At 47.5% G+C, this 72,089-nt stretch overlaps 1 long non-coding RNA gene across 1 annotated transcript; it reads left to right on the forward strand.

Moving 5' to 3' along the window:
- Window positions 1-8,113: 8,113 nt before the first annotated feature.
- LOC147108660 (uncharacterized) lies at window positions 8,114-46,923 on the forward strand. Its single transcript, XR_015080729.1, has 2 exons — window positions 8,114-8,205; window positions 46,668-46,923. It is a non-coding gene; the product is annotated as an uncharacterized LOC147108660 (long non-coding RNA).
- The last annotated feature ends 25,166 nt before the right edge of the window (window positions 46,924-72,089 follow it).

The following is a 72,089-nucleotide window of genomic DNA, read 5'->3' on the forward strand; positions in this document are numbered from 1 at the left end:
TCGGAAGAGTTACCCCCTTCCTGGTGTCATTCTTTCTTACTTTGGCTTGGTTTTAATTCGTGAACCTTTCCTTTCGTTTGTGGTTCTTCTACCCCTCTACCGTTGTGGTAAGCCAGGGTCAGTTGTCTGACCACTGTCTCCTCGGTGACTTGGGGGCCCTTTGGGTCAAACCACAGCTCGGCCTTGGCCCTGATCCGTGGCAAGCTGTTTGCCACCAGACTCCGGAGCCAGTGGGCCAGCTCGCCCTGGTTCAAGTTAGTCTGGTCGAGATCCTCATTACAGGCACTCTTATACACAGGCCACAGCCTGTCTGCGAAAGCCTGTGGGGTCTCCCCTGCTAATTGTGTAGTCTTCTCCACCCGGGAGAAAGGACTACCATCGTTCATCCCCCTCGCCTCCAGAACTTGCTCCCGGATGGCAGCGTACCTGCCCTGTCCCTTCTTGCTCTCAGCAGAGAGGGACTGGTACAGCTTGCAATCCAAAGAGAACAGAAGCATTTTGGCCATCTTTGAGTCGTCGCACTCGTTGATGCCTGCTGCTTGTTCCACTTCCATGAAGTGGACTGAGGGGTCTTCCTTTTGGGTGAGTTGGTTCAGGTGGCTTACCATAGCCCTAAGCTGTTGGGACCCATGGGGAATCACAAATTGGCTTTCAAGGGGCCGCTGGCCCCCACCACCGCTGGGCGGGCCAAACTTTTGCTGCCGAGCCGGGCACATTGGCCCCGGCTCCGACATTTCCTGCATTGGCTTGCCCCCTACTGCCTGCTGCCAAACCGAGTCAAAACCTGGCGCCACAGGTGGTGGTGGTGTGCACTCCTCCCTGCCCTCTCTACAGATTGCTTGTCCCTCCTGCTGCCCAACTGGGTCATTCCTCGGCGCCACAGGTGACGTCTGAACAGTTTCTCCTTCTACTTCCAGGTCTACCCGGGCCACACCTGGGCTCACTAGGCATACCATGCCTTTTGCACTGGACAGTGCGGCCTAGAAATTCAGTTGGCGCCGCGCCAGGGCTTTAGCGCCGGAAATTTAGCGCCGGCGCTAAGTCCCCCTGCGCGCGCCAAAAATTCAGTAGCGCCGCGCCCAAACGGCTGCCGGCACTACAGGAGGGTGTCAGCGCCTCGAAATGGGCGCTGACTGCCGCATTGCGGCGCAATTCCGGCGCTGCGGCACCCGATGCGGTGCAGCAGGCTGGGGAAGTGCAGGCCTCCTCCTTCAGTTAAGGAGGAGCTGCCTGCACCCGCCCGCTGGCCGTTGAAATGTTGAAAAAAATGAGCCCGGCACCTCGGAGAAGTGCCGGGCTCGCAGGACAGACGCATCTGTTCCGCGAGGGGGTGTGGAGGGGTCCGGGGAGGGAGGTGCGGGCAGGCGGCCGGCGGGAAAGCGGCCGGCCACCGCGCGACCTTAATGCGCCGGCGCTAACTCGCGTAGGACTCTGCTGAAACATCGTTAGTTGCGGCTGCCACGGGCGAGGCAGCCGCAACTCAATTTCGGCGTTGGGGCCCGTCACCACGGCAACCGGGACGCTGCGCACACCGATGGCGCCATCGGTGCCGGCGCAGCGCAACCGGTCTAACGCCGATGGCAGGGCCCCACTGAATTTACAAACCGGCCATAACTCCGGCGCTAGGCCCTCTAGCGCCTCAAATGGGGCGCTAACCCTACTGAATTTTCAGCCCTGCAAGTTTTAAACTGTCGATCTGCTTTTGACAGGGGCCGTGATCTCCCGCTTCAAAATCCCCAGTGCTTGCTACCTTATAAGCTGCCTGCACGTCTCTTAACCTATCTTCCTGTTCTTTTAACCGTCTGGTTAGGCGAGCGTTCTCCTCTCTTAACACTAACTCATTGCTTTTCACCTCAGTGACTTGACACCGAAAATACTCATGTCTGTTCCTGTGTTTCTCCGCTGTCTGTAACTTCTCCTGACTTTGGGCCTGTAATTCCTCCAGTAATCCCTCCCCTGCTATAGTTCTTGCTTGAGACAGTTTGGCTGCCTCCCGCAGCTCTTCTGTTAACATCTTAATGTGCTGATCTAAAAGCTGGATCTGTCGCAGGGCGCAGACCAACCAGATGGCCTTTTCCACCGACTTTTTATGATACTTGCTCTCAGTCCATTTGGCTGCAGTGTCCATGGGACGCTCAGCGCGCAACAGACTGGTCATCCATTTCTTGGTGATATTCACCTTCTCAAACACATAAGAGGAAATCCTCTCTTCCATCTTCGTTCTTTCGTCAAACACAGGGTCTACTGCATTACATCCTTTTTGCCAAGGTCCTGCCACGGTCGCCATTTTCTGTAAATGGGTGGTGTATGTGTTCAGCTTTGCCTCTGACTCGTGAGCGGTTCGAATCGCTCCCACTCCCTTGGTTCTAGACCTTGGACTTATTTGGGGGTTGTAATGAAATTGCAGCAGACAACTGAGTTGGTGAAAGAACTTGGATTTTATTTGAGACAAGAAAATATACACAACACAACAATCTTATCACTCTAAAAGGGGGAACACTTCAGAATATACGAGGGAGAATAACAATAGACAGAATACTTCACCCCTCCCAATCCCACTACACTAACTAAGTTGGACTTCAGAGGGCCAGGGATAATGCTCACCAAACGACTTCTTTTGACAGTTGTAGAGGTTCGCGATTTCGGGGTTCTCTAGATGTGGCGATTGGGGCCTGCTGTACCCCGGACATGGTAGAAGACTTCACCTGTGTTGCTGTTTCAGTCTCTGATGCAGTCGGGTGTGTATTGGATCTATCAGGTAAGTACCCAATTTCTTTTGGTCAGAAATATGGTTTAGAGTCTTTCCATCAAATCTTACCCAGGGGTAAGTCAGAATAGTTTGTAGAGTGGAAACAAACTTGCGAATCTTCGGTTTCTTCCAGGTTGGTTTCTTGTTGGTCACGGTGGCCCAATATTACCTAGTTGCTGGTAATATTTTCGGTTGTTTGTTTCTTGGGGCCTTTGGTTGCCGCAAGGCGTTCGATGATGTCTTCTCCTGGCTCGGACTCCTAATACTTTTGTGATTTGACGTGGCTTTTGAAGTCTTCTTCTTCTTCTCTTCTACACGAGCCATGCTGTATCGAACTGACCGAAACCGAACTGCTCTCTTCTTCCGGACTGTGCTGAACCGAACTCCTTGACCGAACGAACCGACTCACTAACTAACTGAAAAAGCAGGCCCCAATTATACCGTTTGAGGCCTTGCTTATCTGCCCGCCAAATCTTCTCTGGCCCATTGTAATTTTTGGCGGGCTCGTTAACATTAATAGTTTTTGAATTCTTTAATGGGTTTCGAGCTGGTCCTATCTATCTTAATTGGTTTAAGTTGGTGTGAATTAGTTTCGGGATGGTCTATCGAAACCTAAATTGGCTTTAAGTGACTGTTTAATCTCTGGTTTGATTAGTAAGATTTGTCTTTTCCTGCTGGGGTCAGGGTCCCTTTTGTTGGTCAGTGGCATGTTCTGCATTATGCATACTTTGGATGGCTCTGTAGTGTTTTAGTGGGAATGGCTTTTCCGCTGGTCTTTTATCATTATGTAAAATGACTGAGACAGTCCAGAATGTTCCCAGACAGTTTGGCTTATGCCAATATCCAAACTGCTCATTTTACAGAGGCCCATCCCAATCCCTTTGTCGCAGCCTTTCACAGGCTTGAACATGCCTTTTAAAATAACCAAAATCCTGGGGTTTTGATTTTAAGCCCCTTTTAGGCCCAATATTCTTTTACCATTCTGACATGGTTTTTAAACAGTCCAAAAATCTCTTCTTTTGGGGTAATCTTCTTGGTTTGGGGGATCTGGAGAATTTTGCGAATCTTACAGGGGTGATGACGGCAGATTTGAGGGAGAGGGTGACAGTACCTGAGGAGAGAGAACCGTTAACAATGTCAGCTAACATGGCAGTCAGAAAAGGAAGTTGAGTGGTCAGCAGTTTAGTGGAATTGGGTCGAGTCAGCGGGAAGTGGGTCTCATGGACAAGATGAGCGCAGAAAGGTCATGAGGGGAGATCGGAGAGAACAATGTGATTTCAGGGCTAGGGCAGGGGGCAACCTCAGAGGAAGTTTGGCCCAGTGGGCTAGGGGAAGGAAGGGAAGTGGCAGAGGTAGCAGAACAGATGGTCTGAATCTTAGAGACAAAGAAGTCCATGAGCTCCTCACACTTGTCGGCAGTGAGGGTGGAGGAGATGGGAGAGGGGTTTAAGAAGATGGTTAGCAGTGGAGAATAGAAGCCGGGGTTTATCTTTGCATTCCAGAATGATTCTGGAACAGTGAGCAATTTTGGCAGACGAGAGCAGGACCAATAATGCTTTATGTGCTCCAGCCAGATCTGGAGGTGAATGGCTAAACCAGTTGTCCGCCATATTCATTCAAGTCTGCATACCTTGGACTTAAGGGAGCGAAGATGAGGGCCGTACTAGGGGGAATGGCCAGGGTGAGAGAGAGTAATTGTTTTAATAGAGACTAGGGTATCAAAGGTGGTGGAAGGGTGTGGTTGAGCAGATCGGTAGCTGAAGAAATGTCATACTGAATGGAGGGCCAAAGGCTGGACAATTGGGATTTTGTAAGTGCAGTTGTAAGAGATTTGGGAGAGAGTTTTTTCCACCAGTGGACACAGAAGGAAGTAGGGTTGTGGTGGTGGGAGGTGGGGTGGGGAGGGTGGTAATGAAAGGGGGATGTGGGTGCAGAGCAATATGAGGAAGTGGTCAGAGATGGCCTTATCTGCTATTGACATGAATGGAGTAGCAAGGCCACGAGAGGTGGCAAGGTCAAGTGGGTGGCCGTGAATATGGGTTGGAGTGTTTACATGGAGGGAGAGATTAATTGAGGATAGGAGGCTAGTGAACTCAGAGGAGAGAGAGCATGATGAATTGAGATGGAGGTTGAAATCACAGAGGATGAGTAGTCGCTCGGTGCAGAGGCTGAGGGAGGAAAGCAGTGAAGATATCTTGGTAATAAAATTTTTATGCTACTTGGGTGGGTGGTAGAGAAAGAGAATTTTTAGTGAGAGCTGAGAGGGATGGAATAAGGTGAGATGCTCGAAGGAGGAGAAAGTGCCGGAGGAGTAGGGGGACAGACCAAGGTGTGATTTGGTGATGAGAGCCACACCGCCACCACGGTGGTCTGGGCGGGGCAAGTGGTGGAAGGTATAGCCAGGTGGGCAGTCTTCATTTAAGGGTAAGGTGTCATCACCCCTCAGCCAAGTTTCCGTCCAGACCATGATGTCGATGGAATCATCCATAATAAGCTCATGGATGGCAAGGGCCTTGTTTTCAAGCGAACGGACATTCTGGAGGGAGATGCAGAGAGGGTCGATGATGGCTGACCTACTGCCAGCGTCCACAGGGTCAGTGTTGGGGTGGGGGGGGGGGGATGGGTGAGAGAGTAGTTTGGGACAGTTGGGTTGCTGCTCATAAGGAGGCAGTGGTGAGTGCCTCGATGGGCCCATCGTAGGATGCCAAGAGAGGCACAGAGGGAAGCTGTAGGCTTATCTAAGAGGGAGTCAAGCCTGGGAAAGTGGCAGGAGAGTAGGAAGGTCAAAGAGTAATGAAAGATTGAGGTAGGGGTTTGGGAGAGCAGAGTATCGGAGAGAGGAGAGATGAAAGGAGACATGACAACAGGAGAGAGCAGTCAGGCAGTGCAGTCCAGACCAAAACCACTCGCTGCGTAAAAAAGCTTTTCCTCATGTCGCCTTTGGTTCTTCTTCCAATCACCTTAAATCTGTGTCCTATGGTTCTCGACCCTTCCACCAATGGGAACAGTTTCTCTCTATCTACTCTGTTTAGACCCTTCATGATTTTGGACACCTCTATCAAATCTCCTCTCAACCTTCTCTGCTCTAAGGAGAACAACCCAAGCTTCTCCAGTCTGCCCACATATCTGAAGTCCCTCATCCCTGGAACCATTCTAGTAAATCTTCTCTGCACCCTTCACATCATTCCTAAAGTGCTGTGCCCAGAATTGGACACAATACGCCAGCTGAGGCCAAACCAGTGTTTTATAAAGTTTCAACAATAACAACTTGCATTTATATAGTATCTTTAACATAGTAAAGCATTCCAAGGCGCTTCACAGGAGTATTAAAAGACAAAAAAATTGACACCAAGTCACATAAGGAGAAATTAGGGAAGGTGACCAAAAGCTTGGTTAAAGAGGGAGGTTTTAAGGAGCGTCTTAAAGGAGGAAAGAGAGGTCGAGAGGCGGAGAGATTTAGGCAGAGAATTCCAGAGCTTAGGGCCTAGGCAACGGAAGGCACGGCCACCAATGGTTGAGCGATTATAATCAGGGATGCTCAAGAGGGCAGAATTAGAGGAGCGCAGATATCTTGGGTGGTTGTGGGTTGGAGGAGAGGCGAAGCAATGGAGGGATTTGAAAACAAGGATGAGAATTTTGAAATTGAGGCGTTAATTAACCAGGAGCCAATGTAGGTCAGTGAGCACAGGGGTGATGGGTGAATGGGACTTGGTGCGAGTTAGGACATGGGCAGCCGAGTTTTGGATGACCTCAAGTTTACTTAGGGTAAAATATGGGAGGCCAGCCAGGAGTGCGTTGGAATAGTCAAGTCTAGAGGTAACAAAGGTATGGATGAGAGTTTCAGCAGCAGATGAGCTGAGGCAAGGTCAGAGATGGGCAATGTTACGGAGGTAGAAATAGGCGGTCTTAGTTATGCTGCCTTGGATATGTGGTCGGAAGCTCATTTCAGGGTCAAATATGACACCAAGGTTGCGAACAGTGTGGTTCAGGCTCAGACAGATGTTAGGGAAAGGAATGGAGTCTAGCTCGAAAACAGAGTTTGTGGCGGGTACCGAAAACAACGGCTTCAGTCTTCCCAATATTTAATTGGAGAACATTTTTGCTCCTCCAGAACTGGATATCGGACAAGCAGTCTGACAATTTAGAGACCGTGGAGGGGTTGAGAGAAGTGGTGGGGCAGTAGAGTTGGGTGTCATCAGCGTACATGTGGAAACTGATGCTCTGTTTTGGATGATGACACCAAGAGGCAGCATGGAATAGGAGGGAGCCAAGGATAGATCCTTGGGGGACACCAGAGGTAATGATGCGGGAGCGGGAAGAGAAGCCATTGCAGGTGATTAGCTGGCTATGATTAAATAGATAAGAACGGAACCAGGCGAGTGCAGTCCCACCCAGCTGGACGATGGTGGAGAGGTGTTGGAGAAGGATGGCGTGGCCAACCATGTCAAAGGTTGCAGACAAGTCAAGAAGGATGAGGAGGGATAGTTTACCTTTGTCACAGTTACAAAGGATGTCATTCGCAATTTTGGTGAGAGCCATTTTAGTACTGTGGCAGGGGTGGAAATCTGATTGGAGGGATTCAAACATGGAGTTGCGGGAAAGATGAGCACGGATTTAGGAGACGACAACACATTCAAGGACTTTGGAGCTGAACTGTCCTTTTAAAGGCTGTACTCCAGCAGCTTACACCTGTTTTACACGGAATTTATGCTGATCACTACTCCAATGGGTATGTAAATGAGCTGACCCAGAAAAAGCACAAATATTGGGCCGGATTTTGCAACCCCTACCGGCGTGTACAAGGTGTGGGCGTGCCCGTAGGGGCCGAGTAAGTGCTGTTTTCGGGCATGCGAAGTGCATGCGCTGAAAACCGGCACTTGCGATCTGTCAAGAATTCAGATCATCCGCCTGCCCGGGAAAAGTGCCTCTGCGGGTGGAGAGTTGCGCTTTTTGCACAACTTCCGCCCACTGAATGACTGTCAAATTCTTACGCCTGGTAAAAGCAGGAGTAAGGCCTGCTTTTACCAGCTTAAGAGTTTAAATAACACTGAAAAATGAAATTTGATAACTCATTTATAAATTTAAAATACTCTTCAAAAACGTAAGTTTATATTTAGCCCCGTAAAAACATTAAAAAAATTTTTTCAAAGAATTACATTTTTGTTTAAAATATTTAATTAAATGGCATTTTAATTAATTTTAAATATGTAATTAAAAAACAATTATTTAATGTGTTGGTGTATTTTTTAGGTGATCCCCATTCATACTTTTGACAGTTCTGTACGTACAGAACTGGTAAAAGTTTGAATGGGGATTCTCTTCTTCCATTGGTTGGGCTGGCCCACGTGATCCCAGGAGCGCCGACGAACCTTGTGCCCCTGGGATATGTGGGGCTCTGCCCGCACGGACCTGGAGAGGCCAAGGAGCGCAAGCCGCCATTCTTCCCGGGCCACCAGGTAAATTTGTGGACATTTTGCAGGTCGGAGGTGTCCGCCCGCGGCCCCATGTTTTTAACGGCCTATTAACAGCGCATCTCCCCGGCTGTTTCTGGGCTTGATTCACAGTGACCTGCTTCAATAATTAACAGATTCTACACTGCGCTCGGTAGAATTTACTATGTCACATTCAAAGATTTTAAATAAATTAAATTTCCTGATGTAAAAATAACACTATTTATTTAACAGCTGAAAGGTTTTGCTGCTTTTTTTCCTAGCAAGTTGTGGTTATCTTCTCTCTAACATTATTGTGAAACACCTCATAGAATGGATCTCTGGGTATTAAATAGTTTTCTATGAAAATAATTACACCAATTATGGAGGATGATAGGAATGTCTTAAATTACTACCAACTTTAGTCAAATTCGTTAAATTTAAAAGTGGAAGGTCCTACAAAGTCACGTTCTGACCAATGTTTGTTCAGATTTTAATTTGAATCAAACTTTCCACTTTTTATTCAGATGAAAACAAACGTAGAGAGCATTATAGAAATACTGATTTTCCTCCCCCATTTCACCCAATTTTGGCTGGGTATGGGGCAAGGGCAGAAAAAAACAGGCAGAGAATCGTTTCACTGGGTCCCTGCCACCCAGCACCTGTGTGATTTCCCAGCAGAAGTGACATCCAGCATCTAGTACAAAGATGGGTGGTTGTTTTATGATGGGAATATTTATTGACATTATTTCCATCATTTACACCTTAACAACTCTGGGGCTAGGAACACCATGCATTCCGGGGGTTCAGGGTTGCTAGGCAGCTGCAGGTGCAACTGATTGCAGTGTGATTAAATATTGAAATTGAAATAAAACTGTTTATTTAACATTTTTTTTACATTTCCTCCAATGCCGCTGTCCATACTGTGCAGCCAATTCCTGTGTAGTGTAGTGGAAACACCATGAGGAGCTCACCAAATTTATTCAAATCACCACGCCCTGGAAATCCTGCCCCATTGAAGTTATAGAGCCATTGCAACCAAAAGGAAAATATAGCCTATAGTTATTTTATTAATTCTGTTTTTTTCTCTCCACCACCCCCCACCCAACAACTATCTCCTGTCCTCTCCTGAAGACCATGAACGAGGCTGGGGTGCAGTTCCATGGGTGCTAATAGCCTTCCAGTACCTCACACAAGTGGCCATTCCTCATGTCTGTGCAGACAGTGAGTGCCAGAGAGCTATTTAACTGAGCCCAATCCTCTCTTCAACTAACATCCACATGTGGGCACTTTCTAGCAGGCACAGGAATCTTTTCATAGCTGCCTTAATTAACTCAGCACTGGCTCAATATCGTGTTGCACAGTGCAGCAAGAGGGCCTCTGTAAATACATTTTCAAAGTTTCACTGATAACTGTGATATAAGTTATGAGGAAATATTGTCATCGTCAGTACTGTACTGTTATGACCGAGTATCCAAGTTATGAAACATTCAGGCATGGAATAGTATTATTTTGCATTTAAACTTCTATTTTTAAAGCGGAATATTATTTGTACCTTAAATAAGTACCTTTTCTTTTCCCACACTTTTCTCACTTCTCACATAGTTTCTATCTTAGGCTGGCACAGGTCCCACAAGGCCCCTTGAAACCTCTCAAAGTTCTCACAGAATCACTTTTTCTGATCCTACTGAGTCTCACTTCAAAATTTTTAGAAAGTAACACTCTCTTGCACTCTGAGGAAGCCTTTTTTCCCTCAGTCTTCCCACATGTCTTTCTCCACAGTTTAGCACACCTTTCTAACATGTCTTACTTAGCCCCTCCTCATTGGTGCTTTGTACCCAGTACCCCAGGCTCAGGTCAGTCTGCTGGACTAACAACCACTCTGTATACCTGTATGGCTTCTCTACTTGATCACAACACATACTATCCGCTTCCCAGTTCTATGTACCCTCTCAAGAAACCAACAGTATCTCCTATATGAAGTTCTCTCTCTCCTGACTATCAAGCAACAAACTGTAATTTTTCACATTAGCTCCTAACTGTTTTGATGGCACTTTGCCATCACACAACAATGTCCAACCTGAAAATATATATATTTTTTGCGCACCATTAAAGGGCACTGATACTATATAGAATCATAGAATAATACAGCACAGAAGGAGGCCATTCGGCCCATTGTGCTTGTGTTGACTCTTTGGTAGAGCTATCCAATTAATCCCACTCCCCTGCTCTTTCCCCATAGCCCTGTAATTTTTTCCCTTCAAGTACTTATCCAATTCTCCTGTGAATGTTACTATTGAATCTTCCTCCACCAGTCAGTGCATTTCAGATCACAACAACTCACTGTGTAAACATTTTTTTCCTCATGTCACCCCTGGTTCTTTTGCCAATCACCTTAAATTGTGTCCTCTGGTTACTGACCCTTCTGCCACAGGAAACAGTTTCTCCTTATTTACTCCATCAAAACTGTTCAAGATTTTAAACACCTCGATCAAATCTCCTCTTAAACTTCTCTGCTCTAAGGAGAACAACCCTAGCTTCTCCAGTCTCTCCACATAGCTGAAGTTCCTCATCCCTGGTACCATTCTAGTAAATCTCTTCTGCACTCTCTCCAAGGCCTTGGCATCCTTCCTAAAGTGTGGTGTCCAGAATAGTTTAAAAAAAAATTTTTTTATTCATTGATGGGATGTGGGCGTCGCTGGCTGGCTAGGCCTGCATTTAGTGCCCATCCCTAATTGCCCTTGAGAAGATGGTGGTGAGCCGCCTTCTTGAACCGCTGCAGTCCATATGGTGTAGGTACACCCACAATGCTGTTAGGAAGGGAGTTCCAGGATTTTGGCCCAGCGACAGTGAAGGAACGGCGATACAGGTCCAAGTCAGGATGGTGTGTGGCTTGGAGCGGAACTTGTAGGTGGTGATGTTCCCATGCGTCTGCTGCCCTTGTCCTTCTAAGTGGTAGAGGTCGCGGGTTTGGAAGGTGCTGTTGAAGGAGCTTTGGCGAGTTGCTGCAGTGCATCTTGTAGATGGTACACACTGCAGCCACAGTGCGCCGGTGGTGGAGGGAGTGAATGTTGAAGGTGGTGGATGGAGTGCCAATCAAGCGGGCTGCTTTATCCTGAATGGTGTCGAGCTTCTTGAGTGTTGTTGGAGCTGCACTCATCCAGGCAAGTGGAGAGTATTCCATCACACTCCTGACTTGTGCCTTGTAGATGGTGGAAAAGCTTTGGGGAGTCAGGAGGTGAGACACTCGCTGTAGAATTCCCAGCTTCTGGCCTGCTCTTGTAGCCACAGTATTTATATGGCTGGTCCAGTTCAGTTTCTGATCAATGGTAACCCCCCAGGATGTTGATAGTGGGGGATTCAGCGATGGTAATGCCATTGAATGTCAAGGGGAGATGGTTAGAGTCTCGCTTGTTGGAGATGGTCATTGCCTGGCACTTGTGTGGTGCGAATGTTACTTGCCACTTGTCAGCCCAAGTCTGAATGTTGTCCAGGTCTTGCTGCATATGGACACGGACTGTGTCAGTATCTGACGAGTCTCGAATGCTGCTGAACAGTGTGCAATCATCAGCGAACATCCCCACTTCTGACCTTATGATGGAGGGAAGGTCATTGATGAAACAGCTGAAGATGGTTGGGCCTAGGACACTGCCCTGAGGAACTCCTGCAGTGATGTCATGTGATTGAGATGAATGACCTCCAACAACCACAGCCAACTTCCTTTGTGCTAGGTATGATTCCAACCAATGGAGAGTTTTCCCCTTGATTCCCATTGACTTCAGTTTTGCTGGGGCTCCTTGATGCCACACTCGATCAAATGCTGTCTTGATGTCAAGGGCAGTCACTCTCACCTCACCTCTTGAGTTCAGCTCTTTTGTCCATGTTTGGACCAAGGCTGTAATGAGGTCAGGAGCTGAGTGGCCCTGGTGGAACCCAAACTCGGCGTCAGTTAGCAGGTTATTGCTGAGTAAGTGCCGCTTGATAGCACTGTCGATGACACCTTCCATCACTTTGCTGATGATTGAGAGTAGACTGATGGGACGGTAATTGGCCGGGTCGGATTTGTCCTGCTTTTTGTAGACAGGACATACTTGGGCAATTTTCCACATTGCCGGGTAGATGCCAGTGTTGTAGCTGTACTGGAACAGCTTGGCTAGGGGCGCAGCTAGTTCTGGAGCACAAGTCTTCAGTACTATTGCCGGAATGTTGTCAGGGTCCATAGCCTTTGCAGTATCCAGTGTCTTCAGCCGTTTCTTGACATCACGTGGAGTGAATTGAATGGGCTGAAGACTGGCATCTGTGATGCTGGGGACCTCAGGAGGAGGCCGAGATGGATCATCCACTCGGCACTTCTGGCTGAAGATAGTTGCAAATGCTTCAGCCTTGTCTTTTGCACTCACGTGAACACAATACTCCAGCTGAGACCTAGCCAGTGCTTTATAAAGGTTTGGCATAACTTCCTTCCTTTTGTACTCTATTCCTCTATTAATAAAGCCAAGGATGCTTTTTTAACAGCCTTCTCAACTTGTCCTACCACCTTCAAAGGTTTGTGTACATACACCCCCAGGTCTCTCTGTTCCTGCACCCCCTTAAAATTGTACCATATAGTTCTTATTGCCTCTCCTCATTCTTCCTACCAAAATCTATTAGTTCACACTTCTCTGCATCAAATTTCATCTTCCATGCGTCTGCCCATTTCACCAGTCTGTCTATGTCCTCCTGAAATCTGTTACTATCCTCCTCATTGTTCACCACATTTCCGAGTTTCGTGTCATCTGCAAACTTTGAAATTATGCCCTGTATACCCAAGTCCAGGTCATTAATATATATCAAAAAGAGCAGTGGTCCTAATAGCGAACCCTGGAGAACACCACTGTATACTCCCTCCAGTGTGAAAAACAACTGTTCACCACTACTCTCTGCTTTCTGTGCCTTAGCCAATTTTGTATCCATGCTGCCACCGTCCCTTTAATCCCACGGGCTTTCATTTTGCTAACAAGTCTATTCTGTGGTACTTTGTCAAACACCTTTTGAAAGTCCATATACACAACCTCAACCACACTACCCTCATCAACCCATTCCATTACTCCATCAAATAACTCAATCAAGTTAGTCAAACACGATCTGCCTTTGCTGACTTTCATTTATTAACCTATACTTTTCCAAATCCCAATTAATTTTGTCCTGGATTATTGGCCTCGATTTTCCGGGGCCTATGACCGCGTACGCTGTTGTAAGTGCCCCGCAATTTCTAGGTTTCCACATTCTATGTGCATGCATGGAAACCCAGAACTTGCGATCTGTCAAGAGTCTCCTTGACAGATTGTACGCATCCGCAGGAAATGGACATTTGCTGCCACAGAGCTGGGCTATTTGTTTTTTATTTATTTTTATTTAAGTGCTGTGAAAGTGTGTTTTTTAGGGGATTCATATTATGCTCATGGGGATTCTGTACGTAAATGGAATCCCCATAAGCATAATGGGAATCCCCCTTTGTAATTGGTTCCAGGGACGCTCGCGAACTGCCTGCACTCCTGGGATACGTGGGCCTTTACGCAGGCGTACGCCTGCAGGCCCAGGAGCGCGAGTCTTCAAAGGTAGAGAGGACCAGGTAGGTGCGTGCTTTACTTGCGGTTCAGAGGCAATCACCCGTGGCATGCCTCCGACCGCAATTTCCACCTAATTGTCTCTCAAAGATTCCTCACCACCGACGTTAGGCTAACTGGCCTGTAGTTCCCGGGTTTATCCCTCTCCACTTTTTTAAACAGGTGTGTAACTGTTGAGTCTGTGTTTTCAAATGTAGTTATGCTGAATAACTGGACACAGGCTACAGAAATAATTAAACAGGTCTTTAGTGATTGAGGGTCAGGGCTGAACTGGGATACACTTTGCTCCGTAGGGTTTATATACCGGTGTGGTCACCACCGGTACTACAATGTACAGGAGCCATCAAAAAGTAGTCCATCACCTTAAGGTATCCTCTTAAGGTGGTACAGGTTACATACACTACAATTCCTCCCCTTTTAGCTTAACAGTGTACACCCCAATTTAAACATTACATGGATAACATATATACAACTTTCACACAAAACTGTTCAAAGATTCAGTCTCTGAGGAGGTCTCCTGATCCGGGCCGGATAACGTCTTTCAGGGGTCTCTGGTCCTCGTTACTGGGGTGACTCATCCATTTGATCTCCTATGGATTGAACATCATCATGTACGTTCGAGTCTGAGGTCGATGCTACAGGCTCAATAACTTCTTCAACTGGTGTCTCTGCCGTAGACATGGGGTCGACCCTTGTTCTCGATTCCACAAGTTGGTCAGCATGACGTCGTATTACGTTCTCTCCAACGTCTACCGTGTACATCAAGGGTCCTTGTCGGGCACGAATTGTTCCGGATTGCCATTTATCATTCCTATAGTCCCTGGCCAACACTGGTTGTCCTATTTCGAAACTCCGAGTGGCCTTGTTATTTACGTGCTGGAATTGCTTGTTTTTGACTTCCCTTCGCACATTGGGTTTTAAAAAATCCAACCGGGACCGCAACCTCCTGTTATAGAACATTATGGCAGGGCTTTGATTTGTCACTGCATGCGTGGCGTTTCGATATGCCATCAGGAAATTGTCCACCTTGTGTTGTAGTGGAATATGGTCTTCGCTCATGGCCTTTATCGCCTTTTTGAACGTTTGTACAAATCTCTCGGCCAACCCATTTGTAGCCGGATGATATGGGGCAGATGTATAGTGTTTCACCCCATTCTTTTTCATGAATTTCTGGAATTCTTCTGACATGAACTGTGGTCCGTTGTCTGAACATATTTGTTCCGGCAACCCATTCCTTGCAAATATGGTTCTTAGAACTGCGATCGTCTTCTCCGAGGTAGTGGTCGACATCTTAATCACTTCTGGCCATTTAGAATGTGCGTCTACTGCTATCAAAAACATGGAATCCATGAATGGACCTGCAAAGTCGATATGCACACGTTGCCATGGGGTTGAAGGTCATTCCCATGGATGCAGCGGTGCAATTGGAGGTGCGTTTTGAACTTTTTGGCACCCTGAGCAGCTTTTAGTCAGATCCTCTATTTGTTTGTCAATACCTGGCCACCACACATAAGCCCTGGCAAGGCTTTTCATCTTGACTCCCCCCAGATGACCTTCATGCAATTCCTTCAGAACTCTCTCCCTTAATTTAGGAGGAACAATCACCCTTGTTCCATACATCAATGTTCCTTGACATACGGACAGCTGTTCTTGTCTGGCTGAGAATGCTGGTAACAGTGGGTCGCCATGTGCTGGCCATCCCTTCACTGTCAAGTCATAGACCCGAGACAGTGTCGGGTCGTTTCGGGTCTCTCTCTCAATACCCGCATTGGTGACTGGTAAGCATTCGATGATGGTCGAGTGAAATATCTCGACAGGGTCAACTGCCGGTGCCTCTTCCGCTGTAGGTAGTGGCAGGCACGACAGCCCATCAGCATTACCATGTTGCTTTGTACCTTTGAATTCGATATCATATTGATGTGCCCCTAGGAAAAGGGACCATCTCTGAAGCCTCTGCGCCATCATTAACGGAACACCCTTCTTAGGGTTGAAAATGATCTGTCAGCAGCGTAAACTTTTGGCCTTGCAGGTAATGGTTAAATTTCTTAAACTCCCCACACGAGGCTGAGAGCCTCCCTATCTATGTGAGCATAGTTGCGCTCTGCGGAGGTCAATGATCTGGATGCGAACGCGACTGGCCTTTCCAAGCCATTTGGAAACTTATGTGAGAGCACTGCCCCGATACCATATGGAGAAGCATCACAAGCTAAGCGAATAGGCAGCGTTGGGTTAAAGTGAGCCAACACTTCCTTAGAGGTGATCAGTGCCTTGCTCTTTTGAAAAGCCTGCTTACAATCATCGCTCCACTTCCATGGTATTCCCATTTGCAAAAGAGTGTTCAGTGGGTGTAACACCGTGGATAAATTTGGAAGAAACTTGTGGTAATAGTTAACCAACCCAAGGAACGACCTCAACTGGGATACATTTTCCGGAGCAGGAGCTTTCACAACAGCTTCGATCTTGTCAGGTGACTTATGGAGCCCCTCCTGGTCAATGACGTGGCCGCAGTACGAGATTCGCTTTTGAAACAACTCACACTTCTGGCGATTAACTCTGAGCCCATATTCTTTCAATCTGGTGAGCACCTGCTCTAAATTCGCGAGGTGATCCTTATCATCATCTCCTGTAATCAGGATGTCGCCCAGGTAGCATTGTGTGCCTGGGATTCCCTGCAACACCTGCTCCATGGCCCTTTGCCAAATCGCTGGAGCCGATGCCACTCCAAAAACCAGTCTATTATACCGATATAAGCCCTTATGTGTGTTGATCGTGAGATACTGGCGTGACGCTTCATCAACTTCCATCTGTAGGTACGCCTGCGCCAGGTCTATCTTGGTGAAGTGTTTCCCGCCAGACAGTGAAGCGAAGATATCTTCAATCCGCGGAAGCGGATATTGCACCGTGTGAAGAACTGGATTAACAGTGATCTTGAAATCGCCACAGATGCGAACCTTCCCAGGTTCCCCCGGCTTGTTGCTCAACGAACGCTTCATGACAGGAACAATGGGTGTGGCCCATTTGCTCCAGTCCACCTTGGACAGTACTCCTGAACGTTCTAGCCCTTCCAGCTCTGCTTCCACAGCAGGTCGTATCGCATAAGGCACCGGTCTGGCTTTGAAAAATTTTGGGTTTGCATGTTCTTCAACCTTGATGTTTGCCGTAATTCCTTTCAGTGTTCCCAGTCCCTGTTGGAACACCTCCTTAGCATCGTCCAATGTTTTGGACAGTCGTTTAGGTTTGACGTCGTCCTCTTTACAGGCATCTACAGTCAGTGCTTGTATGGAATGCCAGTCCACATTTATTCTCCGGATCCATTCCCGTCCCAGTAGTGGCGGACCTCCATCAGGTAACACATACAAGTCCATTTCTGACTTTCTTTACCATTGTAGACCACATTTACTTTTATCTTTCCTTTGGGGTATACTATTTGCCCCGTGTATGTTTTCAATACAATCTCCGTATCCCTCAGGGGAATGTGCGAGAATAACCTTTTGTAATCTTGCTTATTCATGACCGTTAATGTCGATCCAGTGTCCAATTCCATCTTCACTTGGACTCCTGCTATCCGAAGCATGACCCAGATAGTTTGGTGGTCTGCTGTGTTACCCACATTATGTATTTTTAGACAACCCAGTTCCTTACTGCTGGAGTCTGAATCCATCTTCTGTTCATCCGAACTGTTCTCTGTCACCTTGTGTACTTTTTTGTACTTCTCCTGCGGCGACTTTTTGCTGCTGGTCTTCTTTCCTGACCGGCATACTCTCGCTATGTGACCAAGTTTGCCACATTGCCTGCATTCTTTATCTTTGAACCAGCACTGGTTCTGGTCATGCGTTGTCCTTCCGCAACGATAGCACTTTACTGCGCCCAATGCCATTTCATTGGTGCTGAATTCCAATGGCCTTTGCTGTATCTCTGCAGCGCCTCGTGCTGCTGCCTCGTGCGATGCTGCAATGCTGAAAGCTTTGTCCAGCGTAAGATCCTTTTCCTCTAGCAGTCGCTTCTGGGTTCCTTCCCTTAGGAGCCCACACATAAACTTATCTCTCAGTGCGTCTGCTAGTCCTGTACCGAACTGACAGTACTTTGATAACTTGCGCAGTTCGGTTAAGAATTCAGCGTTGCTTTCTTCTTTAAGTTGAATTCTTTTGTAGAATTTAAATCGTTCCGCTATCAGCAGCGGCGTGGGGTTTAAATGCTCTTGCAGGATAGTAACAATATCCGCGAAACTCTTTCCTACCAGTTTATCTGGTGTTACAAGGTTCCTTAATAACCTGTACGTCTTCGCACCCATCGAGTTTAATAGGGTTAGTGCTTTCTTATCCTCCGGTACCTCATTTGTTGTACAGTAAACTTCGATGCGTTCCACATAAGTGGCCCAATCTTCCACATCGCTATCAAAAGCAGTGATGTTACCCGTTTTTGGCATCCTTGTTGAGTTTCCTTTCCTTCGGATATGATTATTATTTTATTTTATTTTTTTCAAAATGGCAGCTTCCCGCGCTTGGCGGCTTTTCCCGCGCTTGTCTTCTTCCCCTGCTGACTCAAAATGGTGATTACCGCGCTGTTGCCGTTCTCGCCTCCCAGTGATCCTTTATTTTCCCCTACGCTGCTGCTCTTGTTCCCCGCCGCTCCCGCGGTCCTTGTGGTCATAAACGCTTTTCTGGCTGCTGCGCGTCTCTGCCCCGATTGCAGTCCGGCCCCTGACACTGGCTGCGGTCGTGTTCTCCGCCCTTTTCATCGTTTCCCTCCCCTTCTCTTACTGACAACTCGGCCGACTTCCCCCCCGTGCCGCTCGATCGGGCTTACCCGCCGCTGTCGTCGAAGGGATGTCCACTGATGTTTGACTTCGTGGCCAGAAACCAACCCGGGTTCCCCATGGCCTCCCGTGCTATGCAGTGCCCAGCAGGATGTTGAGGGTGGATGTCCTTGTTCGACACCCGTTTCAGAGGCGAAGCTTCCTTTGATGCAACTGCCGCTAGGTAAGATCAGACTCGTCGCCACTGTTGAGTCTGTGTTTCCAAATGTAGTTATGCGGAATAACTGGACACAGACTACAGAAATAATTAAACAGGTCTTTAGTGATTGAGGGTCAGGGCTGAACTGGGATACACTTTGCTCCGCAGGGTTTATATACCGGTGTGGTCACCACCGGTACTACAATGTACAGGAGCCATCAAAAAGTAGTCCATCACCTTAAGGTATCCTCTTAAGGTGGTACAGGTTACATACACTACAGTAACATTTGCAATCCTCTAGTCCTCTGACACCACCCCCATATCCAAGGAGGATTGGAAGATTGTGGTCAGAGCCTCTGCAATTTACACCCTTACTGCCCTCAGTAACCTAGGACGCATCCCATCCAGCCTGGGTGACTTTGCTACTTTGAAGACTGCCAACCTTTTAAGTACATCCTCTTTATCTATTTTATCCTATCCAATATGGCTACTGCTTCCTCCTTTACTGCTCCATTGGCAGTATCCTCTTTAGTGAAGGCAGGTGCAAAGTACTCATTTAGTATGTCAGCCATGCCCTCTGCCTCCACAAGAAGATCTCCTTTTTGGTCCCTAATTGGCCCCACCCTTCCTTTGACTACCCTTTTACTATTTATGGGTTTATGAAAGACTTTTGGGTTCCCTTTTCTGTTAGCCGCTAATCTATTATCATAGTCTCTCTTTGCCCCTCTTATTCCCTTTTTTAGATCTCCTCTGTACTTTCTATATTCAGCTTGGTTCGTTACTGTATTATTAACCCTACAATTGTGATAAGCTTCCTTTTTCTATCTCATTTTAACCTCGATATCTTTAGTCAACCGGGGAGCTCTAGCTTTGGATGCTCTTCTTTTTCCCCCCTCATGGGAATGTATCGACTCTGTACCCGAACCATCTCCTCTTTGTTCAATTGTTCGATTACTGTTTTGCCTACTAATATCAGGGAGCTTTCTAATACAATTAACCATTGTGCCACCTTATCAATTCCTGGAATAGTCAGGAGCTGTATGCTTCAAAATCACCACTTCACTGATACCATTTTTGCCCTTAGAAGTATGTACTGCAGCAAATGCGTTATCTGCTGCAGAAAACTTTTACAATGTAATTTTTATATATATTATTTTTACTTAAAAGTAATATAACAACATCATGAGGCACAGATGAACTACTGCCTTGTCCCCTATGCATAAACATTGCCTTCCTCATCTGTCTGTAACTTGGGATCTGCCATATCAGGCAGTTTGCATACACACATGTATCAGGCAAATAACAATTGCAGTTTTCAAGGGGCAGCACATTCATTTTTGATGTGGTAAACAGCAGAGAGGCACCTTGACTCGATGCCTCCGCATCTGTTTGCTGTTCCTTGGTTTCCACTGCCTGGTACAATGAAACAGTGTGTGCAAAAGGGCGATGGCGGTGTACAGTGCTTGAAATGGCATCTTACAAAGGGTGATGCAGTTACCAACTGAGATCTGCACCATGCTTAATGAGGCCCACAAGAAATGCATGCAAAAGTGAGGAGGGCACAAACTGTAATGATCAGTAACATGTCATTCTAGAATGGTACACTAGGTGGAGCTGTATGTTTAGTAAGGGGCTACCCACAAGGCAGTAGTCATGATGGATGCCCGTACACTAGTCCACGTGGCTGAATAAATGACTAGCAAAAGTTAGCTGTTCATAATGAAAACGTCTACTTATTTATGAACATAAAACATGGTACCAGGATTGGTAATATCTGCTGAATATTGTGAAACGCAACATGGAGAATTTGAAGCCACCGGAGGGTTTGAAACTCACGGAGAATGTCGACTGCAATTGGCGGACTTTCAAACAACAATTCGAACTCTACATTGCTGCCATCGGGTTCGGTACGAAGCCAGACGCAAGGAAAATAGCGTTACTGCTCATGGTTGCAGGCCCGCAGGCAATAGAGGTATTTAATATGTTTGTATTTGATCAAGAGGAGGACAGAGAAAAAATGGACGATGTGCTAAAGAAGGTTGATAAACATTGTTCTCCCAAAAAGAACGAGACCTATGAGAGGTACGTGTTCCGTTCACGGACACAGCAGCAAAATGAGACTTTTGATAGCTTTGTGACCGATCTGAAACTGAAAGCACAGACATGTAATTTCTCTGAACTGAAATCATCCATGATTCGTGACCAGATTGTGTTTGGTATTCATGATAAAAAGGTCAGGGAACATTTGTTGAGAGAAACTGAGCTAACATTGGAGAAAGCTGTGAAAATATGCCATGCCAGTGAGCTAGCTCAGAAGCACGCGAAGACTTTCAGTGAAATTAATAATAATGCGCCTGTAATGAGTGACTGTGCTGCTGTTGGTGCTGTGTTCTGCAAGGGGAAGAAACATGGGCAGAACAGAAATGCAAAGCAATCGGAGGATGGAACTTTTAATTGTAAACGCTGTGGTTACCAGCACCAGTCAAGACAATGCCCTGCGTTTGGGAAAATGTGCACAAAATGTAATGGAAAGAATCACTTTGCCAAACAATGCTTTTCAAAAGTAAAAACAAAGAAAGGGGGATGTAATGATCAGTAACATGTCATTCTAGAATGGTACACTAGGTGGAGCTGTATGTTTAGTAAGGGGCTACCCACAAGGCAGTAGTCAAGATGGATGCCTGTACACCAGTCCACATGGCTGAATAAATGACTAGCAAAAGCTAGCTGTTCATAATGAAAACGTCTACTTATTTATGAACATAACAAACCTTTTTCCTCTTTGCAGCCAGGTATCAAGGACCTGGGTGACTGCATTAACTTGGTTGGTGACTTCCCTCTATGCAACTTTCACCTGTGCTTTTACTGGGGCTAATTATTACCACTTTCCTTTGATGTACCTCCTGCAGCAGAGCCTCCAAATCTTCGGCATCAAAGGAAGCAGAGTTGCCCACATGTCTCTCTGCTGTGCCATCGTGAACAATTAGTCCACTTTTCCGCCACTGTAACTTCCCCTTTATTGGCATGTTATAGCCCTTTAAGAGATGCAGCCACATCAGATTTTGCAATCCCCAACCATGTACGCCGGCCAAGCTTTCTGAGCAAGTTTTTCCTCTACCAGTAGCCTATTCAAATTAAGAATGGAAATTAGGCCACAAAATTCAGCAGACCCCACCCCTCACACAATGATTTTGCATAGCTCCCAATTTTGCTGGGATCACATAATTAGCACTATGGATGACAACAAAGGATCTGGTTTCATACTGAAAGTCACTCATTTTCCAAAAAAAGATGCTCACTGACCTGTGATGACATATAACTTCAATATGAAAATTAAATATAGAGCAGTCGAATGGTCCTTTAATACAGCTGTTATGCCTCCAAGGAAGGCCACCCAAACTGTTGACTCTGCGCCACTTCCAGTCCAACCGCTGTAATATCGCAGAATCCAGTGCGCATTATCACATCACAATGTTAAAATGTGCTTCAAAACAATCTTATCTACATACAGGTATCAGTTTGACTTCCACTTTGAGTCAGCAGAGGACATAGACAGGCTGGTGAAATGGGACACATGGCAGATGAAATTCAATGCAGAAAAGTGTGAGGTGATACATTTTGGTAGGAAGAATGAAGAGAGACCATACACACTAAATGGTGCAATTTTAAAGGGGGTGCAAGAACAGAGAGATCATGGGGTGTTTGTTCACAAATCTGTGAAGGTGGCAGGACAGGTTAATAAAGCAGTTAATAAAGCATATGGGATCCTGGGCTTTATAAACAGTGGCATGGCCGCGATTTTCCGAGTGGAGGCGGGTTGGAGGCGGCTTTGATGTTCAGCGGGTTCCGGTCCCGCTGCCGGTTTCAGCCACCCTGAAATAATGATTGTTGCTTAAGTGGGCTGATTAAGCCCGTCGTGCGCGCTACCCGGCCCAATCGGTGGGTTTGGGTCTGCTGCTCGCCTCCACTCACGTCTTTCAGCCAGCTGCATTTAAGGGGCCCATGCAGCCTTGTTTTTGATCAATCCTATTCTGCTGCTTCTCGGTGTGGCACATCTGAAAATGACTGCTTCCAGACCAAAGGCATCTCCCAGATTTGGTGATGACTCCCTCCATGCTCTTGTGGAGGGAGTGAGAGGGCGCCAAGAGGTACTGTTCCCATCAAATGGACGGAGGAAGGCTCCTCAGCAAACCAAGGCAGCCTGGCTGCAAATTGCTGAGGAGGTGAGCGTCAGGTCTTTGTGTGGTCGCTCCTGGGTTCAGTGCAGGAAAAGGTTCAATGACCTGATACATACAGCAAAAGTGAGTATAACATCACACTTACCTTCAATCTGCTCCCCATCTCCTCTCATCACCAGCACTTTGCATTGTCAACCTACTCCTGCACACCCCACTTTATCCTTACATCCCTTGCACCCTTAACCATCCCTCTCTATGTACAGAATCACTTCACCATTCTACTATGCACCCCTCACACTCGTTATCACTGTTATGCAATGACAACAACTAACAACGCACAGGGATGGACCTTGGTATTGGCATCTCACTCCATCTTTGTCTCCCTCTAAGCATCTATGCTATGGATTCTCTACACTCACTCCAACATTCTCACTCAAGCTCCACTTGTGCCCCTCATTGCAGGAAATAATTGGGAGAGGGGCAGGACAGGAGGAGGGCCACCTTTGATTGCCCAGTTGGCCACCACTAAGGAGGCTGCTCTCGACATCGTCAGAGGTGCTGAGGATCTGGAAGTGGGGGACAGTCAGACGGGCGCAGTAGAGCAAGCTGGTGACAGAATAGATTTGCAGCCCTCTCATTTAGATTGCATGAGTGACTGATGTTCATACAGATTGAGTTCTGATCATCTGCACAATTCGATGTGCCTGCTATGTTAATATCACATGTCTAACTCATGCCTTTACTCCCCCATAGGACCGGCGAGAGCCCCCCTCCCCACTGTCCAGGAGGAAGAGCTGGAAGACTCCTCAGAGGAAGCTGCAACCTCTGAGGGAGCAGCGTCAGCAGAATTGAGCGCACCCAGCACCAGCGCAGAGACACACACCTCGGTGGGTCATTCGCGAGATAGATTAGTGTTCTCACCTGGTATATCACAACTCACAAGTGAGCATCAGCAGATGGTGGAGACAGGGACAGCAGTGGAGTGTCCTTGTCGGAGGCCGCAGGGCGCTCCTAGCTCTGCTCAGCTGCATGTGGACCCTGTGCCTCTGGGGTCATCCAGAAAGAGCTGGAACTTCAGCAACAGGTGCAGGAGTCTCTGACAGGTTTTGTATCCACGGTAACTGCGAGTGTGCAGAGAATGGAGGAGTCCATCTCAAACATAAGCAATGCCATGGTGGAGGCAATGGCGCATGAACGTGCCACCATAGAGAGGGTGGCAACCTCCTTGGAGGACATAAGTCGCCAGATTCAACAGAGCATGATGACTCTTCTAAATAGATGGTCTGCTATGGAGGATAGATGGGCAGCTATTGAGGAAAGACACCAGAGGTACATGGATCTCCCTGTTATGAGGACTGTCAGTACTGAGACGGGTCCTCATGGCCCCACTGATGTGCAGCAAGGTGCTCTCCAGCTACTTCATACCAGTGAAGTGCGGGCGACCCATGAGAGGGATGTTAGTGGTCGACCACAAGGAAGTGTGCGCTCCTCTCCAAGCGCTCACACTCCCATGCCACTGCGGAGCCCTCGGTCAGAGCCCCAAATTTCTCACCCAACTGAGATGGCCGTCTCAGCCCCTGCACAGCCACAGGAGGAGCAGACTGTTGCCGAGCCCTCCCAGGTTCACAAACCCAGAGGACGCCCACCAAAGGTGTCGAAGCAGAAGCAGCGTGAAAGTGAGCAAGGTGCCTCAACATCTGTCGAAGCCACAGGGGAAGCACCACATAGAAGCACACATAAGAGAAAGTTAACACACAAATAGTCACAAGGGTGTTTTGATGTAATACAAATTTAAGATTATCATCGTTATGTGAATTGTAATAAACAAACGCGATGGTTAAGATTGAAAGAGTTGGCCTATGTATGCCCAGAAATGGAAGTGTCACAGTGAGGTGTCAGGGTGCCTTTCATCTGTAATGATGGTGGTGAGAGTGATAGGAACCCACAGTTTATTGTACAGATGGTGTATGGTGTGTTAAGAAGGTGTCAGCCACATGTGTTTGCTTCATAAACTTAAGCGAATCTGGCATGGATTAATGCATCCCTTGCATCACAGCCAGCAATGTGCTCGCGTGCTGGTGGAACTGGCACATCCACCTCCACAAGGTCTTCCTCCTCCTCCTCCACCTTTGAGGAGGAGGCTGTGTGCTGAGCCACTTGTTGTGCGATGTTGTGCAGTGCACAGCAGACCACGATGATTCTGGAGACCCTGCCTGGTGACTACTGTAGGGCTCCACCTGATCTGTCAAGGCATCTGAATCGCATTTTGAGCAAGCCGATGGTTTGCTCGATGATGGCTCTGGTGGAAATGTGGCTGGCATTGTAGTGCTCCTCAGCTTCGTTCGATGGCCTCAACGACGTCATTAATCACGTCTTCAGGGGATAGCCCTTGTCTTCAAGTAGTCATCCGGAAAGTTGGGTTGGCAGATTGAAGAGCTGAGGCACAGTAGACTGGCGCAAGATGAACGAGTCATGGCAGCTGACAGGGAACTTTGCGCAAACATGCATATTGTTCTTCCTCTGGTTACACACCAGCTGGATGTTAAGGGAGTGGAAGCCCTTGCAGTTGACAAATACAGCTGGTTTGTGATGGGGTGCCCTAATGGCCCTAATGGCCCTGCACCCTTGGTAAACCTGCCATATTTGCAAAGCCAACCACACATGCGGTCACACTTGCTTCATCCATGGAGAAGTAGATGTAATTGTGCGCCTTTGCAAAGAGGGCATCGGTAACCTGCGTGATGCAAGTGTGTGTGACCAACTGGGAGATGCCGCTGATGTCTGCTGATGATCCCTGGAAGGACCCTAAAGCAAAAAAGTTGAGTGCGGTGGTGACTTTGACAGCCACTGGTAAGGAGTGTCCACCCGCTCCTCTGGGCTCCAGGTGTTGGTGCAGCATTGCGCAGATGTCAGCAACTACCTCTCACGAAAGTCTCAGCCTCCTTTGGCATTGCTACTCAGTCATGTTGAGGAAGCTCATCCTCTGCCTGTAAGCCCTGTTTTGGGGGTATCTCCTGCGGCGAGGTGCAGCCCTGCGCTGACGCCCTCTGCCCTGTGCAGCATCAGGTTTGTGAGGAGGAGGTTGGCGCTCCTGTTGTTGCTGCTGCTGTTGTGCCTCATTCTGCTGCTGCCACGGTTGCTCTTCCACCGATTCTGAGGATCAGGATGAGAGGGTATAAATGGTTCCCATTGTGCTGGTATATATCTCAGTTGAGGAATAGATGTTATAAGCACTCAGGCAATGTGGGGAGAGGGTTTTCCAAGGAGGTCGCAGTGCATATGGATCTCAGCTTAACCACTTACAAGCTCAATAGACTTGCAAAAAGTGTTCCAACACCTCCAAAAACAAAGTTCTGTCATCTGAAACTCAGCCATGTTACAGATCCGCTTTTATGCTGCAGGTGCAGCTGTCAAGAATTTGTGTGGTTGCTGAACCCGTCACAATCAGCTGGCGTGTTTAGCGAACGACGTGGAACACGCTGAAAATGTGGTAAAATGGGAAGAGCCTGTTAAATCGGATTAAGTACCTCTCCCGCCGCTTGGTGGCGGGTCTGGTCGGGACTCCCAGACCCAACACTTGACAAAGTTGCGTGGTGGCGGGTTGACGGCAGGTTTGGAACCCGCCATCAAGTAAAACAAATTTAACCTCTGACCTGCCTCCAAACCCGCCCTCTGAACACCGGCAAAATCGCGGCCCTAGAGTACAAAAGCCAGGAAGTTATGCTACACCTATATACTGTAAAACAATAGTTCGGCCCCAGCTGGAGTGTTGTATCCAATTCTGGGCACCACACTTTAGGAAGTGTTATGTTCATTAATAACTAGTCGTTTTTATTAAGAACAGCTAGCTTTTGCTAGACACTTTATTGAGCACATGTGGACTAGGTACAGTATCTGTAGAGGCATCCATCTTGACTGCTGCCTTGTGGGTAGCCTAGTGCATCCTGGGTAGCCTACTCTTATATACATACAGCACCACCTAGTGTACCATTCCAGAATGACAGGTTACTGATCATTACATCCCCCTTTCTTTGAGGTTAAACAAAATCAGTATCAATCAATATCAATCAATAACAACATAAACATCTTCAAGAGTCAATACATTTTCAATGTAGTTTTCTTTGTACTCAAAGATTAAGTCTATCAGGCTTTTTTACTTCACGTGTGGATCTTCTCAGCACAGGTAAGTCTGATGTGTTTTCATGAGAGCCTGTATGTGTATTTGTGTTGGATTGTTCTGGTGGTGAGTGACAAGATTCAGTTGCGGCATTGTCATCGATTTGCTCTTCGATAGTCTCTTGTGTTTTTAGGAGGGAACGGCGGTTCCTCCTGAGAATCTGTCCTTCCTCAGTTCTAACAGTGTATGACCTTGGTCCTACTTCCTCAAGAACTGTAGCTTTCCTGTTCCATGCATCTGGATCCTCAATCCTGACAACATCATCCCTTGTCAATGGTTTCAGAGTTTTGGATGACTTGCCATAGTATGATTTCTGTTTCAGCTTTAACAGTTGAAGTCTCTGTCTCAGTTCCTTACTCTGTTTTTCTTTTGCACAGCAGGGTAGCGTGGTACGCAACTTGCGACCCATTAGGAGTTCAGCAGGTGAAGAACCAGAGTCTAAAGGTGAGGCTCGGTAGCTCAGCAGGGCGAGATAAGGATCAGACTTGCTTTCTGTCACTTTCTTCAGTAGCTGCTTGAGAACTTGAACACCTTTCTCTGCCTTACCATTCGACTGAGCATACAAAGGACTGTATGTGATGTGTTGAAAGTCATAATGTGCTGCAAACTGTTGCCACTCCTTACAGTTGAAGCACGGACCATTGTCACTAACGGCAATCCTGGGAATTCCATGTCTGGCGAAGATGGATTTCACATGCATTATGACACTGCTTGCTGTGGTGCTTGAGAGCAGCGCCATCTCAGGATAGTTAGAATAGTAGTCAATCACTATTAGATAGTCTTTACCATTTAAATGAAAAAGATCCATACCAACCTTTTGCCATGGTGCTGTTGGTATGTCAGCTACTATCATTGGTTCCTTTGCTTGTTTTTTTGGTGTTTTTGACATGTCTCACATTTGCCTATCATGTTCTCAATGTCCTTATTTATGCCAGGCCAATAAACAGTGTCTCTTGCTCTCCTTTTGCATTTTTCAATTCCGAGGTGTCCCTTATGAATCCTTTTGAGCATGTCTTGACGTAGAGCTTGTGGAATGACTATTCTGTTCTGTTTTAGTAATAGTCCACTTGCGACACTCAATTCTGACCTTATGTGAAAATATTTTGGACAGGAACCTTTTGGCCAACCATGATGAATGTTCCCTATTACTGTTTGTAATACTGTATCTTTTACTGTTTCTTCTGCTATTTGCTTTGATTTTGTGTCTGACACGGGCAGCGCAGCAGTGACCATACTCACATGAACATCCACGTCTTCTTCAGTAGAGCTCACATGACTCATTGTGGGTGCTCGGGATAGTGCATCTGCTAACACTATGTATTTGCCTGGTGTGTAGATCAGTTCAAAGTCATATCTTTGCAGCTTCATCATGAGTCATTGAATCCTTGGAGACATCTCATTCAGGTTCTTTTTTATGATGGCAACCAGTGGGCTGTGGTCTGTCTCAACTGTGAAGGTGGGAAGTCCATATATGTAGCCATGAAACTTTTCTAGTCCAACTACCAAGCCTAGACATTCCTTTTCAATCCGGGCGTATCGACACTCAGTATCAGTCATAGACCTGGAGGCACAGGCAACAGGATTCCAATCTTCACCCTCTGCTTGTAGCAAGACCGCACCTAGGCCATCTTTTGATGCATCCGTTGACACTTTGATTCTTTTTGTTGGGTCAAAGAAGGTGAGTACAGGTGTGGTTTGAGGTTTATCCACTCTTGTTCATGTCTTTCTGTCCATGCGAACTCATTTGTTTTACGTAGCAGGTCTCGCAGACAGGCTGTCTTGGCTGACAAGTTAGGAATGAACTTTCCAATGAAGTTTATCATCCCCATAATGCGTAGCGCTCCTTTTTTGTCAGTGGGTCGGGGCATTTTGAGTATGGCGTTTACTTTTTCCATATCTGGCTCTATTCCTTTACCAGATAGATTATCTCCTAGGAAAGTGACTTCCTGGATGCCAAACTGACACTTGGCTTTGTTGAGCTTCAGTCCATTCCGGCATATGCTCTGTAGCACTTTAGTCAGTCTCTCATTGTGTTCTTTCAGTGTGGAGCCCCAGATGATGATGTCATCAACATAGACCCAAACTCCTTCCAGACCTTCAATTATGTGTTCCATCACTCTATGAAAGATTTCAGATGCAGATATTATCCCGAAAGGCATTCTGAGGAAACAATACCTGCCAAATGGTGTGTTGAAGGTACAGTATTTGGTGCTCTCTTCATCCAGTTTTAGTTGCCAAAATCCTTGTGAGGCATCGAGCTTTGTAAAGTATCTGGCACCTGACATTTCACTGGTGATTTCTTCTTGCTTGGGAATCTGGTAGTGTTCACGTTTTATGTTTGCATTTAAGTCCTTTGGATCCATGCATATTCTTAGATCATTGTTCTTTTTCTTTACACATACCATGGAGTTAACCCAGTCTGTTGGCTCTTCGACTTTCCTGATGACTCCTAGTGTGGTCATTCTGTCCAGTTCATTCTTGAGCCGGTCACGCAGGGGTGCTGGAACTCTTCGTGGAGCATGTACCACTGGCTGAGCATCCTCCTTTAGCTGGATCTTGTAAGTGAATGGTAGAACTCCAAATCCTTTGAACACATCCTGGAAATTATTCACTACAGAATCCACCGAGTCATCTGGTCTGCTTATGGCACAGTTTATACGGTAGACTCTCTTGACCAGTTCTAAGTCCTCACAAGCTTTGTCACCCAGTAGTGAATCAAGTCCTTCAGCCACAACAGAAAACATGAGATGATGCACTTTGTCTTTGACTGTCACTTTAAGTCTGCATACACCTAAGCTATCTATTTTCTGTCCATTATAGTCCTTCAGTAGTACTGACTTTTTCTGTATTTTGGGCTTTTCTTTCATATTGTTAATGTCACTCATACTGATTAAGTTTGCTTTTGCCCCAGTGTCTAGTTTCAATGTAACTAATGCTCCATTTACCTGCAGTGGGATCATCCATTTGTCCTCTTTTACTACATTAACTTTATGTTCAGCATTGTTAATTCCTGAGGGCTGCACATTTTCTGTATCCTTTTTGATATTGTCAAATGACACCATTCCTACAAAACATGTCTCACTTAAATCAGTGTCCTCAATTACATTAACTCGTTGCCCTTTCTTAGTTTTTACATTTGAAAAGCATTGTTTGGCAAAGTGATTCTTTCCATGACATTTTGTGCACATTTTTCCAAACGCTGGACATTGTTTTAACTGGTGTTTGTAACCACAGCGTTTACAATTAAAAATTCCTTCCTCCGATTGCTTTTCACTTCTGTTCTGCCCATGTTTCTTCCCCTTGTAGGACACAGCACCGACAGCAGCACTTACTGCAATCGCATCATCATTGATTTCAGTGAAAGTCTTCGCATGCTTTTGAGCTAGCTTGCTGGCTTGGCATATTTTCACAGCAATTTCTAATGTTAGTTCGGTTTCTCTCAACAGACGTTCCCTGACCTTTTTTATCATGAATACCAAACACAATCTGATCACGAATCATGGATGCTTTCAGCTCAGAGAAATTACATGTCTGTGCTTTCAGTTTCAGATCAGTCATAAAGCTATCAAAAGTCTCATTTTGCTGCTGTGTCCAAGAACGGAAGATGTACCTCTCATAGGTTTCATTCTTTTTGGGAGAACAATGTGTATCAAACTTCTTTAGCACATCATCTAATTTTTCTCTGTTCTCCTCTGGATTAAATACAAATGTATTAAACACCTCTATCGCCTGTGGGTCTGCAACCGTGAACAGCAATGCTAATTTCCTTGCATCTGGCTTCGTACCGAACCCGATGGCAGCAATGTAGAGTTCGAATTGTTCTTTGAAGGCCCGCCAATTGTAGTCGACATTTCCCGTGAGATTCAAACCTCCTGGTGGCTTCAAAGGCTCCATGTCGCGTTTCACAATTTTCAGCAGATCTTCACCAACCCTGGTACCATGTTATGTTCATTAATAACTAGTCGTTTTTATTAAGAACAGCTAGCTTTTGCTAGACACTTTATTGAGCACATGTGGACTAGGTACAGTATCTGTAGAGGCATCCATCTTGACTGTTGCCTTGTGGGTAGCCTAGTGCATCCTGGGTAGCCCACTCTTATATACATACAGCACCACCTAGTGTACCATTCCAGAATGACAGGTTACTGATCACTACAGGAAGGACATGAAGGCTTTGGCGAGGGTACAGAAGAGATTTACTAGAATGGTTCCTGAGATGAGGGATTACAGTTTCGTGGATAGACTGGTAAAGCTGGGGTTGTTCTCCTTAGAGCAGAGAAGGCTAAAAGGAGATTTGATAGAGGTGTTTAAAATCATGAAGGGTTTAAATAGAGTAAATAAAGAGAAACTGTTTCCAATGGCTGAAGGGTCGATAACCAGTGGACACAGATTCAAGGTGATTGGCAAAAGAACCAGAGGCGACATGAGGAAAAACTATTTACACAACAGTTTGGATTTGGAATGCGTTGCCTGATAGGGTGGTGGATACAGATTCAATAGTAGCATTCAAAAGGGTATTATAAAATTCTGACAGGACTGGACAGACTAGATGCAGGAAGGATGTTCCCGATGGTCGGGGAGTCCAGAACCAGGGGACACAGTCTAAGGATAAAGGGTAGGCCATTTAGGACAGAAATGAGGAGGAATTTCTTCACCCAGAGAGTGGTGAACCTGTGGAGTTCTCCACCACAGAAGGCGGTGGAGGCCAGTTCATTAAATATATTCAAGAAGGAGTTGGATATATTTCTTAAGGCTAAAGGGATCAAGGGGTATGGGGAGAAAGCAGGGACAGGGTACTGAATTTGGATGATCAGCCATGATCGCATTGAATGGTGGAGCAGGCTCGATGGGCCGAATGGCCTACTCCTGCTCCTATCTTCTATGTTTCTATGTTTCTATGAATTAGATAAATACTTAAAGGAGAAAAAATTTCAGGAATATTGGGAAAGAGCGGGAGAGTGGGACGAACTGGATTGCTCTGTGAAAGAGCTGGCGCAGACTCGATGGGTCGAATGGCCTCTTTCTGTGCTGTGCTGTGCTGTGCTATTCTATGATTCTATGATTAGCAGATGTTCTGTACAGCTAGACAAACAGAATTTGCACAATAAGCTCTCTGATTTTCTCAGAAACATGGAGCACCATTTTGCATGGTCGGTATAAGTAAGGAGTCTTTGACTAATATGGCTAAGTAAAATATTAACATGAATGACTTTCCATTAGTTTTATTGAGAACATTCAAAGGGGAAAAATTCAGTTGGTTAGTGCCTCCTGTTAGCACCTCCGGGGGCGCTAACGGGGTGCAAGGAACTTGGTGCCCGAGCACGGCGATTTTAGCGCCGCTCGCGAAATTGACCAGTCATTTTGCGGCGGCGCTAAACACTACCGCCACGATCTCCTGCGCCCGCAGATCGCGACATCAGTCAAATGTGCAACGCACCGGTTACACCCCAGACCAGATATTGAGTTGCGCCCCCTGCCTTAGCGCCTGCCGCTAGGACCGACAGGTAGAGGGGAACATTTTCAAGTCGGGAAGGGGCTGGGGGAGCGCTATTTAAAGGCAGGCGCTTCCTGCCTTTTCTTGTTGGCAAAATTTTTGGTTTTAATGCTGTCCTAAGGAGTTTTGGCCCTCACCACCACGTTTGAGGTTCCTAAGCGCCGAGCTCTTTCCCTGGGCCTATTCATTAGTGCTTCTAACACAATTGTTTTTGAGGTCTCTCCAGGCCGAGATTCAAGGCTGCAATGAGCAGGGAGTGGTTGGCCAGCAAGATGGCCCCTCCCCTTAAAGAACTGGACGGCGGCAGTCTGCCTGGCTTCCATGGTAATTGGCATCGCCTGAGCTTCGGTAGCGTTCTGAGGTAACGCCTCGCTCCCTGACGTTTGCGCCTTAAGAGAGGTGTGTAGTGCCTGATGTAGCGCTCAAATCACCTCCAGGGGCGATAGAGGCAAATTTTGCAGTCGGAGGCGATAATTAGCGCCCGGTGCTAAACTTTGCGCCCAGCCCTAAACTTTGCGCCTGGCCGATATTAGCGCCCCAAAATGGGCAATATCGAATTTTCCCCCCAAAGTTTCCTTTACCACAGCCATGAAGACAATTGTTGGGCGAGAGATCTTTGCAGAGCTTGTGAATAGTGCTTGTGAGTTTCAGGGACCAAGCTTTCAGGATCCTTATTTTATTGAATGTTTTGCATCTGTAACAAAGTATGGCATTTGGTGTATAATGTCTACTGTATGTGGCATCTGGTGTGTGATGTTTGGAATGTGACATTCAAGTGTGATGGATATGCACTAGACACACAAGGCTTTTATAGACACACTAGTTGATCTCCCGTGATACTACACACGAGAAGTTAGATGACTGCTTCCCTATGTTCCCTTCTCTGACTGCTTCCCTACACCCTTTCTGCATGTGCTCCTCTATCCCCCTCTCCTGCTCTCCCCATCCCCATCTCTTGCTGGCCCCTATATCAGTCTCTTGCTGCCCCTATTCCTCCTCTCACATTGCCCCCCTGTGCCCCATCTCTTGCTGCCCTCATGCGATGCCCTATCCTGAATGAACGTGTGCCCACCTGCTGTTCCACTCTTGTGGTTCCTAGGTTGCTCTCTTGCTGCTGTATGTCCTTGAGACTTTAAAGTGGAAGGGGGGAGGGGAAAGAGCTCAGAGCCAGAAATGACAGCAGAATGAGGCCTATGCAGGCCAAAACAGGAGCACCTGAAGGCCCGAGTGAGTCAAAATGCAGCAGGAAAATGCCCAAGCATCTGAAATATCCCAGGTTCTACCCTCCACAAACTTGAGGTCATTTAAAACTGCCGCCCATGTCTTAATTTGCACCAACTCCCGCTCACCCATCTCCCCTGTGCTCACTGACCTACATTGGCTCCCAGTTAAGCAATGCCTTGATTTTAAAATTCTCATCCTTGTTTTCAAATCCCTCCATGGCCTCGCCCCTCCCTAGCTCTGTAATCTCCTCCATATCCACAACATTCCGAGATATCTGTGCTCCTCTAATTCTGCCCTCTTGAGCATCCACAAATTTAATCACTCCATCACTGGCGGCTCTGCCTTCAGCTGCCTAGGTCCTAAGCTCTGAAATTCCTTCCCTAAATCTCTCCACCTCTCTACTTCTCTTTCCTTCTTTGAAATGCTCCTTAAAGTCTATCTCTTTGACCAAGCTTTTGGTCATCTGCCCTAACATTTCCTTATATGGCTCGATGTCAATTTTTTTTTGACAATGTTCCGATGAAGCGCCATGGGACGTTTTATTATGTTAAAGGTGCTACATAAAGTTGTTGTTGTAGTAGTATGGGACTCTGAGGCAGCAAATTTAATTGAGGCGGCGGGAGGGGGGCGGGAGAGCTGGTTTCTGGGTTCCAGTCCGGCTCCCAGCTGCATCCGCTCTGCAGACGTGATTTTACCTTGATTGGCCTTGTTAAGCCCGCCCGCCCTGCGGGCTTACTGGCCAATTAACAGGAAGCCGGTCTGATGACATCATTTGATGACACGTCATCAGCCGGTTTCCTTAAAAGGGAGCACGTCCAGTTGGAGTTTGACAATTGTTCTGTCAGTGTTTGACAGCATTGAGGTGCTGCAAACACTAACAAGCACTGCACAAAGGTGCACCCAGGCTCTCCAATGACTCCCTCCATATGCTTATGGAGGGAGTCACAGCACACAGGGAGGTTCTCTTCACTTCCAAGGCTGGAAGAGACCTCCTCAGGACACCAATTTACCTTGCACCTCCACCCAACCCTCTCTATCTACTATATCACTTCCCCATCTCACTAGCCCTCACCCTCATCCTACTGCAAGCATACCAACTAACAACACACAAGGGTAGGCACTTGAGAGGATTAGCCAATGTCCATGTGAAGTTGCTGGTAATGTGTTGTCATACAGTGAAATCTCTTTTTCAAAAAGTGCCCCTTATTTGACAGATCTGAGTGCACCTTGAGAAGTGTCTTACTGAGTTCCAGTGATTGCTCAGTGTTAACTTCTCCCCCCCCCCGCTATAGTGATGAGTGTGCATGGAATGGCTTGGACATTAAAGGGATGCTTCACAGTGCTGGTGTGGGATGGTGTCAACCTGGCACTTCATGTGGCAACCAGGGTTTACAGCGTCAAGTGATGAAAATCTGGTGACGGTGATGCCATCGCTGGCCTCCCGGGCAGCAATTTTGTCAGTGCAGCATCAGGTGATGGCAGAGAAGGTTGGTGATGAGGTTGGTGATGTTGGTGTTGGGGCTGATCATGGAAGGATTCGGAGGACCATGGTGTGATTGTTTCATTGGCTCCGATATTGCTGGATTAGATGGCAGCTGCAGATGAGATGAGAGAAGCGATCTGTCACTGGTGAGGCAGGTTCTCCCAATGAGGTGACACTGGACATACAGTTGGATCTAAAAACTTGTAAGCTAAAGAAATCTCGATATGTATTAAAAATGAAGTAACCAACATTTTCCGTGCTCTGAAACTCACCATCTGCAATATGGCATCCTTTACACCACTTCTGCAGCTGTCAGCTTATCAGAAATATCAGAGCATACTCAAAACACTGCAGGTTGAGCTGGCGTGTTCCCCGAACAGCGGGTAAGCCGTGGAGGAGAAGGTAAAATTAGAATTAAGCCTCAAAATACTCTTAAATTGGCTCTTAACAAGCCATTTAAGTACCCAAATTGTCTCTCCCGCCGCTTGGTATCAGGTCAGTTCTGCGCTGACTGACCTGACACCAGGGAGACTCATGTGAAGGCGGGTTGACAGCGGGTTTCCTACCCGCTGTCAATCTTTGCGATTTGGACAGCGGACCCGCCTCTAAACCCATCCCCTCAGCACAATTAAATTTGCGGCCTGAGACTGTGATCCTGGTTCTAGACTCCCCAGCCAGGGGAGACGTCCTCCCTGCACCTACCCCGTCAAGCTCCTTAAGAATTTTATACGTTTCTGTAGTGTATGTACCTTTAATAGAGAACTACTTTTACAGCTCCTGTATACTGTAGTACCAGCAGTGACCACACCTGTATATAAGCCTTGAGCAGGCATCTGTACTGTTAGTTCATCAGTTTCCGCTGCTACTGTTTCTGGGGTAGATGCTACTGGTATGTCGGGTTCATCCCCAGGTACGCGGGACATGGGGTTGACTCGTTCCTGTGAGGCTAGGATCTGGTCAACATGGCGTCTCACAATGTTCTCCCCGACATCCACTGTGTACATTAGTGGCCCCTGCCATGTGCATATTGTTCCGGGTTGCCATTTCTCTGCCCGGTAGTCGCGTGCCAAGACTGGTTGTCCTACATTGAAGCGCCTTGTCGGCTTCTCATTGATGTGCTGGAATTGCTTATCATCAACATTTCTTCGCACATTTGGTCTGAGCAAATCCAGACGAGATCTCAACCTTCGGTTAAAGAACATCATGTCCGGGGTCTGGTTGGTAACTGCATGTGTCGCATTTCTGTAGGCTAACAGGAAATTGTCCACCTTATGCTGTAGTGGAATGTCATCATCGCACATGGCACTTACTGCCTTTTTAAAGGTTTGTACGAACCTCTCAGCCAATCCATTTGTGGCTGGATGATACGGGGCGGATGTGTAATGCCTTACCCCATTCCTTCTCATAAATTTCCGAAATTCTTCGGACACAAACTGTGGTCCGTTATCAGAGCAAATCTGCTCTAGCAAGCCGTTCCTGGCAAATATGGTCCTTAGGACTGCAATCGTTTTCTCCGTAGTGGTGGAGGACATTTTGATCACCTCAGGCCATTTCGAGTGTGCATCCACTGCTATTAAGAACATTGAGTCCATGAATGGACCAGCAAAATCAATATGCACCCGTTGCCATGGAGAGGAGGGCCACTCCCATGGGTGTAGAGGGGCATGTGGTGATGCATTTTGGACCTTCTGGCATCCTGAGCAGTTCTTTGTTAGGTCCTCAATTTGTTGATCGATCCCCGGCCACCACACATAAGCCCTAGCAAGGCTTTTCATTTTCACCCCTCCCCGATGGCCTTCGTGAAGCTCATTGAGCACTCTCTCCCTGAACTTGGGTGGAATTACCACTCGGGATCCACACATCACTGTCCCCTGGCATACTGACAGCTGTTCTCTTCTGGATGAGAATGCTGGCAACAGTGAGTCGCCATGTGTTGGCCATCCCTTCACCGTCAAATCATATACCCGAGACAGTGTCGGATCATTTCGGGTCTCCTTCTCTATATCCGCGTTCGTTACTGGCAAGCGTTCAATTATCGACGAATAAAATATTTCGACAGGGTCCACTGCTGGTGCTTCCTCCGCAGTAGGCAGTGGCAGGCGTGATAGCCCATCAGCGTTTCCATGCTGTTTCGTGCCCTTATACTCTATTTCATATTGGTTCGCCCCTAGAAAAAGGGACCATCTTTGTAGCCGTTGTGCAGTCATCACCGGAACGCCCTTCTTTGGATTAAAGATGGAGACAAGTGGTTGGTGGACAGTCAGCAAGGTGAACTTCTGCCCATGCAGATAGTGGTTGAACTTTTTTACTCCCCATAATAGGCTGAGGGCCTCCCTGTCAATCTGGGCGTAGTTGCGCTCGGCTGAGGTTAGTGACCGAGACGCAAAGGCTACTGGCCTCTCCAACCCGTCTGGGAATTTGTGCGACAGCACCGCTCCAATACCATAGGGTGATGCATCACACGCCAACCGAATTGGTCGTGCTGGGTTGAAATGGGCCAACACCTCTTTTGATGTGATCAATCCTTTGCACTTCTGGAAAGCTCGTTTACATTCGTCATTCCACTTCCATGGTACACCCGTTTGCAGTAGGGTGTTCAGTGGGTGTAATACTGTAGACAAATTTGGTAAGAACTTATGGTAGTAGTTCACCAGCCCGAGGAACGACCTCAGTTGTGACACATTTTCCGGTGCTGGAGCCTTGACTACTGCCTCAATCTTTTCAGGGGACTTATGTAACCCCTCTTCATCAATAACGTGGCCACAATACGAGATCTGCTTCTGGAAAAACTCGCACTTGTGGCGATTAGCTCGTAGCCCATATTCCTTCAATCTTGTGAGCACCTTCTCCAGGTTGGCGAGGTGAACACTGTCATTTTCGCCCGTGACCAGGATGTCGTCCAAATAACACTGGGTCCCTGGAATCCCTTGCAGGACTTGATCCATTGCCCTTTGCCAAATAGCCGGAGCTGATGCTACCCTGAACACCAGCCGGTTGTATTGGTAGAGACCTTTGTGAGTGTTGATCGTGAGGTATTGTTTCGAGACTTCTTCTACCTCCATTTGCAGGTACGCCTGAGCCAGATCAATCTTAGTGAAGCGTTTTCCTCCAGATAGCGAGGCGAAAATATCTTCAATCCGTGGAAGCGGATATTGTACCGTGTGAAGGACTGGGTTCACTGTCATCTTAAAATCCCCACAGATGCGGACCTTCTTTGGTTCCCCAGGCGTATTACTCTACGACCTCTTCATTACAGGAACGATGGGTGTAGCCCACTCGCTCCAGTCCACTTTGGACAGTACTCCTGAACGTTCCAAACCTTCCAGCTCTGCTTCGACGGCTGGTCGGGTCGCATAAGGCACCGGTCTGGCCTTAAAAAACTTTGGGCTTGCATTTTCCTCTATTTTAATCGTCGCTGTTATGCCTTTTAGTGTTCCGAGTCCCTCCTGGAACACTTCTTGGGCATCAGTTAGCATTTTTGACAGTCGTCCAGGTGTGACGTCGTCATCCTTTTTGGCCTCAACCTTCAGTGCCTGTATGGAATGCCAATCTAATTGTATCTTCCGGATCCATTCACGTCCTAGTAGTGGTGGTCCTCCATCTGGCAATACATATAGGTCCATTTTTGGTATTTCCTGGCCGTTGTATATCACGTTCACCCTTATTTTTCCTTTGGGGTAGACTTTTTGCCCCGTGTACATCTTCAAGACAATCTCTGTAGCTTTCAAGGGTATATGTGAGAATAGTCGCTTGTAGTCCCTTCGGTTTATGACTGTTAGGGCTGATCCTGGGTCCAATTCCATTTTCACTTGGACTCCGTCTATCTTGAGCGTGACCCAGATAGTCTGGTGATCCTCCATTTTGATTACATTATGTAGTTTCAGACAACCCAGCTCCTTGCTTCCGGAGTCTGTGTCACTTTTCTGTTCGTCTGAACTACTGTCCATCACCTTATGTACCTTTTTGTACTTCTCCTGTGGAGATTTCTTGCTGCTGGTTTTCTTCCCTGACCTGCAGACTCTTGCTATGTGTCCTGCTTTTCCACACTGTCTGCACACTTGGTCCTTGAACCAACAATCCTTCTGGTCATGTGTTGTTCTGCCGCAGCGATAACACTTCCCTGCTCCATATGACATTTCATTGGTGCCATATTATTGCGGTCTCCGTTGTATCTCTGCAGCACCCCGTGCGGCTGCTTCATGTGATACTGCCATGCTGAAAGCCTTGTCCAGCATAAGATCCTTTTCTGATAGAAGCCGTTTCTGGGTTCCTTCACTTTGAAGCCCACACACAAACTTGTCCCTTAACGTATCTGCTAGTCCCATTCCAAACTGGCAGTGTTTCGATAGCTTGCGCAGTTCCGTTAAATACTCAGCATTACTTTCGTCTTTATGCTGGTTCCTTTTGTGGAACTTAAATCTTTCTGCTATCAGCAGCGGTGTGGGGTTTAAGTGGTCCTGTAGGATTTCCACTATGCTTTCGAAATCCTTATCCACTGGCTTCTCTGGGGTTATTAGGTTTTGCAGTAAGCCATACGTATTTGCACCCATGGAATTCAACAAAACCAGTGCTTTCCTGGCATCTGGCACTTCATTCACCTTGCAGTACACCTCAATGCGTTCCACATATGTCGCCCAATCTTCGACTTCATTGTCGAACGCTGTGACACTGCCACTCTTCGGCATCCCTGGGTGTGGTTAGACTGTCTAAAATGGCGTCTCCCGCGCTCTCCCTTCTTCTCCGCTGGCTCAAAATGGCGTCTCCCGCGCTTTCCTTTCTTCCCGCGCTCACCCTTCTTCTCCGCTGCGGCTTCAAAAATGGCGTCTCCCGCGCTCTCCCTTCTTCTCCGCGGCTCAAATGGCGTCTCCCGCGCTTCCTTTCTTTCCCCGCGGACACTGCTCAGCCCTTGAGCCATGGCTGCGCTCTGCGCGTTCTCCTGTGTGCCTCTCTTGTTGCCGCTGCTCGGTCCTGAACCCTGGCTGTGCTTTACCCTCTCTCTCTTTTTGTTTTCCATCGACGCCACTCGGTCTTCAACCCCCGGCTGCGCCCTGTGCGCTTCACCCTCTCTCTTACCCCATCGACGCTGCTCGGCCTTTTCTGTGCCGTCGGTCGGCTCCAGCCACCGCTGTCCAGGAAGGGTCTGCGCTGTACCTGTTGCCAGTCTGTTGCTGGATCGTCGTGGCTGGAGAACCAAGCCCAGCTCTCAACAGCCTCCCCTGTGATGTTCACTCTCTGCCGGATGACTGGGCGGTTGCTCGTGGTCGACGCCCGTGCTTCTGGCCTCGACTTTCTTCCACTGTCCTCCCGGAGCGAATCCTTGGGAAGAAATGCAGAGTTGCAGGTAGATTCGAATCGACCTTGTCGCCACTGTTGAATCCATGAATCTTAAGGTATGGTGTTCTTCAATAAATAGATGGAGACTGCAGATCAACAATCAACAGGTGTTTACTGGATGAGGGTAGTCTAAAAACTAACAGTACAGATGCCTGCTCAAGGCTTATATACAGGTGTGGTCACTGCCGGTACTACAGTATACAGGAGCTGTAAAAATAGTTCTCTCTTAAAGGTACATACACTACAGTTTCAATGAGATCACCTCTCATTCTCCTTAACGTTAGGGAATATAGGCATAGTCTACTCAATCTCTCCTCATAGGACAATTCACTCATCCCAGGAATCCATTTTTAAAATCTCCCCCCCAAAAAATTCAAAACCTGAAATAATGAGAGTCCACACTTGTAATAATTAATTCAGTGCCAGAGAGGTTGATTGGCTGTAATTAACAAATGAGCTAGTTAAGCAAGTGTAACATACACTTGTTATGTGTAACATTTTCAGTGATGTGCCCTCTGCATATGTGATATTTTCAAATGTGACAGCCCCATGTTAGATGGAAGACTTTAATTAGATAGACTGATAGATTGACAGAGAGGTCTGTAATATAGTACAACAAAGTGTTTTTTTTCAAAGTGCTGAGACCGCAAGCTTAACTATAGGATTTAATTATTCATGCCGATGAAAGGATTTGTTCACTGGCTGCTAGGTACAGAGCCTCAAGGAAGTGTAGAACAGAAATTGCCTGCCTTGCCCTGTTACAAATATGTCCTTGTATGATTGTACATTGGCACTGGTTGTGAGCACATGGATTAGTCTGCAGCCTGGGTTGTTAGGCAACTGCATGCACTCTGGATATCACATAGAATTTACAGCACAGAAACAGGCCAACCTGTATCAATGTCCATTTTCCTCAGAAAACTGAAATAAGAAAAGTTTACTGTGTCACTTGTACATTTTGGGCCAAATTATGTTGTAGCAGGGCGTCTAATGGCATCTGCCGTTAATTAGTCTTGCCTTGCACATTTAGGTTTTTACACTTTTTGCTTGGCAAGTTGATGAACGTATTCCTTAACTAAATAGATAGAAGAATTGCAAAATGAACTGCGCAAGGACTGAGAAGGAAGTGTAAATTAGAATTCAATGTTAAATCAGGTACAGAAAGAGAAATAAAGAGAGCAAAAGATTTATTGGATTAAGAGAGAGAAAAAAGAGACAGAAAGGAAAAGTAAAAAAATAAATTTAAATTTAACATTTTGCATTTTAAAATCTCCAACAACAATTTCAACCTGAAGGCCTGAGACTCCACACTTGTATAGTTAATTTTCAGCGCCACAGCAGTGTTTGGCAGTAATTAACACTTATCACATCATTAAAAGGGTACTTAGACTGGAATGGGCAAAACGTAACTTTCTGTGGTGAGTTTCGTTTGTATCTACCGCGCAAATACAGAAACCTCTCGCCATTCAATGCATTTCAATGGTGAGACAGTCAGCGAGATACTATTTTTACAAAGCATCTGGCAGAACGGCGCACCTCGGACAGCAACTTTTGATATTTGAGTTTAACTGTGCATCTGCCCTGCGACTGAAGTTACTGAACCATTTGCGGATAAATAATGGCAGAAAAATCTGGGCCAATGTGTTGAAAGGATTACCCTTGATGTTCTGAAATACCTTCTCACTTCCTAACTTTATACTTTTACAGTGAGAGTGTCTGAATCACATTAGGAGAGGTGGCTACAATGGCCGCGATTTCACCTACCGAGGCGGGCTCAGTGCCGCCGAGGTAGGTCGTGGGTTGTGACCCCACTCCCGGCTCCATCCCGCTCTGTGAGAAGAATTTTCTGTTGATGGGGTTTGTTAAGCCCGCCCTGCATGTTTCTCAGCCAATTAAAAGGAAGCGGGTCTGATGACGTCATTTGATGACGCGTCATCAGCCGGTTTCCTTTAAGGGACCATGGCCACTTTGATTTTGACAGTTGTTCTGTCAGTGTTCTACAGCATTGAGGTGCTGCAAACACTGACGAGCACTGCACAAAGGTGCATGGCTGCACCCAGGCTCCCCCATGACTCCCTCCATATGCTTATGGAGAGAGTCACAGCACACAGGGAGGTTCTCTTCCCTTCCAACGGGTGGAAGAGGCCTCCCCAGGACACCAACGCAGCCTAGTTGCACATTGCACAGGAGGGCACAAGCAGGGATGTCAGCAGGAGGACCAGGCTGCAGTGGCGCAAACCTTTCAATGATCTCAGTAGATCACGAAACGTTACTGCAAAGTCACACTCAACCTCATCCTGCTGTGCCACTCATCACATCCCCATCACTTTGCCTTCCCTACCCTACTCCTGCACATCTTTACTCACACCAATTTACCTTGCACCTCCACCCATCCCTCTCTATCTATATTATCACTTCCCCATCTCACTAGTCACCCCTCACACTCACCCTCATCCTACTACATGCATACCAACTAAGATCACACAAGAGTAGGCACTTGGGTGGTTTAGCCAACATTCATGTGAAGCTTCTGGTAATGTGCTGTCAAACATTGAAATCTTTATTTTCAATACTTTGCAATTTTGGACAGATTTGTGCGCACATTTGGAAGTGGCTTAGTGAGTTGCAGTGAATGGTGAGACGTAACGGTATCCCCTCCCACCCCCCCGCAATGGTGATGAGTGTGAAAGGAATGGCTTGGACATTATAGGGATGCTTTATGGTGCTGGGGTGGTGTCAACCTGGTGCATCACATATCAGCCATGGTGTACAGCGTCAAGTGAAGTAAATCTGGCCATGGTGAAGTCATCCCCGGTGTCCCAGGCAGCAATGTTGTCAGGTGCTGATGCCCTGTGTCCTGTGCAGCATCAGGTGATTGCGGAGAAGGTCAGTGTTGTTGTTGGTGATGATGTTGGTGTTGGGGCTGATCGTGGAGAGATTCAGAGGACCAAGGTGTATTTTTTTCAAGGGCATTGACGCTGCTGGAATAGATGGCAGCTGAAGTTGAGATGACAGAAGCGATCTGTCAATGGTGAGAGAGCTTGCTCCAAGGAGGCGACAGTGGATAGAGAGTTTACTCCAAACACTTCCAAATTGCATACAGCTCAAAAGTGTCTTCCAAGTCCTGAAAGCTCAAGCTTCTGACATTGGAAAGTGACCAGCTGTGAAATGGTAGCTTTCATACCACTTTTGCAGCTGTCACCTATTCACAGCAATGGGGAGACATAGAGAACCCGACCGACTTACCTGACGTGATCTCGAACGACAGGAACCTCGTAAAAAAAGTGGTAAAATATAAATAGGCTGGCAAAATTGTAGTTAACAAGCATTTAACTATCTTAAATGCCTTTTCTGCCGCTTGGTGTCGGGTCTGTTCTGAAATCGCAGACCCGATACTTTGGAAACTTACAAGGAGGCGGGTTTGGAGCGGGTTCCCAATCCGCTGTCAATCTTTTCGATTTTGACAGTGGACCCGCCTCCAAACCCACACTTTGAGCGCTGGCAAAATTCAGCCCAATGTCTCTGTTTGCCCATCTGCTATCAGAGCTGCAGGGAGGAGCTGGTGCGGGCGGTGGTTAGGAGAGAGTAAGTGTCCCCAAAATGAACTCGTATCAGACAAAATGCTGCAAAGCTCATAATACCTGTTAGAAATTATGGGTACCTAAAATATATATGGTTATGCGAATGAAATTGTGACGTGAATAATACTGCGTTTAGATGATTGTATTAGCGCTTGAGACAAATAAGAGGTTCATGTATAAGTTGTGTTTTACTGGAACTGCTTAAGTTTCGTTTTCCTGGAAAATGAGTAGGAGATAAGGGGAAGACAGCCCTCAGCATACTGTAAGGCCATGATTGGTTAGTCCAGAAACCATGTGTAATGGTTGTGAGGACCCCTGAAAGGTGGGAGATAACATGAGGGTTGACCTTTTTCCATGGCTTAACCAAAGAACTTGACATACCATTGGGCAACCTGTTTTAAGAGGAACCTCTATAGGTTAAATGGCCTTGTCCATATTCTACCCCAGGTCCACTCATAAGAAGAGTATAAAAGAAAGACCTGAAAAGCCTCCAGCACAGACGGTGGAGTGGAGAGCTCTCTCGAGTGGATCTATGCTGACCTTGGTCTAACACTCTTGGGCAGTTCAAGAAGAGAGAGAGAGACACGTGAGACAAGAAGGAAGCTGTTCACGCACGCCAGTTGTCTGTCCGATCGGGGCCGGTATCCACTACTTGTCACGGTCGTATGGTTTTGTTGTATAACTAGTGTGTTATATCCGCCTTAAACTCCGAATAAACACAACATACCCGCATATTGGTTGCAGTCGATCCTGATTACTTGCAAGTACCAGAGCTAATCTCAACAACTAGGACTGGTACAAAAAGGATAATGGCTTATTCTGGAGAGTGAGTGCATAGGGAACTCAAGTTAAGATGCCATTTCAGCCTTTGAGAAGATTAAGAAATTTTCACTACATACTTACATGTCAATGTCCCTTTAAATTATTACATGCAATCTTTTACTTTAACACTAATGTTCTCCCTGCACATGTCCAAATCTTAACCTTGATTGTGCCTCAGTGAAGTACCTTTTTTAAATTAATAGAATACCATTCTGGCAAGATTTGCACTGTTTCTAAACCACTTAGAATTGATTTGCACCATAGATGAAAATATCGTATTTCACTTGCTGTTGAAACCAAGTGAACATGACTGAGTGCCGTATGACATGTGGGTGGCTAATATTTAATTGTGTCACCAGGTAGATGGGAGCTCTTCGTCTCCCCATCTCCGACAGCCAGGGATGCCATAACTCCACTTATTTTCAGTGCCTGCTCCTCTGCAGTTGTGAGCTGCGTGATCTGTGGAGGGCCCCCTCTGGTTCTTTTCCCTCTCCCTGGTGTTTGGTGCTCTCTTCTCCTGCAAGGATGGAAAGAACAGACCTATGAGTGAGTGTAATGGCATGTGTCCAATTGATGGCTGGAGTGTACTTGGTGAGGGTAACTACGAAGGAGAGGCCTGACATTGCATAAGGATGAGGGTGAGTGGGAGTGTTAGATGGAAAGATGGTGATGTCAGGAGGTGAATAGACAGAGCAGGATGGGTGCACCTGCAAGGTAAGTGGGTGGGAGGAGTGATGTGATGGAGTAGGCTTGAGAAGGCAGTGTGAGCTGGTGGGGTGATGCGCACAGTAGAATGTAGGTGAATGTCCCACTGTACTTGTCTTTCCTGACCTGCTTAGGTCATTAAAGCATTTTCTGCATTGAATCCAAGAGTGGGCCACCTTAAACCACGCCTACTTGGCCTCAGCTGCAGGCTACTTCCTCCCGTTGTTACAGAAGAGTATCTCTCTCTGACTCCTCAGAGCCCCCAGCAGCACATCCGGGGAGGCGTCCCTGAAACGGACCTTTGCTGGTCTGGACTCCATTCTGACACTTCCAGCTCTCTTAACAGCCAACTCCAACTCCTTCAACTTGCATGTTTGGATTGTCCCCTTAAATACTGGAGTTGAGATCGCATTGTCTGGGTCCACATCACGCCTGCTGCCGCTGATTGGACAGGAAACCTGGAGGTAAATGATAATGAGGTGGCTGAGTTAAAAACCCACTGACAGACGCACTGAACTTACGTCCGCATTTCCCATGCTCTATCGCTCCCAGCGCGTCTCAAGCTTAAAATCAGGGCCATAGAGTCTACAACTAGTAGACTTTCTTTGGGATTAATATAAAAGAAACAGAAGATCCTTTTATCTCAATCACACCACTGAAGTAAGATATTAAAAATTGGACATAAAAAGGGCAAGACAGACATGATTCACCTGCAGAAAAGCAGGTTTATAACAGGCGAAGCCACAGAATGTTAACCACATCTATGATTGACTTGCAGAAATGAAACTTGCAAGTTCAGAGCAGAAACAAAACTTGCAAGAACAAGGGCAAGCAGAAGGGACTCGTTAAAAGAAAAACAAGTTCACAACTGTCAAATCACAGAATGTTCCAGAACAAAATGTACTGACCACACTTATGCTTAACTTGCAGAACAGGAACTGACAGAACTTGAACATGCAACTTCATGAACATTTTGTACAAATTGTGTGACATTGTATAAAATTGAAACTGCCGCTCCCGGGTAACATGTGATGTGTAATCTTTAATTTGATTGGATCTCCGAGGAGGTATGGCAGCTAAAGTGTGTGTATAAACATGTGTATCTTTGAACGGCTCATTGGAGTTGGACTCACGCAGCGACGTGAGAGGTTCTCCCCAGGCCTGAATAAAACCGTTGTGACTTCGATTACTGGTCTGTCTTTCTTACAAGAAGCCGGTGACGTCTGTAGTGTATGTACTTTGCCGAAGGAACTATATTCTGCAGCCCCTGTATACTGCAGTACCAGTAGTGACCACCCCTGTATATAAGCCTGTGTAGTAACTTTGCATAGTTAGTTCCAGTTTGTCTCCACTCAGTAAAGACCTGTTGTAACCAACTCCTGCAGTCCGTGTCTCAATTACACACAGACATAATACTGGCGACGAGCAGATCCGAACTTACCTACAGTTCTGCACCACCTCATGGGGATCCATCCCTGAAGCGAAGTTGTTAGAGGTCGAGGCCAGAAGGAAGAAAGAAAAAAAAAACAAACAGAAGAAACGGGCGTCGACCGTGGGCAACCGCCTCTGATTCATCGGAGTTGAAGATTTGCAGGAGAGGCTGTCGAGAGCGGGGCTTGGTTATCCTGTCTATGGTGTTCCAGCTAATCGGGCTGGTGGCAGGTAGTACACTGATCCTTCCTGGGCTGCGGTGGGCTAGAGCTCGATCGGGTGGCTTTTCAACAGGGCCGAGCAGCGTTGTCGGGAAGAGGAGAAACAGAGAGCGGGTGGAGCACACAGGGCGCGGCCGGTGCTACGAAGCCGGGCAGCGTACAGACCCGAGAATAGGGAGGAAAGTGTCCCGTAGGGTTGCTCTGACGATGGGAAAATAAAAGAAATTAGAAGCGCAGAAAGCCGTGAGGAGCTGCAGTTTGCCACGGGAACTGCGGAGAGCGGCGTTAGCAGCAGCGTGGGGGGGAACTGCGCGAAGACCATAGGGCGTCGCCATCAAGGCATAAAGCGCCAGCAACAGCGCTAGCAGCAGCGGAGAAGACGGAAAGCGCAGGAGGCGCCATCTTAATCCAGTGGGGAAGAAGGCAAAGCGTGGGAGGCGCCATTTTGTTAAATCAGGGAAGAAGGCAAAGCGCGGGAGGCACCATCTTAGATTTCCAAGATGCCGAAGACTGGCAATATCATTGCCTTCGATAATGCAATAGAAGACTGGACCACGTATGTGGAAAGAGTCGAAGTATATTGCAAGGCAAACGAAGTAGCCGATGGGAAAAAGGCATCGGTACTACTAAACTTAATGGGCGCAAGAACGTACGGCCTATTGCGGAACCTGATCAACTCCAGCCAAACCGATGGCGAAGAGTTTTAACAAAATTGTTGATATCCTACAGGAACACCTAAATCCTACACCGCTGCTGATAGCAGAGAGATTTAAATTCCACAGGAGAAATCAGCATAGAGATGAGAGCAATGCTGATTACCTTACGGAACTACGCAAGCTATCAAAGCACTGCCAGTTCGGAGCAGGACTGACACATACTCTACGGGACAAATTTGTCTGTGGACTCCTGAGTGAAGGAACCCAGAAGAGGTTACTCTCAGAGAAAGAGCTGACGCTAGATAAGGCTTTCAGCGTGGCAGTATCGTACGAAGCAGCAGCAAGGGGAGCTGCGGAAATACAGCAAAAGCCACAGGGATACGGCACCCACGAAATGACATGGGGATTTGAAAAATGTTATCGCTGCGGCAGAACAACCCATGGCCAGAAGGACTGCTGGTCCAAGGACAAAATATGTAGGCAATGCGGAAAGATGGGACACATTGCACAAGTTTGCAGGTCTGGGAAGAAGACTAACGACAACAAAAAGGTTACTAAGGAACATTACAGGAAAGTACAAAAGATGACGGACAGTAGTTCCAAAGACCAGAAGAGCGATAGTGAATCCGGGAACAAGAGACTAAGCTGTCTCAAACTTCACAACGTAATCGCAAAAGAGGATCACCGAACCATTTGGGTCACCCTCACGATAGCAGGGTCCCAAGTCAAGATGGAATTGGATACAGGATCAGCCCTGACCGTCATGAATCGACGAGACTACGAGCGGCTATTCTCACACATACCCTTGAAAGAGACATCCATTGTCTTGAAACATAGAAACATAGAAGATAGGAGCAGGAGTAGGCCATTCGGCCCTTCGAGCCTGCTCCGCCATTCAACGAGATCATGGCTGATCATCCAAACCCTAGCACCCGGTCCCTACACTGACAGCCATCCCTCCCAAGCCCTATCCCCGTAACCCCGTAACCCCATGTATTTAATCCCCCCTAACACTAAGGGTCAATTTTTATCATGGCCAATCAACCTAACCCGCACATCTTTGGACTGTGGGATGAAACCGGAGCACCCGGAGAAAACCCACGCAAACACGGGGAGAATGTGCAAACTCCACACAGACAGTCACCCGAGGCCGGATTTGAACCCGGGTCCCTGGTGCTGTGAGGCAACAGTGCTAACCACTATGCCACGTATACGGGGCAGAAAGTCTACCCCAGAGGGAAAATAAGGGTGCCTGTCGAATACAACGGCAAGGAAATACAGAAATTGTATCTGTACATACTGCAAGATGGTGGACCACCGTTATTGGGACGTGAATGGATCAGAAAGATAAGTTTAGACTGGCACTCCATTCAGGCACTGACGGTGGCTGGTAAAAAGGATGACGACGTCACGCCTGGACAATTGTCAAAAATCTTAGCTAACGCCAAAGAGGTATTTCAACAAGAACTGGGAACTCTTAAAGGCGTAACCGCCTCGATAAAAATAGAAGAGAATGCAATTCCCAAGTTTTTCAAAGCAAGACCGGTACCGTATGCAATTTGCCCAGCCGTCGAGGCAGAGCTGGAGAATCTGGAGAATGCAGGCGTGTTATCTAAGGTAGACTGGAGCGAGTGGGCAACACCCATCGTTCCTGTCATGAAGAAAATGTTAAACAATAAGTCTGAGGAGCCAAGGAAGGTTTGCATCTGTGGGGACTTCAAGGTGACGGTGAACCCAGTCCTTCACACAGTACAATATCCTTTCCCGAGGACAGAAGATATTTTCGCCTCACTATCTGGAGGGAAGCGTTTTACAAAAATTGACCTAGCACAAGCATATTTGCAGATGGAGGTTGAAGAATCCTCTAGGAAGTACTTCACGATAAACACTCACAAAGGTCTTTACCAGTATAATCGACTGGTATTCGGAATAGCATCAGCTCCGGCGATATGGCAAAGAGCGATGAAACAAGTCCTGCAAGGGATTCCGGGGACTCAGTGTTACTTGGATGACATCCTAGTGACAGGTGAAGATGACAGTGAACACCTTGCCAACCTAGAGCAGGTGCTCACTAGACTAAGAGAACATGGGCTACGAGCCAATTGCCCCAATTGCGAGTTTTTTAAGAAACAGATATCGTATTGTGGCCACGTGATTGATGAAGAGGGGTTACATAAGTCCCCTGACAAAATTGAAGCGGTGGTTAAGGCTCCAGCGCCTGAAAATGTGTCGCAACTGAGGTCATTCCTCGGATTGGTGAATTACTACCATAAGTTTTTGCCGAATTTGTCCACAATTCTGCACCCACTGAACGCCCTACTACAAACTGGAGTAGCATGGAAATGGAGCGAGGAATGTAAGCGGGCCTTTCAGAAGAGTAAAGACCTAATCACGTCAAGAGAAGTATTGGCTCACTACAACCCATCACTACCGATAAGACTGGCGTGTGATGCGTCTCCCTACGGCATTGGAGCGGTACTGTCACATAAATTCCTTGATGGTTCAGAGAGGCCAATAGCTTTTGCGTCACGCTCGTTAACTTCAGCCGAGCGTAACTATGCCCAGATTGACAGAGAGGCCCTCAGCCTGGTGTGGGGGGTGAAGAAGTTCAATCACTACCTGCACGGTCAGAAATTTACTCTACTAACTGATCATCAACCTCTTGTCTCCATTTTCAACCCTCAGAAGGGTGTCCCGATAATGACAGCACAACGGCTACAGAGGTGGTCCCTTTTCCTAGGGGCACACCAATATGACATCGAGTACAAAGGAACTAAACAGCATGGGAATGCTGATGGATTGTTGCGCCTACCGTTGCCGACGGTGGAAGAAGCACCTGCAGTGGATACTGAGAAGATATTCCACTCAACCATAGTCGAATGTCTACCTGTGACGAATGCAAACATAGAAAAGGAAACACGAAATGACCCGACACTCTTCTGGGTCTATGATTTAACGGTGAAGGGATGGCCAGCACATGGCGAACCACTGTTGCCAGCATTCTCGCCGAGAAGAGAACAGCTGTCAGTGTGCAGAGGAACCTTGATGTGTGGATCCAGAGTAGTAATTCCACCCAAATTGAAGGATAGAGTGCTCAATGAGCTTCATGAGGGTCATCTGGGAGGGGTAAAAATGAAGAACTTAGCCAGAGCGTTTGTGTGGTGGCCGGGAATCGATAGAGAAATCGAAGAGATGACCAAGAGCTGTACAGGATGCCAGAAGGTCCAAAACGCCCCACCACAGGCCCCTCTACATCCATGGGAGTGGCCCTCATCTCCATGGCAAAGGGTGCACATTGATTTTGCTGGTCCCTTCATGGGCTCGATGTTTTTAATTGCGGTGGATGCACATTCAAAGTGGCCAGAGGTAATAAAAATGTCCTCAGCCACCACAGAAAAAACTATCACAGTCTTACGAACCATATTCGCCAGGAATGGGCTGCCTGAACAGATTTGCTCCGACAATGGACCACAGTTTGTGTCTGAAGAGTTCCGGAGGTTCTTAAAGAACAATGGTATTAAGCATTACACATCCGCCCCATATCATCCAGCCACCAATGGATTGGCTGAGAGGTTCGTTCAAACATTCAAGAAGGCTATCAAGGCAATGTGTAATGAAGACATACCCCTACAACACAAGGTGGATAACTTCTTGTTTGCCTACCGGAATGCGACACATGCAGTTACCAACCAAACTCCAGCCATGATGTTCTTCAATCGAAGACTACGATGCCGCTTGGATTTGGTTAAGCCAAACATCAGAAGAGATGTGGAGAACAGGCAGTTTCAGAATATGAATGAAAGACCGACCAGGAGTTTTAAGATAGATCAACCAGTTTTGGCCCGGGACTACCGCACAGAGAAATGGCAGCCAGGAACGATCTGCACACGGCAAGGACCCCTAATGTATACCGTGGATGTTGGAGAGAGCATTGTAAGACGCCATGCTGACCAGATTCTAGAGTCACTGGAAAACATCAATTCCACACCACGATCCGATACACCTGGTGATGAAACCGAAGTACCAATTGTATCTACCTCAGAAACGGTGATATTGGAAGCAGACGAACCAAACAACGACGTTGATCCTGAATCAACTTTGCCAGAAGAACCTGATACCTCAAAAAGGCGTTATCCAGACAGAATCAGGAAGCCTCCTCAAAGACTGAACTTATAATTGCTTAACTTCAGCTAATGTATCTAGCAACTGTAATTGTAAATATGTTATTTAATTATTAATCGAATGTTATGTACTGTTTAGCTAAAAGGGGAGGAATTGTAGTGTATGTACTTTGCAGAAGGAACTATATTCTGCAGCCCCTGTATACTGCAGTACCAGTAGTGACCACCCCTGTATATAAGCCTGTGTAGTAACTTTGCATAGTTAGTTCCAGTTTGTCTCCACTCAGTAAAGACCTGTTGTAACCAACTCCTGCAGTCCGTGTCTCAATTACACACGGACATAATAACGTCGACCTTTTATATCACCTGGTCCGCACGTTGAGGGCTCACTTCACCACGTACTCAATTTCTCCTGGGGCAATGAATCAAACTAGATATGGAGGCGGATACAATCCTCCAGTGATTCATCTGCCTAGTATTTCAATGTTCAATCATGGGCTCTCCAGTATTGTTCACTTTTAATCAGGCAACAGAGCAGAAAAAATGTGACTGTTTGCATTAACAGACTTACCAGCAATAACACATTAAACTGTACTAGTACTGATGGAGGGACCATTGAGCTCAGTGTTGAGCAAACAATTAATGCAGTAGTTTTCCCACAAATAAATGTTATGCTTTTAAAATGTTTTATTGTTAACTCTTTTACTAGGTGGATCTAATCATGAAGTTGCTGTAGTATCAGTTCACATAAATACTGTGATCACAAGAGCAGGTCAAAGGCTGGGTATTCTGCGGCGAGTGTCTCACCTGACTCCCCAAAGCCTTTCCACCATCTACAAGGCGCAAGTCAGGAGTGTGAAGGAATACTCTCCACTTGCCTGGATGAGTGCAGCTCCAACAACACTCAAGAAGCTCGACACCATCCAGGACAAAGCAGCCGCTTGATCGGCACCCCATCCAGCACCTTAAATATTCACTCCCTCCACCACCGTGGCTGCAGTGTGTACCATCTACAAGATGCACTGCAGCAACTCGCCAAGGCTTCTTCGAGAGCACCTCCATAACCCGCGACCTCTACCACCTAGAAGGACAATGGCAGCAAGTGCAAGGGAACACCATTACCTGCAAGTTCCGCTCCAAGTCACGAACCATCCTGACTTGGAAATATATCGTCGTTCCTTCATCGTCGCTGGGTCAAAATCCTGGAACTCCCTCCCTAAAAGCACTGTGGGAGTACCTTCACCACACGGACTGCAGCGGTTCAAAAAGGTGGCTCACTACCACCTTCTCAAGGGCAATTAACGATGGGCAATAAATGCTGGCCTTGCCAGCGACGCCTACATCCTAGGAACAAATAAAAAAAAGTTCATGCTTCTGTGAAGTTATTTCTAAATAGTGCTTTTGTCCATCACTTATAGGGTCACCAACTTTAGTCTCCCGGAATGGGGCATGGATCTCCCGCTCGCTGCTGCACTTTAAATTTCCCGCTGTAGCAGCGACCCCCCCACACACACACCCCGCAGCACCCTGAGAGCCGAGACCCACTGGTGTGCCGAGCAGTCGGGAGTCGGATGGGTGGGCACGAGAGCTGGGAGCAGCAACTTTGTGAGTGGGAGGGGCACCGTGAGAGGAGCAGCCAGTAAAAGGTTGAATGAAACCTGGGAACTTTACTGTGGATAAATGGAGAAATATTGTTTGCACTGGTGGGCGAATGGGAACAAGGAGTCGGAGACTGGGGATTTTCACTGGAAGAACCAAGAAAGGAAGAAGGAAGATTCTTGAACTGAGTGCTATTAGAACATGGAATGTTTCACTACAAATGGCTATTGAGATAGACACTAGATCACAGTTTAAAAAGGAATGACATAAATATTTGAAAAGGAGAATATGAAAGAATCTGGGTGGAATGGGGTTTCAGAAGAGAGCCCCAGCACAGGCACCGGGGACTGAATGACCTCCTTCCGTGTCGTGATTTCTATCATTCTATGAAAAATCTTCTTTATCAAGTCCGAGCCCAGGCACTGGTTTAGAAGTATTGGTGCTGAGCTGAGCTGAACTGCCTCAAATACTGAGCCCGCTGTGCACTGTGCAATCTCTCGGTTTGGTTCATGTGACATTTACAATTACATAAACACGGTTTGATGCAGTTTCATTTCCCTCACTCCGCTGAATCCCTGACCTTAACTGCAACATCTGTGGAGATGCATTGAGTGGAAGCTAGGGATTGAGGAGAAATTAGCAGGAAACATTTCCCGGGGTGCTCTCATGCACCTCCAGCCAGCCAGCTCAAAGAGGCATTAGCAGAGACGCGAGGGGAAGTCATCCACCTTCTCACTCTCTCAACTGCAGTTGGTTCATGGACTAGAAAACAGGGAACAAAATTGTGGTTTCACCCGAACTCTAAGTAACAAAATGTTTAAGATCTGTACTCACAAGCGATGAACTTTGTTGCACTTGGGAAGATTTTCCTTCCCCAAAGCATCTTGAGAGTCGCTTTTTCCAACGAGAAATTCTTAATCCCTGTTGTTCCTGGAGTTTTGGCAATGTTTTGATTTTGATTTCTTTGCCAAGTTGTGCTTTAATATGGAAAATATTAAAAGATTGTGGAGGTGAAAGAGATGGTGCCAGCTTATTGACATCTGAAATTCCTCTTGCCCATCTATTTCTTTTCGATTAGCACTTTGTCTACTTCCAAGCAGTAAAAGGCCTATTAAAGTAAAAAAGATCTTAATCAATCATTTCATAGCTTTGAAGTGTCAGCATGGTGGCATGTACTTTTCTACATTAGTCATTTACAAAAAAAAAGACTCAGTGCTGACTTTTTACTTTTCCACATTTTATTCCATAGTCTCTGAGGCACAGGTCTAATCACCAATACAGATGCTGTTGTGGCATTGCAGCAACATTTGCAGCTCCCCCTCAGTGCTGCACTGAAATATCAGCCTAGGTTAAATGCTCAAATCTCTGGAGTGGGACTTTGAACCCACAACCTTCTAACTCAGAGGTGAGAGAGCTAGCACTGAGCCAAGGCTGACATCCTTCACGTGCTTGACAAAGATAAAGGAAACAATCTAAAGACTGAAAATAATCGGTTCTAAACAACTTTAATTAAAAATGATTTTATATGCACATTTACTCCTAATTTTACTGTAAGAACATTTTGCAAAAAAACCTGATATTTTAACCATTGAGTACAATTACTGATGTATTTAGTTATGCGGTATGATTGGCCTTTTGGCTTTAGTGTGCTACATTCATCACACGGCTTAATTGCCTGAGACCAGTATAGTAATAAGAAATGCTGCAACACACAGCCTCTCATTTCTCTTGCAGGTTCTCTATTTGTATCAGTTCGAGCTGAAAAGTTCTATGGAGACATCGCCACCTGCTGGCAAGATTTTACCATGCAGCTATAGATACACACACGCTTTCTGTTGATTACCAATTGCCACTGTAGTTTCTACATTGTGCTGATTAATTTAGTGTCCAACCGGTGCCAAGAAGTGTTTTGAAAGTCGATAAGTAGAATTATTTAAAAAAAAGAAATCTCATCTAAATTAACTTTTCACTCACAACAATTTGAACTTTAATAAGGAGAAGTAGATCCCCAGAAGAAGAAAAAAATAATTGTGGCTCAGGAGTGGGGTAAAATGTGACCGTCTCATGTATAAAAGAGCACCAAATATATAAAGGGCTCTGATGACTAAATATATTAGTCTGTGGTTCTTTCAGCTCAACAGCTCCCACATAAGTTGTGGTAAACCACTGTTATACCTGTCTGTATGTGTATGTGTATTCCACTAGGTACAGGTCTGGACATGCCTCGGCTGACTCCTCCCACTATTCCAGGTATATAAGTGACTACCTCCCAGTCCCTTAGTATTCTGGACGGGTCGACCACTCGAGACTAGACCTTCATTCTTTAGTTAATAAAAGCCTGGTTGTTACTCGCTCAACCTCAATCTTTTGAGTAATTGATGGCGCATCAATTTTATTAACTAAATTTTTTATAATGGAGAAGATCCTCACACCAGCATGCCTGGACCTGGACAGTCGGGAAGCGGACGCTTCCACCAAGTTTGCTCACTGGCTCATGTGCTTCGAGGCATTCCTGACTGCCTCCACTGCGGTCGTAACGGATGCGAACAAACTGTCTGTCCTGATCTCCAAGGTGAACCACCGAGTGTACTCAGTCATCCGGGACGCGACCTCGTACACAGCCGCCCTCCAGCTCCTCAAGGCCCAGTACACGCGCCCTGTGAACGAAGTTTACGCCAGGCACCTCCTGGGGAGTCGCAAGCAACAACCTGGGGAATCGACTGAGGAATACCTCCAAGCACTGTCCGTGCTTGGCCGGGCCTGTGGGTGTAAGGCGGTAACGCCCACTAAGTACACGGAGGAACTGATCCGGGATGCCTTCGTAGCGGGCCACAGGTCCAACTACACCCGACAGTGACTGCTGGAGCAGAGTGACCTCACCCTCGACAAAGCCTCCGAAATCACACTAATGCTGGACGCAGCCTACCAGGGCATGGATGCCTACTCCTCTGCACCGTGGACGCCGCAGGGAACGACAACCTGGGACACGGTAGAACAGCCCCATAGCACCGTGCCACCCCAGCCACAGCCCAACAACGGCCCAACCACCGCAGCAGTGTCCCAAAGCCAGACAGCAGTATCCCAAGGCCAGAAATGCTACTTCTGTGGCCAGGCCAAACACCCCAGAGCGCGCTGCCCAGCGAAGAATGCGACCTGCTCGGGCTGCGGGAAAAAGGGACACTACGCTAGCATCTGCAAGGCCAAAGCCACCCCAAACACCAGCAGCGCCGCGTGTGGGCCGTGCGAGCCGCCATCTTGGGCCCCCAACAGCGCCACGTGTGGGCCATGCGAGCCGCCATCTTGGGCCCCCAACTGCGCCGCGTGTGGGCCGTGCGGGCCGCCATCTTGGGCCTCCCCAGCCATGTGCGAACCACCGCAGCAGCAGCCATCTTGGACGACTCCAGCCACATGGGAATCATGGACGCCGCCATCTTGGACACCAGCCGGGACACAGCAGGCCGCCAACCCCCCCCCCATCTGATACCCGCAGCGACACACCGACCCCTACGCTGGCCTCTGTTACGTTGGACCAAACGAGACCGCACCAACTAGCTCAGTCCAAAATGTACGTTAAGGTAAACGGCCATGCAATAAACTGCCTTTTTGACTCCGGGAGCACAGAGAGCTTCATCCACCCCGACACAGTGCGGCGTTGCTCTCTCCCAGTCCTGCCTGCGCACCAGCGGATTTCTATGGCCGCCGAGTCCCAGTCAGCGGACATTGGCGGCTACTGCGTGGTGACACTAGTAGTAGACGGGACTGTGTTCAATAATTTTAAACTCCTGGTCCTGCCCCAACTTTGCACTGCCGTTCTACTGGGGTTGGATTTCCAGTGCCACCTCAAAAGCGTTACGATGGCGTACAGTGGCCCCCTTCCCCCACTCACAGTCCGCAGCCAGCAGCCTCCAAATTGCCCGCTGCGCACCAGATGCAACCTCTCCACACTCAGAGTCCCACCCCCCCCACTGTTTGCTAACCTCACCCCCGACTGTAAGCCCATCGCCACAAAGAGCAGGCGATACAGTGCCGGGGACAGGGTTTTCATCAAAACTGAAGTGGAGCGGCTCCTGAAGAAGGGGATTATTGAGGGCAGCTCCAGCCCCTGGCGAGCCCAGGTTGTGGTCGTTAAGAAACAACGCCTGGCCATCGACTACAGCCAAACAATAAACCGCTACACCCTGCTGGACGCCTACCCACTCCCCCGCATAGCTGACATGGTCAACCAGATCGCGCAGTACCGCGTCTTTTCGACCATTGACCTGAAATCAGCGTACCACCAGCTCCCCATCCGCCCCGAAGACCGCCAGTATACTGCTTTTGAGGCAAACGGCCGCCTCTATCACTTCCTTAGGGTTCCCTTTGGCGTTACCAACGGGGTCTCTGTCTTCCAAAGGGAGGTGGACTGGATGGTCAATCAAAACGCGCTGCAGGCCACTCTCCCTTACCTAGACAATGTGACCATCTGCGGCCATGACTTGCAGGACCATGACGCAAACCTCGAGAAATTCCTCCGCACCGCCCAACTCCTGAACCTGACATATAACAAGGAGAAGTGCATATTCCGCACAGACCGCCTCGCCATCCTTGGCTGTGTTGTGGAACACGGGGTCATCGGTCCCGACCCGGACCGGATGCGTCCCCTTATGGAACTCCCACTGCCCCACTGCCTAAAAGCTCTGAAGAGGTGCCTAGGGTTTTTTTCCTACTACGCCCAGTGGGTCCCCCACTATGCAGACAAAGCCCGCCCGCTGATCAAATCCACCTCTTTTCCCCTGATGGCAGAGGCCCGCTCGGCCTTCCACCGTATCAAGGAGGACATTGACAAAGCCACCATGCATGCAGTGGACGAATCCATCCCCTTCCAGGTGGAAAGCGATGCGTCCGACTTCGCTCTGGCTGCCACCCTTAATCAGGCGGGGAGACCTGTGGCATTCTTCTCACGAACCCTCCAGGGCCCGGAGACCAGACACTCCACGGTCGAGAAGGAGGCCCAGGCTATTGTGGAGGCTGTGCGTCATTGGAGGCACTACCTGGCCGGAAAACGATTTACCCTGCTCACTGACCAGCGTTCAGTTGCTTTTATGTTCAGCAACAAGCAGAGGGGCAAAATCAAAAATGACAAGATCTTGAGGTGGAGAATCGAACTTTCCACCTACAATTACGAGACCTTGTACCGGCCTGGGAAGCTCAATGAACCCCCAGATGCCCTATCGCGTGGCACCTGCGCCAGCGCGCAGATCGATAGGCTGAGGTCCCTCCACAATGACCTCTGCCACCCGGGGGTCACCAGGTTCTTCCACTTCATCAAGGCCCGCAACCTGCCTTACTCCATTGAGGAGGTCAGGACCATGACCAAGAACTGCCAAGTCTGCGCTGAGTGCAAACCGCACTTTTATAGACCAGACAGAGCCCACCTGATAAAAGCCACTCGCCCTTTCGAACGCCTGAGCATCGATTTTAAAGGGCCTCTCCCCTCCTCCGACCGCAATGTGTACTTCCTCAACATCATTGACGAGTACTCCCGTTTCCTGTTCGCTATCCCCTGCCCGGACATGACCAGTGCCACGGTCATTAAATGTCTGAACAGCCTCTTCACCCTGTTCGGTTTCCCCAGCTATATCCATAGCGACCGGGGCTCATCGTTTATGAGCGACGAACTCCACCAGTACCTGCTCGCTAGGGGTATAGCCACAAGCAGGACCACCAGTTACAACCCCCGGGGGAACGGACAGGTGGAAAGAGAGAATGCAACAGTTTGGAAGGCCGCCCTACCAGCCTTAAAGTCTAGGGGCCTTCCGACCTCCCGCTGGCAGGAGGTGCTCCCCGATGCGCTCCACTCGATTCGGTCACTGCTCTGCACTGCCACCAATGCCACCCCTCACGAGAAAATGTTTGTCTTCCCAAGGAAGTCCACATCGGGGACAGCGTTACCACCATGGCTGACGTCCCCAGGGCCGGTACTACTGAGAAGACACGTGAGGACCAATAAAACGGACCCCCTGGTCGAGAGGGTCGACCTCCTCCACGCCAACCCCCAGTACGCTTACATTGCGTACCCGGACGGGCGGGAGGACACAGTCTCCATACGAGACCTCGCACCCTCGGGGACCGCTGTAACCCACTACCCATTACCACCCCCCCGCAACGACCCGATATCCAACCCCAGCAGCCGGCTCGCCTTGGACCGTCACCCACGAGGACTACACTCCAGTGCCCCAGCCTACACGGGACGCGACGCCGGAAGCTCCACCACCCCTGCCGTCGCCACGTCGATCACAGCGGCAGACAAGACCTCCGGAGAGACTCCAATACACGAACTTTTAAATACACTTCACCCCGCCGGACTCATTTTTAAACAAGGGGTGAATGTGGTAAACCACTGTTATACCTGTCTGTATGTGTATGTGTATTCCGCTAGGTACAGGTCTGGACATGCCTCGGCTGACTCCTCCCACTATTCCAGGTATATAAGTGACTACCTCCCAGTCCCTTAGTATTCTGGACGGGTCGACCACTCGAGACTAGACCTTCATTCTTTAGTTAATAAAAGCCTGGTTGTTACTCGCTTAACCTCAGTCTTTTGAGTAATTGATGGCGCATCATAAGTGAACTAGTTTGCATCACTAGAAAAGTTAAAAGCGTTTCTTTCCTGCAATTTTCTCCCCAGCAAATTCCTAATTTCCAGTCTGTTCCTGAAAGCCAAGTGAAGATTGGGAATGTGTAATGAAGGAAATCATGTATGGTAACACTGTGGCTATCTGTGTGCTGTGCATTAACACTGTGCTACTGGGCTGCCTAAAGACTTGAAATAGTACCATGCTAGCCTGTGAAAGTCCTGAGCATCACAATGACCAACACTTAGAGGACTCCTCAGTGGATGCTGCAAGGCACATTAGAGCACGAGCACAACTGATCACTGAAGTCCTCTCTTCTGCTTAACATAGACTATCTTTATCTCTGTCTTTATCACTTGCCATAGAGGGAGTGCACTTGCCATAGAGGGAGTGCAACGAAGGTTCACGAGATTGATTCCTGGGATGGCGGGACTGTCGTATGAGAAGAGATTGAGTAAACTAGGCCTGTATTCTTTTGAATTCAGAAGAATGAGAGGGGTTCTCATTGAAGCATACAAAATTATTACAGGGCTTGATAGGGTGGATGCTGGGAGAATGTTTCCCTTGGCTGGGGAGTCTAGAACCAGGGGCCACAGCCTCAGGATAAAGGGTAGGCCATTCAGGACTGAGATGAGAAGAAGTTTCTTCACACAGAGGGTGGTGAATCTTTGGAATTCTCTACCCCAGAGGGCTGTGGAGGCTCAGTCATTGGGTATATTCAAAACAGAAGTTGATAGACTTCTGACTAGTAAGGACATCAAGGGATATGGCGATAAGGCCGGTGAATGGAATTGAGGCAGAAGATCAGCCATGATCTCATTGAATGGCAGAGCAGGCTCGAAGGGCCGAATGGCCTACTCCTGCTCCTATTTCTTATGTTCTTATGTTCTTATCAACTCTGCCCCACCTTCAGTTCCGAACACGACAACACATTCCAACATCCGCAGTATTTTGCTATCGTAACACATCAGACCTCCTTGCTCCTACATGACCGAGCGAATGATAATCACCTGATTGAATAAGGCAACACAAAATAAGTGCACGCTTTCTTCTATGACTCTAATCTCCGTGAATAGCATAGTACAATGTAAGTGCATATTCTCCTGTAATACAACAAACCTCAAAGTGAACCTGAGGTACCTCATCACAACTTTTACCAATACATCATATTTACATTCTCGTTCTTACCTACATTTTTGTGACTTTATCAAAAATGTTATTAAATTCCTCTGACATGACTTTCCTTTTGTAAATCTATGCTGATTCTTACTCATTAGTTTCTATCTCCTTAAGTGTTCCAGTACCATGTCCTTGATATGTGTTCTAGAATTTCCACTGGTACTGATGTGAGACTAACTAGTCTACAGTTACCCAGATCCCATATATCCCTTTTTAAATTAAGTCGCTACAGTCCTTGGATATGAGCCCCTTCTCTAACGAGTCCCTAAATATTTCTGCCAATGGTTCTGCTAGCAGAACCTTGAGTTCCCCAGGAATTCTGACATGAATCCCATCTGACCCAGGTATTTTATTTACTTGTATCTTAAGTCATGTATCTGGCCACCAACTCAGTAATGCTAATTTTATTATACCTCACAATCTAACTATCTTGGAACATCCACCTTGCTACTACCCCTATACAGTCCTTTCTTTTGTAATATTTGGTACTGAATAACTCATTTTCTTTATCACCTATGTCCACATGTTCACTAGTTTTGACGCTCATTTCAAAAGCCAGAGGCCCTACACTCTCGCTGGTTTACTTTCCCTCTGATGTACGAGAAAAATTCTTGTCGTTTGATATTTCAGATGAATACATGGCTAGAGGAAAGGTGCAAGGGAGAGGGATTCAAATTCCTGGGACATTGGAACTGGTTCTGGGGGAGGTGGGACCAGTACAAACTGAACAGTTTGCACCTGGGCAGGACCAGGACCGATGTCCTTGGGGGAGTGTTTGCTAGTGCTGTTGGGGAGGGTTTAAACTAAATGGCAGGGGGTTGGGAACCTGTGCAGGGAGACAGAGGAAAGGGAAACAAGGATAGAAGCAAAAGACAGGAAGGAGAAAAGCAAAAGTGGCAGTCAGAGAAATCAAGGGTTTAAATCAAATATGGCCACAGTAAATAATAATTCTAAAAGGTCTAAGAGTGTTAAAAAAACAAGCCTGAAGGCTTTGTGTCTTAATGTGAGGAGCATTCGTAATAAGGTAGATGAATTAGCTGCGCAAATAGATGTAAACGGATATGATGGGGGGGGATTTTAACTCAGGTGCGGGCTAGTGTCGTGTTATCCGAATTTCGTGTTTTCCACACGAATCTAAATGGTTGTGGCAGATTGATGCAATTTTAACTGAATTGGCCAATTGATTTCCAACATGTGGGAAGCCTTTGCAAAGGGGTTTTTCATGACTGAAAGTCCCCTCCGATGATGTCATCATTGCTGCTGCATTTAAGGTCCACAGCAAGCCTTGCTTCTTCTGCAGACTGCCAAGCTTCTTGACTGCAGTATGAGTGAGCTCCAGCAAATATGACAAGCAGGAGGGCCAGATCAGCTCCTCGCTTTGACGAGGTGGCACTGCAGGCATTAGTGGATGGGGCTAGGGCCAACAGGGAGGTGCTCTTCCCTTCATCAGGGAGGAAGAGGCCTCCCACTCAGACCATGGCAGTGTGGATGCAGGTGGCTGAGGAGGTCAACTCCTTGGGAGTCACCCGCAGAACCTGGATACAGTGCAGGAAAAGATTTCATGACCTTCAGCGCACTGGAAAAGTGAGTATGAATTTCCCATCACCCTCAATCTGATCCCCATTGCCTTTCCTCACCAGCACTCAGCTTTAGCAATCTCTTCCTCCACATCCCACTTGACACTGACATCCATGCACCCTTACCCATTCCCTCTCTCTCTATGCTCACATTCACATAACTATTCGACTATGCAGCCCTCACACTCCCTATCACTCTGATGCTTTGAACACAACTGACAACACACAGGGAGGGCTCTTGGTCTTGTAACCTCACTCCATCTTTGTCTCCTTCTAAGTATCTATGCTATGCAATCTCTACACTCACTCCTTCATTCTCACTCAACCTCCACTTGTCTCCCTCATTCCGGGAAAAGAGCTCACAACAAAAGAGAGCGAGCCAGGACAGGAGGAGGGACAGCCTCAATAGCTACCTGACCCCCTGGGAGGAGGCCGTCCTGGAAATTATGGGCATTGAGGATGATTCGCACGTGGGGGACGGACAGACGGGTGCAACACAGCAAGCAAGTGACAGAAAAGTTTCCTATCTTTCTCTTTGACATTGCATGAGTCGCTGATAATGATTGTAAAGCTGTAACAGATAGACTTATGAGCATTTGCAAAAAGCAATGTGCATGTAGCCTTTGCATCACATCTCTGACTCTTTCCTTTACTCCCCCACAGGACCATCACAAGCATCCGTCCCCCCTAGCCAGGAAGAAGAGGCTGAGCAGTCAGACTCCTCAGAGGAAGCTGCAACCTCTGAGGGCGCAGCGTCAGCAGAATTCAGCGCACCCAGCACCAGCGCAGACACTCACACCTCAGTGGGACTTTTGGGACATAGAGTACTGTTGTCACCTGGTGTATCACAGCTCACAAGTGAGCATCAGCAGATTGTGGAGACAGGGACAGCAGTGGAGAGTCCTAATTGGAGGGCGCAGGACTCTGCCAGCTTGGCTCAGCAGCATGTCGACCCTTTGCCTCTGGGTCCATCCATAAGATCAGAGGTGATGGAACTCTAGGCACAGATGCAGGAGTCTCTGGCAGGTTTTGTCTCTAGGGTTGCTGCGAGTGTGGAGCGAATGGAGGAATCCATAGCGAACATGAGCAGAGCCTTTGTGGAGTCATTGGCGCATGAACGCATCACCACGGAAAGGATGGCTAACTCCGTGGAAAAGATTGCTACCTCCATGGTAAGGCTGGCTACTGTAGAGGAGAGGATGGCTACGGTAGAGGAGAGGATGGCTATGGCCATGGAGGAGCTTAGTCGCCAGGGTATGGAAAACATGGTCATTGTTCAGAATAGAATGACATCTCTTGAGGAGCGATGGGCATCTATTGAACAGAGAAACCAGACCTTCATGGAAGTCCTTCTGAGTAGGACTGCCATTGCAGATACAGGTCCCCATGACCCCCCAGATGTGAAGCAAGGTGCTCTCCAACCACTTGCAGGCGCTGAGGGGGACCTGACCCATGAGAGGGAGGTTGGTGGCAGACCTCAAGGAAGTGGGGGCTCCTCCAAGCGCTCACACTTCCATGCCACTACAGAGCCCTCGGCCAGAGCCCCACTGGAGTCCACACCCAAGTGAGATAGACGTCTCAACCCCTGCACAGCCGCAGGAGCAGCAGACTGTTGACGAGCCCTCACAGGCTCGCAACCCCAGAGGACACCCGCCAAAGGTGTCGAGACAGGAGCAGCAGGAAAGTGAGCAAGGGGCCCCCACATCTGCTGAAGCCACAGGGGAGGCACCACGTAGGAGCACGCGTAAGAGGAAAATTCTGCACAAATAGTCACAAGGGTTGTCACTTGGGTGCAATTTTGTGTTTATTGTAAAAATGCCATCACGTCGTTATTGAACATAAAAATTCTGATGGCAAATGTTGCAGTTGTGGCGCCTGTCATTTTGCTATTGGGACTTCCACATTGAGGCCTTAGGAATACTTGCAACTGTCAGTATGGTGGTCAGAGTGCTAGGAATCCTTTGGTTCTTCGCCATTGTCAAAGCTCTGTTAAGAAGTAGCGAGGCAAAAGTGTTTGATTGACTAGGCTAAGCAAATCTGGCCAGGATGAATGCGTTCCTTGCATCCCGGGCAGCAATGTTCTCGTGTAATGCTGCCGCTGGTTGATGGGCCTCTGCAGGATGTTCGTTTTCGCCCTCCTCCTCATCGGAGGAGGATATGTGAGGAGCCACTTGGTCCTCAGGAATCTGCATGCCACGATGCTGTGCCATGTTGTGAAGTGCACAGCAAACCACGACGATTCTGGAGACCCTGGCTGCTGAGTACTGTAGGGCTCCACCTGATCTATCCAGGCACCTGAAGCGCATCTTCAGCAAACCAATGGTTTGCTCGATAATGGATCTGGTGGAAATGTGGCTGGAGTTGTAGCTCTCCTCAGCTTCATTGGCTGGCCATCTCAACGGCGTCATTAGCCACGTCCTCAGGGGATAGCCCTTGTCTCCAAGTAGCCATCCGTTAAGTTGGTCTGGCAGACGGAATAGCGGAGGCACACTAGACTGGCGCAGTATGAAGGAGTCAGGCAACTGCCAGGGTACATGGCACAAACATGCAAAATTTCCTTCTTGTGGACACACACCAGCTGAACATTGAGGAAGTGGAAGCCCTTGCGGTTGACAAAAATACCTGGATTGCGATGGGGTGCCCTAAGGGCCACATGTGTGCAGTCAATGATGCCCTGCACCCTTGGAAAGCCTGCCAGATGAGCTAATCCAACCGCTCGCGCCGTGGCACTTGCTCGATCCTTGGTGAAATGGATGTGATTGTGCGCGAGGGCAAAGAGGGCACCGGTTACCTGCGTGATGCAAGTGTGTGCGGCCGCCTGGGAGATGCCACTGATGTCTGCTGCTGATCCCTGGAATGAGCCTGAGGCAAAAAAGTTGATTGCGGCGGTGACTTTGATGGCCACTGGTAAGACTTGTCCACCTGGTTCTCTGGGCAGCAGGTCTTGCTGTAGCATTGCGCAGATGTCAGTCACTACCTCTCGCGAAAGTCAGAGCCGCCTTTGGCACTGCTGCTCAGACATGTTGAGGTAGCTGACCCTGCATCTGTAGACCCTGTTTGGGGGGTATCTCCTGCGCCAACGGGCTTCCAAGCGCTGGCCCCTTCTGGCCTGTGCAGCCCCAGGTGGGTGAGCAGCAGCCTGGCGCTCCTGCTGCTGCTGCTGGTGCTGCTGTTGTTCTTGGTTCTGCTGCTGCCGCGGCTGGTGCTCGAGCTCCTCTAATGCCCAGATGGGAAGGAAATAAATGGCTCCCATGCTTCTGGTATATGTCTCCATTGAGGAAGCGCTGAGTGAAGGTGGCTAGAGGGGTTTCCCAGGAGGTCACACTGGAGATAGGTGTGAGGCTCCAACCTTCCACAGGTGTGGTTAAGCCTTCTAAAAGTTGCCCCAGACCTGAGACCACTAAGTCCTGCCACCTGCAAATCATGGCTGACCAAATCTCTTTAATGGTTGACCTGCAGTTGACAGTCACCAATCCAATAGTGCTCCCGCCAGGTTTCACATTCGTGTTTCCCACCAGGTGTGTTTCATGTGGGAAAAGAGTTAAATTCGCAAGGGCCTTTCAAAATAGGATTATAGAGGCCATTTCGCGGTTGTTAAGGGCCTTAACGACCAGTCCCACCTGTTGAATGCAGGACGGAGTCGGGACCATCAGACACGACTGAGTTAAAATTGCTCGGAGTTGGGATCCAGGCGGGGGGGTCCCACCCGCCAGTTTTTGCGATTTTAACCCCCCACACGGCTCCAAGGCTGCCTCCACAGCTCAAGGAAAATCGAGGCCAATATGATTGGGATTACGGAAACATGGCTCCAGGGTGACCAAGGCTGGGAACTCAACATCCAGGGGTATTCAATATTCAGGAAAGACAGGCAAAAAGGAAAAGGAGGTGGGGTAGTATTGCTAGTTAAAGAGGAGATTAACACAATAGTAAGGAAGGATATTAGCTCTGATGATGTGGAATCTGTATGGGTAGAGCTGAGAAATACCAAGGGGCAGAAAATGTTAGTGGGAGTTGTATACAGACCCCCAAATAGTAATGCTAATGTTGGGGATGGCATTAAATGGGAAATTAGAGACGCGTGCAATAAGGGCACAGCAGTTATCATGGGTGACTTTAATCTACATATAGATTGGGCTAACCAAAATTAGTAACAATACTGTGGAGGAGGAATTCTTGGAGTGTATACGGGATGGTTTCCTGGATGGGCCGAAGGGCCTCTTTCTGTGCTGAAAAACTCTATGACTCTATGACTCTAATATGTTGAGGAACCAACTAGAGATCAGGCCATCTTCGACTGGGTATTATGTAATGAGTAATGTAATTGTGCAAGGCCCCTTAGGACGGAGCAATCATAATGGCCCAGAAATTCCAGAACGGGGCTTGCAGCGCGTGCAAGCCCCGTATTTACACTTACCCCGCACTACTGCCGATCAGCTCCAGGGACGCCTGGAATTGGTGTTTCCAGAAGAAGAATCCCAGGCAGCGTATGACGTCACGCCGCCCAGGAGTGCAGCCAGCGCGAAGTCAGGAGCGTGCAGTGCAAGTGAGACACGCCCCTTGAGGTCTCAGTTTCACTGGACACGCCCCCATTGTTTCTGTCAAGCTGCTAACCATTTTTACATGCAAAGCAGCAGTTTAAATAGGTTTTTGGAAGTTTTTTGAAGATTTTGGTAACTTTCATAAACTTTTTAAAATGTTTACATTATTTTGAGTAATCTGAAGTAGTTTTAAAGAGAATTAAAGCAATTTAAAGACTTTTAAAAGCCCTAAAAGAATTTTTTTAATTCCATTTATTTATTTAGCAATGTCGTCGTCATACGTGTCTTCACACTGTTCCCTTTGGGGAACTGTATGAAGTGGTGGAAGGATTTATGGCCATGATTAACGCTCATTCCGTGACCGTAACCATCTTTGAACCAGCCATTAGGGCGGTTAGTCCTATGGCGGGAGGGTTTTACGGGCTCCCACAAGCTATACAAGGAGGGGGGGCCACCCACACCCACGGACGCAAATATCCCACTGGATGTCAACCCAGAATTTAGAGCCGGAGCTCCGACTCCACTTGCCGGGACTGTCTGGAGCGGGGTGTGAAGGACTGGGTTCACTGTCACCTTAAAGTCCCCACAGATGCGAACCTTCTTTGGTTCCCTAGGCGTATTACTCAACGACCTCTTCATTACAGGAACGATGGGTGTAGCCCACTCGCTCCAGTCCACTTTGGACAGTACTCCTGAACGTTCCAAACCTTCCAGCTCTGCTTCGACGGCTGGGCGGATCGCATAAGGTACCGGTCTGGCCTTAAAAAACTTTGGGCTTGCATTTTCCTCTATTTTAATCGTCGCTGTTATGCCTTTTAGTGTTCCGAGTCCCTGCTGGAACACTTCTTGTGCGTCAGTTAGCATTTTTGACAGTCATCCAGGTGTGACGTCGTCATCCTTTTTGGCATCTACAGTCAGTGCTTGTATGGAATGCCAATCTAGCTGTATCTTCCGGATCCATTCACGTCCTAGTAGTGGTGGTCCTCCATCTGGCAATACATATAGGTCAATTTTTGGTGTTTCCTTGCCGTTATATATAACGTTCACCCTTATTTTTCCTTTGGGGTAGACTTTTTGCCCAGTGTACGTCTTCAAGACAATCTTTGTATCTCTCAAGGGTATGTGTGAGACTAGCCGCTTGTAGTCCCTTCGGTTTATGACTGTTAGGGCTGATCCTGTGTCCAATTCCATTTTCACTTGGACTCCTGCTATCTTGAGCGTGACCCAGATAGTTTGGTGATCCTCCGTTTTGATCACATTATGTAGTTTCAGACAACCCAGCTCCTTGCTTCCGGAGTCTGTATCACTCTTCTGTTTGTCTGAACTACTCTCCGTCACCTTATGTACCTTCTTGTACTTCTCCTGTGGAGATTTCTTGCTGCTGGTTTTCTTTCCCGACCTGCAGACTCTTGCTGTGTGTCCTACTTTTCCACACTGTCTGCACACTTTGTCCTTGAACCAGCAATCATTATGGTCGTGTGTTGTTCTGCCGCAGCGATAGCACTTCCCTGCTCCATATGACATTTCATTTGTGCCATATTCTTGCGGTCTCCATTGTATCTCTGCAGCGCCCCGTGCTGCTGCTTCGTGTGATACTGCAATGCTGAAAGTAAGATCCTTTTCTGATAGAAGCCGTTTCTGGGTTCCTTCACTTTGAAGCCCACACGCAAACTTGTCCCTTAAAGTATCTGCTAGTCCCGTTCCAAACTGGCAGTGTTTCGATAGCTTGCACAGTTCCGTTAAATACTCAGCATTACTTTCATCTTTATGCTGGTTCCTTTTGTGAAACTTAAATCTTTCTATTAGCAGCGGTGTGGGGTTTAAGTGGTCCTGTAGGATTGACACTATGTTTTCAAAATCCTTTTCTACTGGCTTCTCTGGGGTTACTAGGTTTCGTAGTAAGCCATACGTTTTTGCACCCATTGAATTCAACAATATCAGCGCTTTCTTGTCATCTGGCACTTAATTCGCCTTGCAGTATACTTCTGTGCGTTCGACATATGTCGTCCAATCTTCGACTTCATTGTCGAACGCTGTGATACTGCCACTCTTCGGCATTTTTGGGTGTGGTTAGACTGGCTTAAAATGGCGTCTCCCGCGCTTTCCTTTCTTCCCCGCTGCGGTTTAAAATGGCGTCTCCCGTGCTTTCCTTTCTTTCCCGCTGCGGCTTAAAATGGCGTCTCCCGCGCTGCTGCCAACGCCGCTCTCGGCGGCCCTCGTGGCAAATGGCGACGCCCTGTGGGTTTTGTGCGTTGCTCCTGCGCTGCAGCCAATGCCACTCTCTGCGGTCCTCGTGGCAATGGCAGCGCCTCGCGTTTTCCTGCGCGCCTCTCTCCCCCGTTGATGCTGCTTGGCCCTTGAACACCGGCTGTGCTCTGCTCTCTTTCGTCTTTCTCCCCGTTGACGCCGCTCGGTCCTGAACACCGGCTGCGCCCTGTGTGCTCTGCCCTCTCTCTCTCCCCCGTCGACGCTGCTCGGCCTTTTTCTGTGCCGTTCGGTCGGGCTCTAGCCGCCGCTGTCCGGGAAGGGTCTGCGCAGTACCTGTTGCCAGCCTGTTTCACTGGACCACCGTGACTGGAAAGCCAAGCCTGGCTCTCGACAGCCTCCCCTGCGATGCTCAAATCTCCGCTGGATGACTGGGCGGTTGCCCGTGGTCGACGCCCGTGCTTCTGGACTCGACCTCCTTCCACTGTTCCCCAGGAGCGAATCCCTGGGAGGTGATGCAGAGTTGCAGGTACGTTCAAATCTGCGTCGTCGCCAATGTTATGTCCGTGTATCTTAATGTTGTGTCCTTCAATAATCAGACAACAAACTGCAGGGAACGATTCAACAGGTGTTTACTGAATGAGGGTTACTCTAGAACTAACTGTACAGATCACTACTCAGGGTTTATATACAGGTGTGGTCACTGCCGGTACTACAGTATACAGGAGCTGTAAAAAGTAGTTCTCTCCCTTAAAGGTACATACATTACAGTATAAGCGCAAGTTGGGTAGGATAAACTTAAAGGGTTGACGGTGGATCGGCAATGGCAAACATTTAAAGATCGCATGGATGAACTACAGAATTTGTTCATCCCTGCTTGGCATAAAAATAAAACAAAAAAGGTGACTGAACCATGGCTAACAAGGGAAATTAGGGATAGCATAAGATCCAAGGAGAGGACATATAAATTGGCCAGAAAAAGCAGCAAACCTGAGGTTTGGGAGCAGTTTAGGATTCAGCAAAGGAGGACAAAGGGATTAATTAAGTGGGGGGAAATAGAGTATGAGAGTAAGCTTGCAGGGAACATAAAAACTGACTGTAAAACTTCTATAGATATGTGAAGAGAAAAAGATTGGTGAAGTCAAGCGTAGGTCCCTTGCAAGCAGAATCAGGGGAATTTATAATGGGGAACAAAGAAATGGCAGACCAATTAAATACATATTTTGGTTCTGTCTTCACAAAGGAGGACACAAATAACGTCCCAGAAATGTCGGGGAACATAGCGTCTAATGAGAGTGGGGAACTGAAAGAAATCAGTATTTGTAGGGAAATGGTATTAGAGAAATTGATGGGATTGAAGGCCGATAAATCCCCAGGGCCTGATAATCTACATCCTAGGGTACTTAAGGAAGTGGCCCTAGAAATAGTAGATGCATTGCTGGTCATCTTCCAAAATTCGATAGACTCTGGAACAGTTCCCATGGATTGGAGGGTAGCTAATGTAACCCCACTATTCAAAAAAGGTGGTAGAGAGAAATTGGGGAATTATAGACCAGTAAGCCTGACATCGGTAGTGGGGAAAATGCTAGAGTCCATTATGAAAGATGTAATAGCAGAGCACTTGGAAAACAGTGACAGGATCGGGCAAAGTCAACATGGATTTACAAAAGGTAAATCATTCTTGACTAATCTACTGGAATTTTTTGAGGATGTAACTGGTAGAATAGATAAGGGAGAACCAGTGGATGTGGTGTATTTGGACTTTCAGAAGGCTTTCGATAAGGTCCCGCATAAGATATTAGCGTGTAAAGTTAAAGCAGAAGGAATTGGGGGCAAGGTACTGACTTGGATAGAGAACTGGTTGGCATACAGGAAGCAAAGAGTTGGAATAAATGGGTCTTTTTCCAAGTGACAGGCAGTGATTAGTGGGGTACCGCAGGGATCGTTGCTAGGACCCCAGCTATTCACAATATATATTAATGATCTAGACGAGGGAACTAGATGTAATATCTCCAAGTTTGCAGACGACACAAAGCTGGGTGGGCGTGTGTGCTGTGAGGAGTATGCCGAGAAACTCCAGTATGATTTGGACAGGTTGGGTGATTGGGCAGATGCATGGCAAATGTAGTACAATGTGGATAAATGCGAGGTTATCCACTTCGGTGGCAAAAACAGGAAGGCAGATTATTATCTGAACGGCAATAGATTGGG

This window comes from Somniosus microcephalus, chromosome 13 (assembly GCF_052327205.1).
Source record: "Somniosus microcephalus isolate GS21.2 chromosome 13, FLI_Smic_1.0, whole genome shotgun sequence".
NCBI classification, from domain to species: domain Eukaryota; kingdom Metazoa; phylum Chordata; class Chondrichthyes; order Squaliformes; family Somniosidae; genus Somniosus; species Somniosus microcephalus.